Source organism: Cyprinodon tularosa, unplaced genomic scaffold (assembly GCF_016077235.1).
Source record: "Cyprinodon tularosa strain WSP-4 unplaced genomic scaffold, ASM1607723v1 ctg1729, whole genome shotgun sequence".
Taxonomy (NCBI): domain Eukaryota; kingdom Metazoa; phylum Chordata; class Actinopteri; order Cyprinodontiformes; family Cyprinodontidae; genus Cyprinodon; species Cyprinodon tularosa.
In genome coordinates, this window is record NW_024038558.1 from 1 (window position 1) to 58,354 (window position 58,354).

Sequence of the window (58,354 nt, forward strand, 5' to 3'; positions counted from 1 at the left end):
GAATATATTTTATTTATACATTATTTTGCAATATTAAAAATAGACTATTATTCTAATTTAAAACCCAATAAAGCACAGGAACCAAGGACAATACTAGAATCAATCTGAGAGCTAACCAAAAACAACTGCAAACCAAATTAGTAGAAACATAATGACAAAATAATGTTGGACAACTAAAACAAATCCCACATTGCATCAACCCAGTCCTGTAAGGCTTTGCCCAATCAGCTAGTTCATAAGATAAAAAAAAGAATTATGAAATGTTCTGTAGTGCTTGTGCTACAACTCCATCTCTAGAAGACAACCTTTTAGCCAATTAATGGAGAGCATCTAAACTACTAAACAAATGTCCTTTGGTGAGAGAATATTAAAACAACAGCAGCAATATGAAGGTAAATATGTGCCAAAATGAACGAACTTGTGAATTTAATGTGAAAACTTGAGAATGCAAATCTGAGAATTTGTACCACAAAAATCTGAACTTGTATGCCAAAATGTTCTGCTGTAAATAAAAACCGCACACACACAAACTGAATTTGAAGTCAAGACCATGTAGAAAAAAATTACACTTGTCAGTCCAATCTTCACCTGAAGAGGATTTTCACTCAAATCTGATTTAAATGTGAATGCACAAAAAAAATATTTACTGGTGTGTTCATATAGTTTTACACAAATAAAATTACAGCTGACAAATGATTATTGATAGTTTATTTGTAATTTATTTGTGTTGCTGTTATTAAATTAAATTATTAAATTGTTTATAAAAGTTATTGTTGTCGGTGTGTTCTTAAAGTCTTTTATCTGTTTCATCACTTCTTTATAATTTAAGTAAACTTAGAACAACTTTTCAGTGACAACATCAGTTTATTTTTAGAGAAGCAAGTATTTACAATAAACTATTAAAAACATTTTTAACTATTGACATTAGATTTTAAAATTAACTACTACAACTATTTACAGAAGATATACAGTAAATATTACTAGAGAACATATATATATATATATATATATATATATATATATATAAAATTGTGCTCCAAAGGCGTCCTCCCAAGTACGCAGCCTGCGAATTTAGACGCAGCCTGTGATTGGTTGGCCTATAGAACACCCCCCTCCCCCCCTCCATTTCCTCTCACATCTTCAAACACAAGTTCGTTTTGGCACAAATATCTCACAAGGAATGTGACAAAACTCAGAGCGCGGTGTCAACGTGCTGTGTCTCGCGAGAGCGCGTTTGTGTTCTTGAAGCAGCAGATTCAAGAAGCTGTAATGGCTAAATTGAGGTTGTAATGCAAGATTAACATATGCAAAAAAATTATAATTACAAATAAACTATCAATAATCATTTGTCAGCTGTAATTTTATTTGTGTAAAACTATATGAACACACCAGTAAATATTTTTTTGTGCATTCACATTTAAATCAGATTTGAGTGAAAATCCTCTTCAGGTGAAGATTGGACTGACAAGTGTAATTTTTTTCTACATGGTCTTGACTTCAAATTCAGTTTGTGTGTGTGCGGTTTTTCTTTACAGCAGAACATTTTGGCATACAAGTTCAGATTTTTGTGGTACAAATTCTCAGATTTGCATTCTCAAGTTTTCACATTAAATTCACAAGTTCGTTCATTTTGGCACATATTTACCTTCATAGAGGTCATCCAGTGTTGTTTATTGATCTGATCCCAGCCTTCATATGAGACGGTTAAATATCCTTTTATCCATCTGCTTATGTAGTCTGTCACCTTGTTTGGAGGCTTAAACAACTAGAGATGGTGAAGTGATTTTATTTTAACATAAACTAACTAGTTTGAAAAACAAAGCCCTACTAATCAAGAGCTGGAATACTTTTTTTTCTTTTTAAGTTGGACTTTTTTTTTTTCTCTCATGACATATTTTCCTCTTTTATATCCAAAGTGTGTATTCAGTTTCACCATATACCAACCAGTTATTTTAGTGTTGTTTAATTTTGACATGCAGGATCTAAAATATTTAACTTTACGACTTAATATGGGATAAATCTCTTGTTTTGTCTTTTTTTCTTAGAGGTTCGAAGTGGGAGAAGCCGTACCCAAACAACAGCTGCAGATTTAACTGCACAGAAAGGTGTATTTAAAATGATTTGACTCACTTCTTAAATTTGTAGTTGTAAAAATGATTAAACACGGATGGTATTGAGAAGTGAAAGAGGAATGTTTTCTTTCTCAAACTGAGTTTTATAACGTGTGGTGCGTGTTTGTATTTCACATCAGTGTCTACGCTTTGGCAGGAAGTCTTTTGGTTTTTTTTAAGCAACTTTGCACGTCCAGACACTGAAGCTCCCCCACCCATTCTTCTTTGCAGAATAAGTTCATTTAATTAACTCTAAGACCATCCCTCTATCAAACCATCCATCTTTTTAGTCTCTGGCTGCCTCCCTGTCACTGCTTTGAAAGAACGCTACCTCCACATCATGATGCTTCCACCCCCATAGTATGGTGCGGTAATGACATTTTTGAGGTGACAGACAAAGCACTTTTTCCAACCCACAGTGGCAGTAGGCCAAAACGTTCTGACCTACAGCTAAAGGTCCCAATGTTGACAGATCCTTCCACTTAAAGCTGTGTTTAGTTCACATCCCAATGGACACTATTCACCAATGGGACATCTCCAAGGATATTTTATTACTATTAGAGGTACTAGAGTAAAGTAGAATACATACTAATGCACATCAGTTTTTATTCATTTACTTGGAAAAATAAATGTAAATCCATGCCTTATTTTCTTCCACTTTGCAATTCTAGAACAAATGTTATTGACCTTAACAAAAGCCGGCAATGTCTTTGGTTGTAAAAGGAGAAAATCTACACTGCAAAAAAGTAAATCTAAATAAGTCAATTTTTTCTTTAAATAGGTGCATTTTTTTCTTGAATTGAGGAGGTAAGTGAGATAATTTGCCAATGGAACACGACAATTTACATTTAAAATAAGAAAAAACAACTGCCTACTATCTAAATATTTTGTTATATTACTAAAAATCATTGCATTGGCAGATCATCTTATTTTGCTAAAATTGTACTTATTTCTAGACCTTTTTTGCAGTGTAGCAACCCAGTCTCATGGGAAAATGTACCCCCACTACGTTGGTCCACACTGCAAAACGTAGTGGAGGTACATTAATGGCCATTTTTTTGTGGTACTGTTACGTTTCTTCTGCCTATATGCTTTCTATTGTTTTACGTCCTAGTCACGTGACTTTCAAGATTCCAGCTGGGAGAAGAAAAAAAATATATATATATGGCCGACATTCGCTCATTTTTTTGTGGAAAGATTAATGACTTGAGCTTGTTTTGGCATTAAAATGAGTTTTGATTACATTTCTAGTGAGAAATGTATAGTTGTTGCCAGAATATTTACTCAGGGAATGTACATATTCACTTGCTTGTTTGTTTCTTGCAAAGATTTTTCAAGATAATGTGAAACTGTAACATTTTGGTATAAACATAGCTGAGATTTCTCTAACTTTTAGTGGGAAAATCAATAATTTCAATCAGTTTCTGCATTTAAATGGGTTTTGATTACATTTATAGCGAGAAGTGTAGGGTTTATTTACATAATATTTACTTAGTGAACATGCATAATCACCCGCTTGCTAGTTTTTGCTACGGGTTTTCGGATCTCGTCAGGATTATGTGAAATTGCAACGTTTTGGCTGCTACCCATCGCCTAGCATTTAGCTAGGCGATGGGTAGCTAAAAACGTCTTTAGAAATAAATATCAGAATCAATCAGCTGGTTGCACCTCAGGGCAACATGGAATGGATATCGGCCAAGAAAATGATTGATTTCATTGACTGATACCATTGACTATAAAAACCCCGACTGCTTTGCAGAAATAATTGATAGGATTTCATACATCATTGAGTATTTGACAGCAGAAATAATAATATCCTTTGATCATGACTGATCTTTCTAATCAAATATTTTTCCTCATCACAGCAGCTCAGAGTCGTGTCTGCAGGGCAGATGAGACTGACATTAAACCCACCTTTAGTGTGCAACAGAATTCTCTGAATCAGTACAGGGTACTTTGTAATCCTCTGGGTCACCAGCAGGATGCAATCTGGGATATCAAGCCTCCGCACAGTGCTGCTACTTCTCGTTGTGACGGCTGCAGAATTTCCCATAAACTTTTTTCATACAGTCCCCATTGGATTCCGAGAACTGAGGGTCAAATACAACAAAAATAAATACGCAAAACATATACTGACAGCATAGATACCGTATTTTCACGACCATAAGGCTCACCGGACTAAAAGGCGCACTCTCAGTTATGTGTCCCATTTCTGTATTTAACACACACATAAGGCGCACCGGACTATAGGGCGCGTTTTTTATATAGGTACAAGTCCTCTACTACCTTTAAATACCTCTACTGCGTATTTAAAAATACAGCGGGGGCAAAACTGAGTATGACTGTGCTTTATTCATGTATTTATTACAAAGTATTAATCAAACCTGGCAGCTGGCCGTGAGACAGACCAACATCGCAGATGACACAGAGCTGTGATCACTCCTAAATTAACTTAAAATCCTGAAACCTGCTGACGGAATATGTTCGCTTTTATTGCCGGTATCCTGGTGCCTGCAGCTAAAATTATTTAGATGAAAAACACCTGCCAGCAGCCGCGGTGAACCCCAGGCTGCCCAGCCTAGAGGCTGCTGATGAAAGGATTTCTACTGTCGGTGCACCGCTGGTATGTGGGGGTCTGAGCGCCTCCGACAGAAATAGATAATCTGGATGAACTGACTGCAATTATGAAGTTTTCAGGTGGACTTTCTCACTTAAAACATATTAAAACTACTTTATTCCCACTGATCACAGCAAATATAGCTGCAAGATTTAGATTATTTAGATGAAAAAACACCTGCCAGCCGCCGCGATGAAGAGGAGGAGACGCGCCGGGGCTGCTGTTGAATTAAGTTTTCAGGGAGAAAAATACAGCGGGAGCAAAACTGAGTATGATTGTGCTTTATTCATGTATTTATTACAAAGTATTAATCAAACCCATCAAAGTCAACATCCTCTGTTTCTGAATAAAACAGCTGCGCTAAATCAGACATGCCAGTTTCCCCTTCTGCGCTGTCAGAGTCACTTTCCGTGCAGCGCGGCTCCTCAGAAATAATGCCGGCTTTTGCAAAAGCTTGAACAACAGAGCCAGCAGACACGTTAGTCCAAGCATCTACAATCCATCCGCAAACGGTGGCGTAATCTGCCCGGCGCTGCCTTCTTATCCTGAAACTGTGGTCTCCGTCGGTCATCCATCGCTCCCACGCCGCTCGCAGCCTTACTTATAACGGCCGCTTCACACCGATGTCGAGCGGTTGAAGCTCCTTTGTCAGACCCCCGGGATAACGGCGAGCACAGCGTTCATTTGATTCATCTTTTTTTCACATCGGCTGTGAGATGGGCACGCAGCGATGGTGATGCGTGGAAAAAACCACCTAGTCTTCTCACATACACCTGCCTCAGCCACGCATCCATCCAGCCTTTTTCATCTAATATCATATGTCATCAGAGCGCTGTCTGTCTCGCTGTCAGCTCCCAGATCAGCTTCTCTGATTGGTTGATGCGGCGCGTCCAGCAGCAAAACTTCAAATTTTCCATCTGAGCAGCAGCAGCGCGTTGGCGGTGCTTCAGATGCTTAAACGCTCCCGACGTGCTGCACCAAAATGCGCTGCGGGACCTTTTGCTGCACCTATACGCGCGTCAACCATTGACTTTGCATGTAAACTCGCTGCTTCTGCTGCACCTGCTGGGTCCGGTTCACACCGATGTCGAGCAGCGTTAATTTGTTTTTCACATCAGCTGTGAGATGGGCACGCATGGAGTTACATATTAACAGCGATGGTGAGGGGTGGAAAAAAAACACCTGGTCTCCTTACATTCAGCCACTCTTTCATCATCTCCTCAATGAGGTGGTCTCAAAAGTCGCAGTTACAACACACATAAGGCGCACCGCACCATAGGGCGCACCGCACATTTTGAGGGAAAAAAAAGACGTTTAAGTGCGCCTTATAGTCGTGAAAATACGGTAATTTAAAAAGGGAGTCCCTGCCTGAAACCTTTAATTCTATTCAGTGGACCATCAGGTCTTCCACATGACTGAAATGTTTAGCTAACTCAAACACGCCTGACCTGGCTGACCAGAATGTCTCCTATCCTCTTGATGATGAAGTTTCCCTCCGACCCTCCCGCTTCCAGCTGGCTCTCCTTTTCTCGGGCAAAGAGTCGTTGGAGGAGCTGGTCGTGCAGGTCTAGGAGATCATCCAATACTGGAAAAATCCTTTCCACTGTGTGCTGATCCAGAGGAACCTCCTTCTGCAGGCCTTTGCTGTATATTTCAGACATGATGCACAACGTTTGCATGTAATGCAACTCAGTCTGCATCAGCTCTGCAAAAAGTAAAACAAACTCTTCTTATTCAAAGACACAAAAAGGCAGTTTCCATGTGGATCCAAAGATGCATGTCTTCTGATCCAGAGCTCTGCAAACAGCTTCCCTCAGTGTTCATCGTAATATAATACTTAATGATCAGGGAGGAATTTCCTAGATTTGGTTAACCACTGCTAGATTGAGATAAAGATAAAAAGCTAAAGCATCAGGCAATGTTAATAGTTCAGAAATCTTTAACATTTAGTCAACAAACAGTCATTACACTGCAAAAACATTCTGCAAATCAGTACACATGTCTTAAAATAAGTGTATTCACCCTTAATTTAAGTAGGAAAATAAGTTGATCTGCCAATGGAATGAGCATTTTTCCCTTAAAATAAGATAATTAGATATTATTCCCTTTAAATAAGAGACTGTAATTGTTTTTTCTTATTTAAAATGTAAATGGTCCTATTCCACACTGTAAACCCGAATAAGTTGAAAATACTCAAAATCTTTGTCGTAACCGATTACGTGAATGTTTTTAAGTAGAGGAAATAAATATTATGAGTTTGACTGAACTTAAAAAATATAACTTCAGTTTACTCAAAAGCTTTCTTTACATTACTTTAGTTTTTGTGTAATAGAAATAACTTTTATGAGTTTGACTAAACTTAAAAAATATACCTTCACTTTACTCAAATATATATAGATATATAAAATATTAAAGTACTTTTGCTCACAATATACGTTTAATTTTATTTCCTAATGTCTGAAAACAGAAACAGACATCAAATCTCTTTTTTAGTTCACGTTTTTTTATTTAAGTTTTAAAAAAAACTTTAATAAAACATTGGGAATAGTTTCGATAAACCAGTTTAGCCAGAAAAAAAAGGCTTAACAGTGATGCAGGTCACTGAAACGTTATTTAACAGAAAGACCATGGTAATTTTAAAAGAAAGCTCATCCGTCTTGTTACTAAAAAAATAAAAAAAGAAACATAAATTAAACAACAAATTATAAAAGCTTTGAATAAAAAGACATTGCGACAGAATCAAAGCTAACACAACCAATTATTCAACTAAAATTAGTCACAAACAGTGCATCAATGGTGATGTTTTTGAAAGGGCATATAACCATCTCGTGATTTCTTAAATTACATCTCAAGTGTCCAAATAATCTTGACTTAGAAAAAGGCTTCTTAAAGTCACACAAGGGACAGGTGAAACATAAATGTGATCCTTGTGCTCCATCAGTTGCATCAAGTCTGCCTGTGCCAGTATGACAATGTGAAAGATGGGTTTTAACTGTATTAAATGACTGAAAAATGCAATTGCTGTAGAGGCACGGCAGTGGGCTGACTCTTGAATACTGACTGTGTTGCAGACGATAACGTGTAAATAACTTTGCCCAGGTATCCAGGGACGTAGAACATAGTTTGCATCTCCAGTCCATGTTCGGCCTGCAATTAAATAAAATATTTCTTTAATGAGTAAGTGTTTAGGTAAGCATAATAAAGTAGGTGCTGATCTAGAGGTTACAAATGAAATAAAAGTAATAACTATTATAACTCAAATCCAAGCAAATCCTCTGTAATAGTTTGGAGAATCCCCACTATTAATATTACCTTTTTACAACCCATTTAAAGTTTACAGCTGGACTCATTATTTCACATCTATTAAATATCAACTTCAGTAAAAATAGTAGAGAATGAAAGACCTGTTTTACAAAAGGAACAGTTAATTAAATACTGACTAATGATGTAAAATACTCAATATGTTAATAAGGCCAAACATGTTAATTCTGTTCAGTATAAATAGACTTACATTTGCTATTTTTAACGTAATTAATAATGCAGCTTAAAGAAATACATAAATATATAAGGATACCTTAGATATTGGGGGTGTTGCTCAATAATTTGTTTCCACTCTGGATGAAATGAGCTGATAAGAGAAATAGAAAATTTATTTAATTATTTCAATTTGTTAAACATTGTGATCCATGTTTACTTTTTAAGTAAAAAAACAAAAGTAAGAAAAATTGACTTACCAGATGAAATGCTTTCATCACGTCTGTGGGAATGAGGATATGGCCTACAGCAGCTCTCTGTGAAAAAGTTTCATGTTTAATTTACACATAATAACCTCTTATAAACTAAATTCAATGTACATATTTATATTTTTTGGCCATCATTCAAACTGGTTTATCTCCATTTTATTTGGTTAGATATTTAAATATTCAACAAAGTTTAAGTGAGTTTTTGTTTAATTCATAAAGCTTAGTTTTTATTTAGTTTCAGTTAACTGAAATGATTTCTTAATTTTAGTTAAAAGGATTTAAATTGAGTTCAAATTATTTTTATTTTGTGAACTATAAAAATATACATATATGGGCAGACCTCCGTACGTGACAAGTTAACTTGTACAATAATATTCTTTCTCTTAATAACATAGCTGAATCTTTCAACAGACAATCAACAATTAAGAAACATTTACAGTATACTCACCACAGAAGATCTCCGAGCATTAGGAGAAGCCCCAGACTCAGAACGATGCAGCTGACGAGTGGATGCTAGTGGTCTGTAGCAGGTGTACAGTAACACAGAGCTAAGGTTGCTAGCTTGCGAAGGCGCTGAGTGCCCCAAACTCACTTTAACCGCTGTGGTCAAAAAACAAAATATAAACTATTCTTTTCTGTGCAATGGTTATACGTAAAACTGACGCACAGTTTTAATACTGTTTGTCACCTTTACTCGTCTGTCTCTGCCAAGTCCAGCCTCGAGAAGGCACCCGTTTTTTTTTTTTTTTTTTTTTTAAGAACGTGCCCAACATGACGTAAGCATGCAGCGTTCCGCATTTACTTAAAATATTTCATTGAATGACAGCCATCGACTCAAAAGTATTAATCTAATTCAAATTAAAAGAACATTATTCAGTCAGAAAACTTATTAATTAATAGTTATTTTTACGGAAAACTTGATTTGAGTTATCTACCATTTATAACTTTCAGTTAGTAGTACTGTTTGGGTTTACAGTGTATAAAAAAAAAAAGTAAAAAAAAAAAACAACAAAATTTTGTCGACCCCCATGCAGTACCTCTGTGGACCCCCTAGGGGTCGTGGACCCCCTGTTGAAGACCTTTGATTTAGAGTCTAACGTCCAAATAAAATTACACTGAGATACAAGTTTTCACATTTACAGGGGATCTTAAATTTTTAAAAAATTAAATTTTTTTTTAAAAAAATTTTCCCAATTTTTTTTTTAAAAAATTTTAAAAAAATTTTTTTTTTAAAAATTTAAAAAATTTCAATTTTTAAAAAAAAAAAACCCAAAAAAGGCCCCCCCAAAATTTGGGGGAAAAAAAATTTTTTTTTAAAAAGGAGAAAAAAGAAAAAATTTTTAAAAAAAAATTTCCCCCCAAAAAAAAGGGGCCCAAAAAAAAAAAAAACCTTTTTAATTTTTTCTTAAAAAACCCAAAAAAATTTTTCCCTTCCCCAACCCCCAAATCCTTTTCCCCCCAAAAAAAAAATTTTTTTTTTTTTTTTTTTTTTAAAAAATTAAAAACCCCCTTTTTCCCTTTTTTTTATTTTTTTTTAAAAACCCCCTAAAAGGTTTTTTTTAAATTTTTTTAAAAAAAAAAAAAACCAAAACCCCCTTTTTTTTAAAAAATTTTTTTTTTCCCCCTTTTTTTTTTTTTTTTAAAAAAAAGGGGTTTTTTTAAAAAAAAAAAAAAAAAAAAAAAAAAAACCCTTTTTTTTAGGGGCTTTTTTTTTGAAAAAAAAAACCCCAAAAAAAAAAAATAAAAGGTTTTTTAAAAAATTTTTTTTTAAAAAATTTTTTTTTTTTTTTTTTTAATTTTTTTTTAAATTTTAAACCCCAAAAAATTTTTTAAAAAAATTTTTTTTAAAAAGGGGCCAAAAAACCCCGGAAAAAATTTTTAAAAAAAAAAAAAAAATTTTTTAAAATTTTTTTTAAAAAATTTTTTTTCACCTTTTTTTAAAAATTTTTTTTTTGGGCCAAAATTTTCCCAAAAAAATTTTTTTTTGTTTCCCCCAAAAATTTTGGGAATTTTTCCCCTTTTTTGGGGTTTCCCCCAAATTTTTCTCAAATTTTTTTTTCCCCCCCCAAAAAAAACCCCCCCCCCAAAAAAAAAAAACCCCCCGGGGGAAATTTTTTGGGGCCCCGATTCCCCTTTTTAAAATTAAAATTTTTTTTTTTTTTTGGCCCCCCCCCCCCAAAAAAAAAAAAAAAAAATTTTTTTTAAAAAAAACAATTTTTTTGAAAAAAAAATTTTTTTAAAACTTAAAAATTTTTTCCTTTTAATTTTTTTTTTTTTTTTTATTAAAAAATTTTTTTTAAAAATTTTTTTTAAAAAAAACCCCCCCTTTTTTTCCCAAAATTTTAAAATTTTTTTTTTTTTTTTTTTTCAAATTTTGGGGTTTTTTTTGGGGAAAAAAAAAAAAAAAAAGGGGGGAAAAAAAAACAAAAGGGGTTTTTTAAAAAGGGGATTTTAAAAAAAATTTTTTTTAAATTTGGGGTTTTAAAAAAAAAAAATTTTAAATGAAAAAAATTTTTTTTTAAATTTTTTAAAAAGGGGCCCTTTTTTTTAAAAAAATTTAAAAATTTTCCCAAAATTTTTTTTTTTAAAAAAAAAAAAAAATTTCCCCCCCCCCAAAAAAACCCCAAAAAAAATTTTTTAAAAAAAAAACCCCCCCCAAAAAAAATTTTTTTAAAACCCCCAAAAAAATTTTTTAAAAAAAAAAAAATTTTTTTTTTTTTCCCCCCCAAAATTTTTTGACCAAAAAAAAAAAAAAAAAACAAAAAAAAATTTTAAAAGCTAAACCCGGGGGCCCCCAAAAAAAAGGGGGGCCCCCCCCTTTTTAAAAAAAAAAAATTTAAAAATTTTTAAAAAAAGGGTTCCAAAAAATTTTTAAAAAAAAAAAAATTTTTTTAAAAAATTTTTTTTTTAAAAAATTTTTTTTTTTTTTTCCCCCTTTTAAAATTTTAAAAAAAAACCCCCCCCCAAAAAAAACCCCTTTTTAAAAAAAAAAAAAAATTTAAATTTTAAAAAAAAATTTTTTTTTTTTTAAAAAAAAAAATTTTTTTTTTTTTTTAAAGGGGTTTTAAAAGGGAAATTTTAAAAAAAGGGTTTTAATTTAAAAAAAAAAAAAAAAAAATTTTTTTTTTTTAAAAAAAACCTTTTTCCCCAAAAATTTTTTTTTTGGGTTTTTTTTTTTTTTTGGGGGAAAATTTTTAAAAAACCCTTTTTTTTTAAAAACCCGCCAAAAAAAATTTTTTTTAAAAGGGGAAAAAAAAAAAAAGTTGGGGGTTTTTTTTTTTTTCCTTTAAAAAACATTCCGCCCCAATGGGGGGGAACCCAAAACCCCTTTTTTATCTTTGGGTTTTTTGGGGGGAAAAAAAAAAAATTTTTGGGGGGTAAGGGGGGAAAAAAAAATGGTTTTTTTAAAAAAAAAAAAATTTAAAAAAAATTTTTTTTTTAAAAAAAAAAAGGGGGCCCCAAAATTAAGGGGGGGAAAAAAAAAGGGGGGCCCCCCAAAAAAAAAAAAAAAAAATTTTTTCCCCCAAATTTTTTTTAAAATTTTCCAAAAAAATTTTTTAAAAAAAAAATTTTTTTAAAAACCCCCCCCAAAAAAATTTTTTTTGGGGGAAAAACCCCAAAAATGAAATTAAAAAAAAAAACAAAAACCCCCTTTTGGGAAAAAAAAGAAAAAAAAAAAAAAAAAACCCCCCAAAAAATTTTTTTTAAAAAAATTTTTTAAAAAAAAATTTTTAAAAAAAAAAAAAATTTTTAAAAAAAAAATTTCCAATTAAAAAAAAAAAAAAAAGGGTTTAAAAAAACCTTAAAAAGGAAATTTAAATTTTGGGTTTTAAAAAAAAACCCCTTTTTTAAAAAAAAAAATTGGGAAAAATTTTTTTTTAAAAAAAAAACCTTTTTCCCCCCTTTAAAAAAAAAAAGGAAAATTTTCCCCCAAAAAAAAAAAAATTTTTTTTTTTTTGGGTTTTTTTTAAAAAAAAAAAAAAAAAATTTTTGGGGAAAAAAACCCCAAAAAGGGGTTTTTTTTTTAAAAAAAAAAATTTTTTTTTTTTTTTTTTAAAAAAAACCCAAAAAAACCCCCCCCGGGGGGAAAAAAAAAAAAAATTTAAAAATTTTTTTTTTCCGGAAAAAAAAAAAAAAAAATAAATTTTTCCCCGGGCCCCCCCAAAAAATTTTAAAAAATTTTTTTTAAAAAAACCCTTAAAAAATTTTTAAAAAAAATTTTTAAAAACCTTAAAAAAGGGGCCCCCAAAAAAAAAAATTTTTTTTTTGGAAAAAAATTTTTTAAAAAACCCCCCAAAACCTTTTAAAAGGGAAAAAAAAAAATTAAAATTTTGGGGGCCAAAAAATTTTTTTTTAATTTCCCCCCTTTTTTTCCCGGGGCCCAAATTTTTTTTTTTAAAAAATTTTTTCCCCTTTTTTTTTTTTTAAAAAAAAAAAGGAAAAAGGGGTTTAAATTTTTTTAAAAAAAGGGGGGGCCCCCTGGTTTTGGGTGAAGACCCTTTTTCCCCCCCCTTTTTTCCGTTTTTTTAAAAAAATTTTAAAAATGGGGAATTTTCCCTTTCCCCCAAAAAAAACCCCTTTTTTTGGGGGAAACCCCCGTTTTTAAAAATTTTTTTTTTTAAAATTTTTCCCTTTTTTTTTTTTTTGGGCCCCAAAAAAAATTTAAAAAAATTGGGGGGGAAATTTCCTTTTGGGGGGCCCAAAAAAAAAAAAAAATTTTAAAACCCCAAATTTTTTTTTTGGGGGGTTTTTTTTAAAAAAAAGTTTTTTCCCCCAAAAAATAATTTAAAAAAGGTTTAAAAAAAAAAATTTTTTTCCCCAAAAAATTTTTTTTTTTTTTTAAAATTTAATTAATTTTAATTAAAAAAAAAAAATTTAAAAAACCCCTTTTTTAAAATTTTTAAAATTTAAAAATTTTTTAAAAAAATTTTTTTTTTTTTTTTTTTTTTTAAAAAGGGGGGGGGGGGGGGGGGGGGGGGGGGGGGGGGGGGGGGGGGTTTGGGGGGGGGAAAAAAAAGGGGGGGGGGGGGGGGGGGGGGGGGGGGGAAAGGGAAAATTTTTAAAAAAAAGGGTTTTTAAAAAAAAGGCCTTTTAAAATTTTTCCCCAAAAAGGGGGGTTTTTTTTCCCCCAAAATTTTTATTTTTTTTTTTTTAAAAATTTTTTTTTTTAAAAAAAATTTTTTTTTTCCCTTTTAAAAAAAAATTTTTAAAAAATGTTTAAACCCCAAAAAAAACTTTCCCCCCTTTTTTTTAAAAATTTAAAAAAAAATTTTTCCCGGGGGAAAAAAAAAGGTTCCCTCCTTTTTTTTGGAAATTTTAAAAAAACCCCCCCCAAAAAAAAATTTTTCCCCGGGAAAAATTTTTTTTTTTCCAAAATTCCCCCGGGAAAAACCCCTTTTTGGAAAAAAAAAAAAAAATTTTTTTGGGGCCCAAAAAAACCCCAAAAGGGTTTTTTAAAAAAAAATTTTTGGTTTTTAAAAATTTTATTCCCCGTCTCCAGAATATAAATCTTGCGTTCAATTTTGAACTCATTCACTGCAGGTATTTCAGGTTTTAACCATTTTTGGGTGGTTTTTTTTTTGCTTTGCTTCCTACAAGAAGCATTAACAACAGTTTTTTTTTATCATTTAGAGCAGGTGTCTTCAACGTTTTCCAGGCTAAGGACCCCCAAACTGATGGTGAGATGAAGCAAGGACCCCCTAATTATATATTTTGTTTGAAATTGTGTTCTATCAAACTGGTCCTATAGTCACTATTACAGATGGAGTAATGTAACCAAAGTAATTTCGCCCTGGATAATTAAAGTATTTCTGATTCGTATTCCTCGTTGATGGGACAGGTGTGAATGAAATGATGATGAATTCATGTTGAATTCATGTTCATGTGTATTTAAAGACATTTTAATTAGTGGAAAAATTGCATGGGGGAATATATATCTATATAAAAAAAAAGTAAAAAAAAAAAAAAAAAACAACAAAATTTTGTCGACCCCCATGCAGTACCTCCGTGGACCCCCTAGGGGTCGTGGACCCCCTGTTGAAGACCTTTGATTCAGAGTCCAACGTCCAAATAAAATAACACTGAGATACAAGTTTTCACATTTACAGGGGATCTTTTTCATGAATTTGTTATTTAAATGATAAATTATTTGCTCTCAGAATAGTTTAAAGTCGTAGGGAAGCGGCTCTTCAGATGACCGTTGATGTATGATTGGCCGAATTTAGTAGTTCAGGCTGACGTATAACTAACTGACCTGCATAAGATAGTGAAAAAAAAAACAGATTTTAAGACAGGATTTATTTTAAATAGAAATTTTCTAAACTTTGGGACACTATGGTCTGATAAAGAGTACATTTATATACATGTTTAAGCCAGAATGATTTGACATCTAAATATGACTTCCCCACGACTTTAAGCACTGGACAGCTCCAGAAAATATGGTGAGGATTTGCCTCATTTGTTCCACAGAGCATAACAGCTGACTTTGTTGCTCAGATACTTTTTCTGAGCTGGATTCTCAAAGTACCTAAAAGTATCTTCCAGCTAAACTCCCTCCACATGGTGGAGCTTGAGGTCATCCAGTGTTGTTTATTGATCTGATCCCAGCCTTCATATGAGACGGTTAAATATCCTTTTATCCATCTGCTTATGTAGTCTGTCACCTTGTTTGGAGGCTTAAACAACTAGAGATGGTGAAGTGATTTTATTTTAACATAAACTAACTAGTTTGAAAAACAAAGCCCTACTAATCAAGAGCTGGAAAATTAGAAATCTCCTGTCCAGGGGTGATGCTGAGAAACTAGTCCATGCATTTGTTACTTCAAGGCTGGACTATTGTAATTCTTTACTATCAGGAAGTCCACAAACTGTAGTTAAAAGTCTTCAGCTGATCCAAAATGCTGCAGCCAGAGTTCTGATGAAAATTAAAAAGAGAGATCACATCTCTCATATCCTGGCTTCTCTTCATTGGCTTCCTGTTAAATCAAGAATAGAATTTAAAATCCTCCTTCTCACATATAAAGCCTTAAATGGCCAAGCTCCATCTTATATCAGAGATCTGATTGTTCCTTATGTTCCTAACAGAGCACTTCGCTCTCAATCTGCAGGTTTACTAGTGGTTCCTAGAATTTCTAAAAGTAGAATGGGAGGCAGATCTTTTAGTTATCAGGCTCCTCTCCTGTGGAACCAACTACCAGTTTTAGTCCGTGAGGCAGACACCCTGTCTACTTTTAAGGCTAGGCTTAAAACTTTCCTTTTTGATAAAGCTTATAGTTAGAGTGGCTCAGGTTATCCTGAGCTATCTCTATAGTTATGCTGCTATAGGCTTAGACTGCTGGAGGACATAGGGACCCCCATTTCATCATCTGCTTCATTCTCTCTCTGTTCTCCTATTCTGCAGAATCTGTTAGTTCAATCTCTAACCTTCTGCTCTATCTGCTTTTCCTCAGAGTAGCTTTGCCTCGTCTGTTCCTGTTTGGCTGTGACGTCATCCTGGAAAGAAACATCAGCTGTGCTGTGACTGGGTGGATGTGCTCTCTTCGTCCTCTGGCATGGGAGCTGGCTCGGAGCTCGTCTGCCTGGCTGTGTGTTTCCTGGACGGGGCTGCCTTTTACAGCTGCTTTTGTGTCTCTGCTTCCGTCTCCTTGAACCCAGTCGGCCTCGGCAGATGGCCGCTCACACTGAGCCTGGTTCTGCTGGAGGTTTCTTCCTGTTAAAAGGGAGTTTTTCCTCTCCACTGTCGCTACAAGCATGCTTAGTGTGAGGGATTGTATTTGAGTCAATGAGTCGATGCAATCAACTGGTTTTCCTTAGATAGAAAACTTTGTATCAATTTGACTGTATGATCTGGTTGAACTGTGAAGTGCCTTGAGATGACATGTGTTGTGAATTTGGCGCTATATAAATAAACTGAATTGAATTGAATTGGAATACTTTTTTTTCTTTTTAAGTTGGACTTTTTTTTTTTCTCTCATGACATATTTTCCTCTTTTATATCCAAAGTGTGTATTCAGTTTCACCATATACCAACCGGTTATTTTAGTGTTGTTTAATTTTGATATGCAGGATCTAAAATATTTAACTTTACGACTTAATATGTGATAAATCTCTTGTTTTGCCTTTTTTTCTTAGAGGTTCGAAGTGGGAGAAGCCGTACCCAAACAACAGCTGCAGATTTAACTGCACAGAAAGGTGTATTTAAAATGATTTGACTCACTTCTTAAATTTGTAGTTGTAAAAATGATTAAACATGGATGGTATTGAGAAGTGAAAGAGGAATGTTTTCTTTCTCAAACTGAGTTTTATAACGTGTGGTGCGTGTTTGTATTTCACATCAGTGTCTACGCTTTGGCAGGAAGTCTTTTGGTTTTTTTTAAGCAACTTTGCACGTCCAGACACTGAAGCTCCCCCACCCATTCTTCTTTGCAGAATAAGTTCATTTAATTAACTCTAAGACCATCCCTCTATCAAACCATCCATCTTTTTAGTCTCTGGCTGCCTCCCTGTCACTGCTTTGAAAGAACGCTACCTCCACATCATGATGCTTCCACCCCCATAGTATGGTGCGGTAATGACATTTTTGAGGTGACAGACAAAGCACTTTTTCCAACCCACAGTGGCAGTAGGCCAAAACGTTCTGACCTACAGCTAAAGGTCCCAATGTTGACAGATCCTTCCACTTAAAGCTGTGTTTAGTTCACATCCCAATGGACACTATTCACCAATGGGACATCTCCAAGGATATTTTATTACTATTAGAGGTACTAGAGTAAAGTAGACTACATACTAATGCACATCAGTTTTTATTCATTTACTTGGAAAAATAAATGTAAATCCATGCCTTATTTTCTTCCACTTTGCAATTTTAGAACAAATCTTATTGACCTTAACAAAAGCCGGCAATGTCTTTGGTTGTAAAAGGAGAAAATCTACACTGCAAAAAAGTAAATCTAAATAAGTCAATTTTTTCTTTAAATAGGTGCATTTTTTTCTTGAATTGAGGAGGTAAGTGAGATAATTTGCCAATGGAACACGACAATTTACATTTAAAATAAGAAAAACAACTGCCTACTATCTAAATATTTTGTTATATTAATAAAAATCATTGCATTGGCAGATCATCTTATTTTGCTAAAATTGTACTTATTTCTAGACCTTTTTTGCAGTGTAGCAACCCAGTCTCATGGGAAAATGTACCCCCACTACGTTGGTCCACACTGCAAAACGTAGTGGAGGTACATTAATGGCCATTTTTTTGTGGTACTGTTACGTTTCTTCTGCCTATATGCTTTCTATTGTTTTACGTCCTAGTCACGTGACTTTCAAGATTCCAGCTGGGAGAAGAAAAAAAATATATATATATGGCCGACATTCGCTCATTTTTTTGTGGAAAGATTAATGACTTGAGCTTGTTTTTGCATTAAAATGAGTTTTGATTACATTTCTAGTGAGAAATGTATAGTTTGTTGCCAGAATATTTACTCAGGGAATGTACATATTCACTTGCTTGTTTGTTTCTTGCAAAGATTTTTCAAGATAATGTGAAACTGAAACGTTTTGGTATAAACATGGCTGAGATTTCTCTAACTTTTAGTGGGAAAATCAATAATTTCAATCAGTTTCTACATTTAAATGGGTTTTGATTACATTTATAGCGAGAAGTGTAGAGTTAATTTACATAATATTTACTTAGTGAACATGCATAATCACCCGCTTGCTAGTTTTTGCTACGGGTTTTCGGATCTCGTCAGGATTATGTGAAATTGCAACGTTTTGGCTGCTACCCATCGCCTAGCTAAAACGTCTTTAGAAATAAATATCAGAATCAATCAGCTGGTTGCACCTCAGGGCAACATGGAATGGATATCGGCCAAGAAAATGATTGATTTCATTGACTGATACCATTGACTATAAAAACCCCGATTGCTTTGCAGAAATAATTGATAGGATTTCATACATCATTGAGTATTTGACAGCAGAAATAATAATATCCTTTGATCATGACTGATCTTTCTAATCAAATATTTTTCCTCATCACAGCAGCTCAGAGTCGTGTCTGCAGGGCAGATGAGACTGACATTAAACCCACCTTTAGTGTGCAACAGAATTCTCTGAATCAGTACAGGGTACTTTGTAATCCTCTGGGTCACCAGCAGGATGCAATCTGGGATATCAAGCCTCCGCACAGTGCTGCTACTTCTCATTTTCTGGGAGAAAACAAAGAACGAGAAGCACCTTTAAAGGAGAATGCCCACATAACAAATGGCAAAGCTCACAGAGGAAGGCTTTAAGTTGTCAGACAAACTCGAATTAAACACATCATCAGCCTAAAGATGTGATAAGACACCAATCAGGAAAAGGAACATGTGTTACATAACAGATACGTGCTAACAGTGAGGCAGAAGGCTGATCCTTACCTTGATAAAGTTTTTAAAGTTTTTGTTTTTGTTCATGAGGTCCTTGTAGACGTTGATGGCTTCGTTGTGACGGCTGCAGAATTTCCCATAAACTTTTTTCATACAGTCCCCATTGGATTCCGAGAACTGAGGGTCAAATACAACAAAAATAAATACGCAAAACATATACTGACAGCATAGATAATTTAAAAAGGGAGTCCCTGCCTGAAACCTTTAATTCTATTCAGTGGACCATCAGGTCTTCCACATGACTGAAATGTTTAGCTACACTGTAAACCCAAACAGTACTACTAACTTAAAGTTATAAAGGGTAGATAACTCAAAATCAAGTTTTCCGTAAAAATAACTATTAATTAATGAGTTTTCTGACTGAATAATGTTCTTTTAATTTGAGTTAGATTAATACTTTTGAGTTGATGGCTGTCATTAAATGAAATATTTTAAGTAAATGCAGAATGCTGCGTGCTTACGTCATGTTGGGCACGTTTTTAAAAAAAAACAAAAAAAAAACGGGTGCCTTCTCGAGGCTGGACTTGGCAGAGACAGACGAGTAAAGGTGACAAACAGTATTAAAACTGTGCGTCAGTTTTACGTATAACCATTGCACAGAAAAGAATAGTTTATATTTTGTTTTTTGACCACAGCGGTTAAAGTGAGTTTGGGGCACTCGGCGCCTTCGCAAGCTAGCAACGTTAGCTCTGTGTTACTGTACACCTGCTACAGACCACTAGCATCCACTCGTCAGCTGCATCGTTCTGAGTCTGGGGCTTCTCCTAATGCTCGGAGATCTTCTGTGGTGAGTAGACTGTAAATGTTTCTTAATTGTTGATTGTCTGTTGAAAGATTCAGCTATGTTATTAAGAGAAAGAATATTATTGTACAAGTTAACTTGTCACGTACGGAGGTCTGCCCATATATGTATATTTTTATAGTTCACAAAATAAAAATAATTTGAACTCAATTTAAATCCTTTTAACTAAAATTAAGAAATCATTTCAGTCAACTGAAACTAAATAAAAACTAAGCTTTATGAATTAAACAAAAACTCACTTAAACTTTGTTGAATATTTAAAAATCTAACCAAATAAAATGGAGATAAACCAGTTTGAATGATGGCCAAAAAATATAAATATGTACATTGAATTTAGTTTATAAGAGGTTATTATGTGTAAATTAAACATGAAACTTTTTCACAGAGAGCTGCTGTAGGCCATATCCTCATTCCCACAGACGTGATGAAAGCATTTCATCTGGTAAGTCAATTTTTCTTACTTTTGTTTTTTTACTTAAAAAGTAAACATGGATCACAATGTTTAACAAATTGAAATAATTAAATAAATTTTCTATTTCTCTTATCAGCTCATTTCATCCAGGGTGGAAACCAATTATTGAGCAACACCCCCAATATCTAAGGTATCTTTATATATTTATGTATTTCTTAAAGCTGCATTATTAATTACGTTAAAAATAGCAAATGTAAGTCTATTTATACTGAACAGAATTAACATGTTTGGCCTTATTAACGTCTTGAGTATTTTACATCATTAGTCAGTATTTAATTAACTGTTCCTTTTGTAAAACAGGTCTTTCATTCTCTACTATTTTTACTGAAGTTGATATTTAATAGATGTGAAATAATTGAGTCCAGCTGTAAACTTTAAATGGGTTGTAAAAAGGTAATATTAATAGTGGGGATTCTCCAAACTATTACAGAGGATTTGCTTGGGTTTGAGTTATAATAGTTATTACTTTTATTTCATTTGTAACCTCTAGATCAGCACCTACTTTATTATGCTTACCTAAACACTTACTCATTAAAGAAATATTTTATTTAATTGCAGGCCGAACATGGACTGGAGATGCAAACTATGTTCTACGTCCCTGGATACCTCGGCAAAGTTATTTACACGTTATCGTTTGCAACACAGTCAGTATTCAAGAGTCAGCCCACTGCCGTGCCTCTACAGCAATTGCATTTTTCAGTCATTTAATACAGTTAAAACCCATCTTTCACATTGTCATACTGGCACAGGCAGACTTGATGCAACTGATGGAGCACAAGGACCACATTTATGTTTCACCTGTCCCTTGTGTGACTTTAAGAAGCCTTTTTCTAAGTCAAGATTATTTGGACACTTGAGATGTCATTTAAGAAATCACGAGATGGTTATATGCCCTTTCAAAAACCTCACCATTGATGCACTGTTTGTGACTAATTTTAGTTGAATTATTGGTTGTGTTAGCTTTGATTCTGTCGCAATGTCTTTTTATTCAAAGCTTTTATAATTTGTTGTTTAATTTGTGTGTTTCTTTTTTTTTTAGTAACAAGACGGATAAGCTTTCTTTGAAAATTACCATGGTCTTTCTGTTAAATAACGTTTCAGTGACCTGCATCACTGTTAAGCCTTTTTTTTCTGGCTAAACTGGTTTATCGAAACTATTCCCAATGTTTTATTAAAGGTTTTTTTAAAACTTAAATAAAAAAATGTGAACTAAAAAAGAGATTTGATGTCTGTTTCTGTTTTTAGACATTAGGAAATAAAATTAAACGTATATTGTGAGCAAAAGTACTATAATATTTTATATATATATATATTTGAGTAAAGTGAAGGTATATTTTTTAAGTTTAGTCAAACTCATAAAAGTTATTTCTATTACACAAAAACTAAAGTAATGTAAAGAAAGCTTTTGAGTAAACTGACGTTATATTTTTTAAGTTCAGTCAAACTCATAATATTTATTTCCTCTACTTAAAAACATTCACGTAATCGGTTACGACAAAGATTTTGAGTATTTTCAACTTATTCGGGTTTACAGTGTAACTCAAACACGCCTGACCTGGCTGACCAGAATGTCTCCTATCCTGTTGATGATGAAGTTTCCCTCCGACCCTCCCGCTTCCAGCTGGCTCTCCTTTTCTCGGGCAAAGAGTCGTTGGAGGAGCTGGTCGTGCAGGTCTAGGAGATCATCCAATACTGGAAAAATCCTTTCCACTGTGTGCTGATCCAGAGGAACCTCCTTCTGCAGGCCTTTGCTGTATATTTCAGACATGATGCACAACGTTTGCATGTAATGCAACTCAGTCTGCATCTCAAGGCCTCTGCAAAAAGTAAAACAACTGTTCTTATTCGAACTAGATACACAAAAGGCAGTTTATCCCATGTGAGATGTTCCAAAATGCATGACTCTGATCCAAGCTCTGCGATAACAGCTTCCCCTCGCGTGGACATCGTAATAAGATAACTTAATGATCAGAGGAATTTCCTAGATTTGGTTAATTAACCACTGCTAGATGAGATAAAGATAAAAAGCTACTAGCATAGGCAAAGATTTTAATAGTTCAGAATCTTTAACATTAAGTCAACAGACACAGTCATTACACTGCAAAAACATTGCTGGAGCGAGTTCACCCCCTTTAGTTAAGCCCCGACCACACGAAGTGCAAAACGAACACGAAACCTGATATTTTTCAAAAACTTTTGCGGAAAGACGGAGACGTAAAATAAATGTGAGCGCCCACAGACTAATGCATGAAAACGCCTGACTGGCAAAAATTTATGGCGCAGGCCTGTAAGGTGGCGCTGTGTTGCCAAAGCAAAAATAAGGCGACGAAATGTTGGTCATGCGCACTAATATTTATACATGTTTGCGCCTGCGGAGGTCCATTTTTCGTGTTCATATGACAAAATCAGGTGCTCGACGCGCGATGTCGAGCGACGTGATTGCATGTCTTAGCTTCCTGAGATATTTCCAGAAGAAGAAGATTCTGTTGTAAGCCCGAAAGCAGGATGAAGTAGCATTAAGCCTCAACGGGCCCTGCGTGCATTGTTTTGGGATACTGGTACTGCGCTTGCGTGTTTAGAAGCGACCTATGCAACGCATGCGTGTAAAAAAAAATATGTCGGTTAGAGCGTGTCTAAGGAATGGAAACGCGAAAACGGCGTCTTCGAAATCTTCCCACTCTGAAGGCTGAATAAAAAAAGATCGTGTTACAGACCCGCGGCAACTGCGCGGCTTTCGCGAGTGTGATGAGTAATGCTCGTTTCGTACGACAATTGGTGCGTTAGTGGGCACGGTCGCTTCGTACTAGAGGAAGGGGACTTGTAGGAAAATAGTTGCGTCGTTGCCTAATGTCGTAGGATGACAGCATTGTATTTCCTAGAATAAGATAATTAGTAGTATTATCTCTCGTTTATTAGGGTGCCTATTAAATAGAGACTGTCTACTATCGAGTCTGTTTTTCTTATTTAAATGTAAAGTGGTCATTATTCCACTGGTAAAGTGTCTCCACTTACTTGCGTCAATTGTAAAGAACAACATACTCCACTATATTTCGCAGATAACTAGATTAGACATTTTTCAGAGTGAGCGTACGTAAAATTTATTCAGGAATTTAGACATGATAGAAAGTATACTCAGTTGACCGAACAATAAGATTCATAGATTTGTTCTGGATGTTATATTCAGGTCAGCTTCACATTCTACTACACTTTCAAAGTAACAATCACTTGTTGGCTGTTGATGAGTGACGTTAAGTGACTAAGCGAAACTGCTGTGAGGGACTTTATTCTCTTATAAACAAAACATTTCATATTAATCGATTGTGAGGTGGTGGTCTAATGCGTAGCAATGTTAAAGGTCTGACTGCGTGCTCCGATGTGTCCAGGAGAGGTTGGTAGCTAATGTAGCCGTTGATGACATCCGTTGTCTCTGACAGCTCGCTTGTTTCGCTGCTTGGCAGGTACTACATGCAGCTCCACACACAGACCCAAGAGATCTGCTCAAACTCTTTGGCATTCCTCTGCGAACTCCCCCAGCAGCTGCTGCGGCGTCCATCATCTCTGTTCGAAACTAGGAGAACAGCTTACAGTGCGACAAGCATTTTCTCGCTACATACTACTGACTGAAACACAGCATGACAGAATGCCTGGGTGAACGTATATCAGCCCAGAGTGAGCAAGTTAGTAATGAGAAGAAAAACGAACAAATTTTTTCACATTGTACTATGACAGAGATAATTTCAGCGTTGTTTGATTTCTTGTCGCCAGCCTTTCTAACCTCTTTGCCTGCTTTTCTATATTATTTGGGCGACGAAAAGCTATTTGCACCGCTATGCTTGCTATGGGAAGACCGCGTTATTACATATCAGTCATAACATTTTGGCACTTGCTTTAGTGTAACCTTTGCAATCTGGTACCCTTAGCATCTCCCTTATCTTTACACATCTGGGACTGTGATTGGGTATAATGGGTCTTCACTGTCCTCTTACTCTTTCTTTCCTTTCCATCCGCCCCAGCAATGAGATGTCGAACGGGACATCTCCTCCTTAGCACACGCGTCACACCAAACGCGCAGAGGGCACACAAAAAGCAGCGTCTGCCTCGCTTCGATTTTCTGATAGCTTGTACAAGCCCAAATTGAGAAGCATCTTATATTGCTGCTCTGGCTAGCAATACTGATGAAACACTCGGCTCTGACGTGAGTGAGCAGCAGTGAGCCGAGCTGAATCTATCCATTTCTTGCCCTGCAAGCAGTATGTTGCTGTCGATCAGCTGAGGGGAATACATCGTAGTTTAGATGATCAGGAATAGTACACCCAAACATGATTAGCGAACTTGCAATTTTCTAGACTCACTCCCCTGCTGAAACAACCAATGCTCTGGAGTACCTTTTTAGATATCTCGCGCGATTGCATCCTGAGATGCATCGGAGCTCCTTGCGTCCCTGCGACGATTTCAATAATTAGGTCCATACGCCCGAGGCTAGCAAAACAGGGTCTAGAAAAGTCTCACAAAAACGAGGTATTACAATAACGTTCCGACCATACTGCTACGACCAATGTATTCACAAGTGTCCCTAGTGGTAAGGCGTCCATAATTTACGCTGAAAACGAAGTCATTTAGTATGCTTCTTTTAGAGCATATAACCAGAGTGTATAGGAATATCCTAAACAAGCGCGTTATCGACGAGTCTACGAAACCGTGCGCAGAGAGCGAACGACCAAACAGATGAAAGTGCCCTATCTACAGCACGTCTAAGAACACATTTGAGCTCTTCCTCATCACATGAAGTCCTCTTCGTGTGTTTCTTTCTTTGCACAGGTAACACAGACACATTTCTCTTCTAAGCGCTTGCATTAGTGCAGCGCAGAGGATAAGGGACGCTCGAATGCGCACTTTTCTGACTCTTCGTTATGGACCTTTCTGCCTCGGTGCGCCATAGAGCTCTTTTTGAATGTCAGTCAATAGACGAAAGAACAGCCTCCCAGATCTCAGAACTGCATTTAGCATATATCAAAAAAGGTTAAAAAAGGTACATCCAGATTGTGTTCAGTAATACATGCGTGTGGGTGAGAGAAAATGTAAGGCATAACTCATCGTTTTGGTTGTAGCTAATCCATTTAATATGTTTTTTAAGTGCGAAAATCCGAACTGAAAACTATAATCATTGGTGCTCAGTTTCATCCCAGATCATCCTATCCTCCTTCCAATATTAATTCTGTCGGTAGCCGCTAAGTAGCACCCACGATAATCCAAACTGCAGCACCACGATATAATATAACCTAACATGTTTGTGCGCGACACAGTAGTTCAGCATTTTTCGAGTTGATTATTTAAAGCGATAACATGAAACTTATCCGAGGGAGCGACTGTCATGAGCGGCTCCCTTTAACGATCAGCGATGGTCCTGTCTCCCTGCAGCTCCCAGATCAGGGAGAAGACTTCCTGAAGACAGTCAAACGTAAAGATATGCCTACAACGTGTCATCACTCCCACTTCAGAGGACAGACACAGAACAGGCTCTAGACCAAGTGAAAAAGAAGATCGGAGGCCGCGAAGTGGCGAGCGCGACTGAGCGATGAACATAAGTACATTAAGTCTTCTGAGTTGAGAAACAGACTCCTCACAGGTCCCCAACTGGCATCTTCATTAAATAGTACCCGCAGTAGCTTGTTTGTGCTGTCCTCTGAAGGGAGTAGTACACACCATTGTAGGAAATCTTCAATTTCTTAGCAATTTCTCACATGGAATAGCCTTCATTTCTAAGAACAAGAATAGACTGTCGAGTTTCAGATGAACATTCTCTTTTTCTGGCCATTTTGAGCATTTAATTGACCTCACAAATGTGATGCTCTAGAAACTCAATCTGCTCAAAGGAAGGTCAGTTTTGTAGCTTCTGTTACGAGCTAAACTGTTTTCAGATGTGTGAACATGATTGCACAAGGGTTTTCTAATCATCAATTAGTCTTCTAAGCTAATGAGCAAACACATTGTACCATTAGAACACTGTATAGCTACTGCTATACTTTCCAGCCATCGTCTGGAAAGTATAGCAGTTAAAGTTGCTACTTGAGAAAATAATTAACCATAGAGATAAAAATAGCCCTGTGAATCAAATTATAAATTGTATTTGGAATAAAAATGAGAGAACTAGGGGTGCTAAAAAACACATCCTTCAAAGACAGATATTTACATGGGAATGTGGCATATCATTAATTGACATATTACTGATCTTGCTGGTTTTTATTCTACTTTACTTCTATAAATTGCAGGATCTTCTTTACTTTATCTTTGCCAGAATATTTAAACTTTAAAAGCCTTGCCCTCATAATTTGCAAGTTAATTTATTTATAAAGAAAATATAAATGCTGCTTAAGCTAATTCAAATGAAATTAAAAGTAAAATAAGTAGCCAACCTTATCACTGTCTGTAACCTACTAACACGGTAAGGAAAGCATCAGACGAGCTACCAGAGAAACTAACGTTACGTTTCCCCATTTTAAAATTTAACAAACATGGTTACTCATCCTACTGATCAGCTCTCTTCACTGTTTCCTTTTCAGGTGCTGCATCATAACAGTGGTGCTTCCGTGCCATTTCAATTTGTTTTTACAAAAGTTGCATGTTACGACTTGTCTCGCTTTACAAAGCGCAGGCTGTCTGCGAATTGAGACCCAGCTTGCGTTTGCGGTATCGGTCATTAGAACAGTTGACGTTATTGCCTTTTGAAAACAGTCTTTGCTCACCTGCGGCGCTGGCTCGCTCTGCCGATTTTTTTTTTTTCTTCCCCTGTTTCAATCAAGTGGCAGTGATGACGACGGCGGCGGATGACACATTAATCGCGCGACACAACTAATCCATGATGAAATTCGTTGCCAACGCTTTTAAAAGTCGATTTTTATCGATTCGTTGTTGCAGCCCTAGTGGAGATACATCAGCAAGAACTGCAAAAGTAGGCTGATAAGCTTACAAGTGTGAAAAGTTACTCTGACAGCGAAGAAGGGGAAATTGGCATGTCTGATTTAGCGTAGCTGTTTAATTCAGAAACAGAGGATGATGACTTTGATGGGTTTGATTAATACTTTGTAATAAATACTTGAATAAAGCACAATCATACTCAGTTTTGCTCCTGCTCTATTTTTCTACCTGAAAACTTAATTCAACAGCAGCCTCTGGGCCGGGTCGCCTCCTTGCGGTTCACCGCAGCGGCTGGTAGGTGTTTTTCATCTAAATAATCTAAACTGCAGGCACCAGGATAATAAAAGCGAACATATTCTGTCGGCAGGTTTCAGGATTTTAAGTTAATTTATGCGTCAATAAACTGTTTCAGTGGAGTGATCACAGCGCTGTCATCAGTGATGTGTCTGTCTCACGGCCAGCTCCCAGGTTTGATTAATACTTTGTAATAAATACACCTTGCAGCTATATTTGCTGTGATCAGTGGGAATAAAGTAGTTTTAATATGTTTTTAAGTGAGAAAATCCACCTGAAAATGTAATCATTGCAATCAGTTCATCCAGATTATCATCCTGCCCTCTAATATTAGTTCTGTCGGAGCCGCTCAGACCCCCACATACAGTAGGAATCCCATTCAGCAGCAGCCTCTGGGCCGGGTCGCCTCCATGTTCACCGTGGCGGCTGGCAGGTGTTTTTCATCTAAATAATCTAAACTGCAGGCACCAGGATAATAAAAGCGAACATATTCTGACGGCAGGAGTGATCACAGCGCTCTGTGTCATCAGCGATGTGTCTGTCTCACGGCCAGCTCCCAGGTTTGATTAATACTTTGTAATAAATACATGAATAAAGCACAATCATACTCAGTTTAGCTCCCGCTCTATTTTTAAATACGCATTTAAGTTTAGTAGAGGACATGTACCGGTATATAAAAAACGCTCCTATAATCCGGTGCGCCTTATGTGTGTGTTAACTACAGAAATGGCACACATAACTGAGACTGCGCCTTTTAGTACGGTGCGCCTTATGGTCGTGAACATACGGTAGCAAGATGCTAAGCATTAGCTATGATTAGCTAACTTTTCTGATGTCATAAAATACATGTTATGGGGCAATTTCCTCATGATGACAATGATTTCTCTTCCTGAAATCCTTTGAAATTACTTCTCACAGATTAGATGGCCAGTATTTTATTTTTAAAGTTGGAATAACAACAACCAAAAATTAGGGAAGACAGTGGGCTCTAACATGGCATCAACAAAAAATTGTTTATTTTTCATGTACCCTCCCTGTTTCAACCAAGAACCTCTAAATTTTGAAGAAAAAAAGGCTTCTTTATTTGCAGTAGATAGAGTCTAAAAATAGGTTAAATATGGGGATTTTAACATGGCACTGTTTGCCCAACAATGGGCTTTATAGATTTATTTCCACCTGCTAATCCTCCTCTTTACTGTGAGCTGCATAAAAATGAGCATCTGTACCTTTCTGACAAATGAATTTATATTTATTTTAAAAGGAACTGATGGGTAACAATTTTTCTTCTTTTTTAAGTTTAATAAATGTGTTCTAATTGAAAAATTGTGCGAGATTATGTTACTTTAATTCAAGAATTACTTCAGCAACTTTACAGGAGTGAAAGCAAATATGTCTATATCTATAAATCTTTACAGTAGTAAGCATATTATTTCCACAACTACAGGGTGATTTTTAAAGCACTTCATTTCCATGAGGATTATTCAGCTTCTCACAAAATAATCACTTCTCAATACTGAGAGGCACAGTGTGCAAAGTGCTGCTCGCCAGTCAAAGAGGATAATGAAAGAAAAATGAGATGGAAGACAGTAATGGGAATGTCTCAGGGAATAGAAGAGGGAGAGGAAGGTTCACTGTCTTTGAACGAAGATGACAAACCCGTATTTATCTTCAGATTACCTGCAGCTGCTCTGATGGTGCCTTCTTTTTAAAAAGCCTTAAAAAAGGTTCAGTTTATGCAAAGCTCATCCCTGCACTGCATGGGACGGTACTAAGCAGGGTCCAATTCAGCACGGCAAACACAATCAATCGGCATAATGAATTTAGCACAAAGTTTACAAAGGGAGCAGTTTTGTTTCCTATCACCTTTTTTAAAATCAGTGATCAAACTGTCAGTGAATTCATGTTTGCAGTAATCGGTCTCCGCCAGTTACGTGACATTTGTTGCTAAGACGCCATTTTAGGTGGAAAAGGCATAGTGTAAACAACTGCAGCATAGCTAAACGAAGGACTAAAGGCCCGTTTACATAGCAGCCTGTCCAAGATAAGTCATTACAGTTAACATAAGCCTGAAAACATGGGCGGATTTAGGAAAATCGGTCTCCGCCAGTTACGTGACATTTGTTGCTAAGACGCCATTTTAGGTGGAAAAAGGCGTAGTGTACCGCACCCGAGGTAAACAATTGACGTCACTTGCCGGAGACCGATTAGTATTCTCCTTTTGATTGATGCTTAGTGCTGTAAATCAATCAGCCTCCATTTTGCCTCCAGCACTTAAAACTGAGCCAATCCTACACTGGACAGGAAAATGAAACTCAGCTGGTCGAAACAGAATTATTTAAAAAACAGATTTTTCTTTACCTCACTGCAGTCGATCCTGTTTGATACTAAGGAGTTTTAGGACTCCCCAGGAGAGGAGAAGCATTCCCAAACCTTCCCCTCCAGAGGTGGGAACCACAGATTTAAAGGGGTCTTAGAATGCAAAACTGAGTTTACATCATCATAGTAACAATATTTCAGTTGGTGAAATGGACATACAGAGAAGTTCAAACCCCATCAACACCTCCTTTCTCTTCAAATCTCACAATTCTAAACTTCCACCATAAAACTGGAGAATCCAGGACCGAATTGATGTAAACTCGGGTATGTTGCCTTATTTGGTTCTGGCCAGTACTTTTGACATAGAGACCAGCCCACTGGTTCATGACCCAAGAACATGAGTAGAGGTAGATGGAAGATACCAGTTTAGCTGTTTAGCCTACAGTTGGGTTTACTTCTACAAGAATTACAAAGCAGGCAGTGTTTCTATTGATAATGAGCCAAAGTCATGGGTGTAAATGCAGTGTTCCAGGCTGCACAGAGGAAGGGGAAATGTTTCAGTCTTCCCAAGGATCCAAAGACTCCACAGGCATGAATTATTTTTGTCTGTCAGAAGATCCCTGCAAAGTTTAAAGCTCAGCTGTTCATTTGTGCATTTTACCGAAGACAGCTTTCTAAATCTTGGATGATTCAAAGCAGGATTTGCTAAACCTCTTTTACTGAAACAAGGGGCTTTTCTGACCGTAAGGCCATCAGAACTGCAAGCTGGAAGTATGATTCTGTCACTAAGCTGTTAATAGCAATGCTAGCATATCTATGAGGACCAGATCAGGGTTTCTGAAAAGAAGGACTGCTGGGCCGCTGACTGGACCAGACCTCAGCAAAGAGCCAAGAGCAGCCCGTCCTCAGCCGGAGGAGGGGGGCTGGGGTGGCGGGAAGCACGGGGCCGAGTACCCAGTGTGTCTCAACTACGTGCTGCACTGTAGTCGACCAAAATCCCGGACGATTTTGAAACGTCTGGTCACCCTACCATATCAACAATTTTAAGTTTCAGTGAGTGAGTGCTTGTTGCTATGATGAGTCTTTGCTCAGCAGCTTTGCTCGTTGTAAACCAACCAATCAGCGCGCAGCTCATCTAAATATTCATGAGCATACCATAAAAGGAAGAAAACCTGTCGTTTCATTCTAGGGCTTTTAACCAGGCTTGCATTAGGGCTCATAGAACAGCAAATATGCCATTTTCAGCCCAACCAATGTTACACACCCTATTCAGAGACCTTAAGGACCAAATACCCTATAGAATCATTCTATGGTCTCTCTAACAACAGTTCATTCTACTGGAGTGTAGCTATCTCAGTAGAAGGGTGAGTGGGAGGGCTCTGAGGGTTCTACAGGAAACCACAACTACAGCAGCTTATGATCTACTTTCTACTGCAGCCCCATTTGGTACTCACTCGACTCATCGTCATTATCATCACTTGAGGAAAAGTCTTCATAACGAACTAAGTCTTAGATTTGGTGATGACGGGGGAAAGGTTGAAAGAGAAGGAAATGCGCCTCTTTCTTCTCAGGCGTCCCACCGCTGGGGGTGTGGAAGAGAACCACAACAGGCTTTGGTTAAGTCAAGCTGCTATGATCATACGTAGATTTGTCCCAGAACTATTGGCTTTTTCACCTTATCTTACCTCTTTTAGGTATCAAATTCTTCATAAATTTAAAACAAACACATATTCAACAGATTTCTGTCATTCTCTAAATGTGGGCTTTAAATCCCATCCATCCATCCATCCATCCATCCATCCATCCATCCATCCATCCATCCATCCATCCATCCATCCATCCATGGATACAAACCAGTGATGTTAATCTAAACAAAATGTGGTTAATTTCTGGGGGGCGGTTCCATTTATGTATTTGTTAAATTTATTTTGGTCACTTTTCTGGTCACTTTAGTTTATTCTTTGTCAGTATTTAATAACATAACTCAGGTCTCTTAAGTTATTTTTCTTTAAAACAATTCTGTTATGGTTAAAAAAGTTGGTTAAATAAAGATTTAATTAGAAGTCTGTGTTTGTGTTCTTTATTATAATTAAATCATTTAGCAATATCATAAAATGTCCAGGCAGAGCTGCACATAAAATATGGTTTTAAATTTTTTCAATATTTATCGATATCGATCAATATGCATTTTTTTTTATCGATAAGCTTTTTTTCTATATCGCCCAGCCCTATGTAGAAAGGGGTGATTCAATGCGGTATTCGGCAACCTTTACTTCAAAACTCTAAAAAAAAGTTAAATAGATAAAAATCAAAAAAGTGTGCCGTACCCTCAATTTAGCACATCATGTGTGGCGGAAACCGGACAGCAAATAACCCCCATCACCACAATGACTGCTATGAAACAAGGTGACAGCAGCATCCTATGCCAAAAGACTCAAAGCTGTAGCTGGAGGGAAGAGCAGCAGCTTTGCAAATTGTCTAATCTGGGACGCTAAGCAAAAAACATCATGAACTGCATAATGTATCCTACCAACTTAGTTCTGTTCTGCTTTGTGTCGCTCTATGATCTAAGTTTGTGGTTTTAAAACGGCAAAATATGGGAAAGTTTTAGCTGTATGATGGAGGTTTCTAAACCAAAGCACTATATGATTTAAAGATATTTTAAATGATGAGTAAAAGACATTAAATCAGCTTTGAGATCTGAAACAACATCAGATCTAAACCAGATGATAGGACAAACACTCGCCATCGCTGTCTTTCTGGCTGATGGTTACCATGGACACGGACTTTGTGAGGGGAAGGGTCATCGACGGACAGCTGCTTCTTAGCGGCCAATACCGCCTTAATTTCTGAGCCATGAAACACAAAGTTTACAACAGATCAGCTGCACGGCAGAGTTAAAGAGCAGACAAACAGGTACAAAGGTAGGCGGTGATGATGAAGCTGGAAACAGGAACGATAATCAAAAAAGGGAAACTGCATGTTTGATTTGTGACAGACAATAAAGATTAATAATTCTCACTAAAGGTTCTCCACCTTGTTTAGAAAATCTACTTCTGTTTAGATTAATTCCTCTACATTGCAAAAATTATCTATAAATAAATAAAAAATTCATGTCTAAAGTGTATTTCCCCCTCATTTTAGTAGATAAAAAAGATGATTTGCCAATGGAATGAGTATTTTAACTCTTAAAATAGGATAATTACATAATATGCACTTGCAATAAGACAATACATTTGTTTTTTTTTTATATTAAGTGTAAATTGTCTACTTCCATTGGCAAAGTGGCTCAATTACCTCCTCAGTTCAAGAAAAAAAGCACTTATTTTGAGAAAAAAAAATTTGATTTCAATGTTTCAATCTGAGTTGTTGGGTGTTGCGTCCGTCTGTTTTTCTGCGGACCTGTACATGAAGTCTGTCGTCGTCCTCCCGCTCCTCTTGCTCCTCCGTCAGAGACACCAGGGAACCTCTATCATCACTGTTCTGTCGGGGCATCCTCGAATGCTCCAGGATGCAGGGCTCTTGGATGGTGGAGCCTCTCAGCTCTTCCTGGATCCCACTGAGCCCTTCCAAGCTGTAGCTGCAGACAAACAGTAAAGCATAAAACTGTGCTGCAGACATCCTCCCATAGCTCCATCTGAACTATTTGTCACATTTTTCTGGACTAGTACAATTGTTTGCTGCAACGAGATACACCATAATGCATGCACACACCTGTTGGCAGACACACACGCTCACACTCACAAAGCTAGCTCTGCACAGTGTTTAGTCAGCTGAGTTATCGCTGGCCCCTGGAGCAGATTTACAACTGAAGCAGCAGCAAATAACTTCCAACATCAGCATCAGCACAGAGAGCCCCGCCATCTGTGATTTACAACCCCAATTACACCGATCTATGACTGGGAATAAGAGGCCCTGAAAAATCCAAAGCAATGATTATGGCGAGGAAAACTACAGCTACATTTCAGAATGAGCTATGCTAGCAAGCTGCAGCTCAGTCTGCTCCAGGACGGGCTCCCCGACGCTTGGAGGCTCCCGCAGTAAATCTCTCCTTTCTTTCTCCGGCCTCTGGGGTAGTTTAGCTCCAAAGTTATCCAGCAAATCATCAGTCCAACACTTTCAAGCATCACTAACTGAGGCCGAGCTAAAAGAATCATCATCAGTGACCAGCCTGCCGCGGCACTCAGCAATCCTTAAGGCAGGCGGCTGTATGTGCCATATTAAAACCTCCTCTTGGCGCTACGCACTCACCCTGCAGGGCCACCGTATGAATGCTATAATATTGCTGTGAATTTATTTCCGTCTAGTCTTATTTAGCTTAATTAGCCACAGACCAACATAGATAAGGATATTTCTAACTTTTAACCCGTTCAAACTCTATTATAAAGTATTGTTGAAGCTCCTATTTATTCAGATCTGATCATATTTTTTTCAGTTTCACTGTTAAATCATCCAGAATAAATGTTAGGGAGCAGTAATAACCATCAAGCTAATTACAGATGTATCCAACTAGATTCAAATATAACTCAGCAACTTCCCTAAATCAGCACTACTGAGATTTTATTGCTTTAGAGATTTTCTGTCTCTTGTTCTGACTGAGGCATCTAATAATTCAAACAATAATAGCAGGATTGAGGTAACATGTGTGAAATAGATGTAAAGAGGTGGTTCTAATGTTCTGTTTACATCAGTATCACTGACATTAAGGCAGATTAGTTTAACTGTGTGATTTCCACTTTCCTGTAGGAGATCTTGGTCTCTATGAAACAATCAGAGGGTCTGGAAATGGTTCAGTATAAATGTTAATAATCAAATAGCTGCTGGAAGCATGGAATTATACAGTAACTGTGATCAACAATGAACTCAATGACAAAATTATAATTTCAGGTCAAGAACAACAGGATGGTACTAATGTGACTGCAGGGTCAGACTAACCTGGAACATTTTTTCTAGAGGGGTGAGTTCACTAAATCTGGAAGTAATCAGGATCAATAGTTTGTAGAAGAGATGATTTTGCTGTTTGACACTGATAAAGCCTTAAATGGCCAAGCTCCATCTTATATCAGAGATCTGATTGTTCCTTATGTTCCTAACAGAGCACTTCGCTCTCAATCTGCAGGTTTACTAGTGGTTCCTAGAATTTCTAAAAGTAGAATGGGAGGCAGATCTTTTAGTTATCAGGCTCCTCTCCTGTGGAACCAACTACCAGTTTTAGTCCGTGAGGCAGACACCCTGTCTACTTTTAAGGCTAGACTTAAAACTTTCCTTTTTGATAAAGCTTATAGTTAGAGTGGCTCAGGTTATCCTGAGCTATCTCTATAGTTATGCTGCTATAGGCTTAGACTGCTGGAGGACATAGGGACCCCCATTTCATCATTCTGCTTCATTCTATCTCTATTCTCCCACTCTGCAGAATCTGTTAGTTCAATCTCTAACCTTCTGCTCTCTCTGCTTTTCCTCAGAGTAGCTTTGCCTCGTCTGTTCCTGTTTGGCTGTGATGTCATCCTGGAAAGAAACATCAGTTTTGCTGCTTCTATCAACACCCTTGTTTATAGATGTTGGAGATCGGCCTGTTTTCCAGTGTGGTCCTGTTTCTCTGACCGTGACTGAGTGGATGTGCTCTCTTCGTCCTCTGGCATGGGAGCTGGCTCGGAGCTCGTCTGCCTGGCTGTGTGTTTCCTGGACGGGGCCGCCTTTTACAGCTGCTTTTTGTATCTCTGCTTCTGTCTCCTTGAACCCCAGTCGGCCTCAGCAGATGGCCGCTCACACTGAGCCTGGTTCTGCTGGAGGTTTCTTCCTGTTAAAAGGGAGTTTTTCCTCTCCACTGTCGCTACAAGCATGCTTAGTGTGGGGGATTGTATTTGAGTCAATGAGTCAATGCAATTAACTGGTTTTCCTTAGATAGAAAACTTTGTATCAATTTGACTGTATGATCTGGTTGAACTGTAAAGTGCCTTGAGATGACATGTGTTGTGAATTTGGCGCTATATAAATAAACTGAATTGAATTGAATTGAATTCAGGAAAGGTTTCTACATTTTTCCTTTAAAAACCTTTGTTTGGTTCTGTTGTTCAATCAGGTCCTGTCTAGACCTAAACATCTTTGATCTGGGTTCAAATCCTTTGGCTCCTCAGAACCTACCATGACAGTAGTATCAGCGGCACCAGGATGAAGTCCAGTCATCTGAGAGTTTTCCTTCTATCCAGCAGCTTTTGCCATTAAGCATCAAAGACTTTATTTCACTGTTTTCAGTTGTTGATTCAGATTTAGTTTCACATTCAAAAACAAACATCCATCATGAATAAATTTAGGAGGAAATGGAAAAAAAACATGTTGGTAGTTGTAGAAAGTTAGTTTCTATTCTTAAGAAATGTATTTCCCCATGCTTAGCTTTCATGTTTACATGAAACTTAAACATTGTGTGTCTAATGTTGTTTCTTAGGGGTTATCAAATCGGTTTACCCCCACCTTTCTTTGGGACTGTGTCCAGAGCCTGAACAGGGAAAATATCTGAACAACTGTTGTTTTAACCAAGAAATCTGACTGGAGTTTTACTGATTGATTCTGCCACAAAACAAGAAAGCCTGGTTGCATTGAACTTGCATTCCTAAAAATAAATAAAATAGGAAATTTAGGGTTATTTCTTTTGTAAATACTGAAATGCTTCAACATTATTGCAGCTACAAAATTTATATTGCAAGCACGAAGTTTAGCTATTTTTTCATACAGGTTAACATTTTGTCATTTTAAAGTGAGCAAAAGATTTTGTTCAATGGATTTATGTGTTTTAATAATTTCTTACTTTTTTTAAAGCTTGCTTTGACAACGTGTGAGATGTTTCATTGTAAAATTCTTTTCTTTCTTGTATTATCGTCAGTAATTGAGTTATCTTATTCTTATATATATAGCTGGCTAAAGCAGTACATAAGGAGAAAGAAAAATCATGTAATGTAATAATATCAAATTTTGGCTAATTCATAATCTGTTATGTATTTTAGATTTTCAACTTTGATAAAGACATAAGTGTGTTCATGTGGCTTTAAAGACCTATTTAGTTTTTCTTTGCTTTTCTTTAAATAAATTTGGTTTATTTTATAAAACAAAAGTTTTCATCAGTTTTAAAGGATTCTGCTGTAATTTTTGTTAGAATGTGATTTAAATTGCTGTAAGAAATAAGGAGCTTAGTTATGATTTAAAAAAATAAGTAAAATAAGTTCCCCTTGATGTTGCCACTCCTTCAACAAAACATCTGTACATATTTATGCCAATGTCTCTGTTTGAACCATAAGATCTGCCTTTGTAAGTATTTAGCCTCAATTTCTTTTTGTATTTTCTATGTTTCATATTTTTTGTTATAATTGTTGTTGGCATTATACACCTTGCCCAGGGACAGCAGTTGAAAACTAGCTTCATAGCTAATACTGACACATTTTTGGAAATGTTCATTAATGTGTACTGTACCTGACAAATAAACGCATAAATAAAATAAGTCCACTGCATAAATCATTACAGATGCCACCACAGTGTGGTTCAAAGTTTTTACAGTTTCCTGAAATCTTTGAAAGACCACACTCTCCTCATTTGATGGCAGTGACGTCCTGTGAAGTTTATGACTGGTGAGGCTCTGAATCCTGTAGTGCCAGAAGCACAATTATATAAAAATAAAAAAAGAGAGTATATTTTACCTTTGCCTTGTGGTTGGAAAAAAAATGTATCTCCTATTAATTCCCTTTTACATATATTCATGTAGGTATATGTATACAGATTTATGAGTGCTGAGTTTTATTCATTCGGCCTCAGAGCTCCAAGGCCACAACAAGTCTAAGAGAGAGGGGCTTTTTATCCTATTTTGAGTTTTGGCCATAATATTAGAAAGTTCTCAAAACATTTAGAGTCTTTCTTCTTCTATTTGTTTTTTGTAGAGATGTGTTTTGACACAGACACAACCTTCAGCATTTCCATCATTGTAAGTAAGGAAGATAAACTCTAGCTAGATCAGAACAGGGCTGATTACCGTGCAATAAGGGCTGTATGATGTCTTGTTCTCTATTTGCAAAGATGTAATAAAATGCAGACTGAGTGAAATCCATAAACCTCTGTATACTCCTCCACCCCACCCCAACAGCCCTAGTTTGCAGAATTTAACATAGTTAAAATGATTCGGGTTAAATCCTGCTAATTTGCACCATCTGCTGCTCAAAATTATACTGCATTAAATGCATTGAGAGCAAGGGATTGTGGGACATTCTAAAAACTGTCATGATCGGTTTAGAAATAAACCCACATGCAGAACACCACTGAGACTTGGTAAAAGGTTTAACAGAGTTTATTAAAGTTTCACACAAACAAGACAAGATTCAGGTTTTGGTCCGGGCAGGATTCTCTGGCGTCTGCAGAGACGGATAGTTGGTTAGCTGGGCTCGAGGGCTTCTCTCGAGAGACTGGTTTCCTAGGAGCGAGAAGACAGAGGCAATTAGAATAAGGTTTCTCTAGGAAGATAACTATTATTAAATTCAGAGGCTCAGGTTCGCTAACCAAACTTGGCTAACACTGCGGCGTCGAAGCAAGGTCTGGCAGCTGCTTATAAAGGCCGGTCTCCTGATGAGCTGATGAGCGTCAGCTGTGCTGGAGGGCTCCAGCCCAGGAGGATCCACAGCGCACTCTGCTGGAGAAGGTGGAGAATCTCCAGATCCCAACAGTACCCCTCTCTCAACGACCGCCTCTTGGCGGTCCCGAGGAAGTGGACGGGAGGGAACTCTCATACTCCTCGATCAATGACGGATCGAGGATGTATGAGCCAGGAAGCCAGGAACCCAGGAACGGTCCTCCGGACCATAGCCCTCCCAGTCGACGAGGTACTGCCATCCGCGACCTCGCCGACGGGAGTCCACGATCCGGCGAACTGTGTATGCCGGATGACCGTCGATGTCCAGGGCGGGAGGAGGGGAGTCGGATAGTGGGCACAAAGGACTGGAAATGACAGGTTTCAACTGGGAGACATGGAATGTGGGGTGGATGCGAAGGGAAGGAGGCAGATGTAGGCGGACAGCAGAGGGATTGAGGATTCGATCCACCTTGTAAGGACCAATGAACCTCGGGGAAAGCTTTCTGGACATACCTTTCAGAGGTATGTCCCGGGTCGACAGCCAAACCTCTTGGCCAGGGGTGAAGTTGGGAGCCAGACGTCTTCTAGAGTCCGCAAACCTCTTGGTTGAGACAGAGGAACGGGTGAGGGTGGTGATGGTCTCCTTCCAAATACGTTGGGAACGACGGATGTGATGATGGACAGATCTTACAGATATCTCTCTCTCGTCTGCAGGAAAGAGTGGAGGCTGATAACCTAGAGACACTTGGAAGGGAGACAAACCAGTGGAGGCAGCTCTGAGAGAGTTGTGTGCATACTCAATCCAGGTTAAAAATTGACTCCAGTCGGAAGGATTATTTGAGGTCAGGCAGCGGAGAGCGGACTCGAGTTGCTGGTTCATCCTCTCCATCTGCCCGTTAGATTGAGGATGGTAACCTGAAGTTAAGGAGGATTTGCAGTTTAGAGCCGAACAGAAAGCTCTCCAGACCTGAGAGATGAACTGGGGACCACAATCTGAGAGGATTTCCTGAGGGATACCATGGAGGCGAAAAACATGCTTTACCAGAAGCTGAGCCGTCTGGAATGCAGTAGGGAGCTTTCTGAGGGGAATCAGATGACAAGCCTTGGAGAATCGATCAACTATGGTTAGAATTGTAGTCATACCTCGAGAAATCGGAAGACCAGTGACAAAATCAACGGCGATATGCGACCAGGGACGGGTTGGAACCGGTAGAGGATGTAACAGGCCAGAAGGTGGTTGGTGAGAGGTCTTATTTCGAGCGCAGATGGGACAAGCCAGCACGTACTCCTTAACGTCCTTATGTAAGGACGGCCACCAAAATCGCCTGCTTATGAGGGCGATGGTTCTGCTTACTCCAGGATGGGCCGAAAATTTTGCTGCGTGCATCCACTGGATGAGGCGGGATCTGATGGAAGAAGGAACATACATTTTATTTGGAGGACCATTACCAGGGCAGAGTTGATCAAATCAGTGATCTCCCAGGAAACGGCTCCTACAGTGCATGAGGCGGGAAGAACAGGTTCTGGTGCCTCAGGTTGATCGGACGAATACAGACGAGAGAGAGAGTCGGGCTTGACGTTTTTGGAACCAGGTCTGTATGAAATGATGAGATTAAACAGAGAGAAGGATAAAGACCACCTTGAATGCCGTGAATTGAACCTTTTGGCTGACTGAATATAGGCGAGGTTCTTGTGGTCTGTCCAAACCAGTACTGGATGCTCAGCCCCCTCGAGCCAGTGTCTCCATTCCTCCAGGGCGAGCTTAATGGCCAGAAGTTCTCGATCTCCAATGTCATAATTTTGCTCGGCTGGAGAGAGTCTGCGTGAATAGAAAGCACAAGGATGAGTTTTATGATCAGAATCAGACTTCTGAGACAACACAGCTCCAACACCGGAATCAGATGCATCAACCTCGAGGATGAACTGCTTCGTTGGATCTGGCTGAACCAAAAAGGGAGCGCTGGAAAAGAGTTTCTTTAATTTATTAAAGGCCTCTTCAGCTTCAGGAGTCCATTGAAAAGTTCTCTTAACAGAAGTAAGAGCTGTGAGAGGTAGGGCTGTCTGGCTATAATTTTTGATGAATCTCCTGTAGAAGTTTGCAAAACCGAGGAATCTCTGAAGTTGCTTGCGGTTTTCAGGTGTAGGCCATTCCAGAACTGCCTTTATCTTGTCCTCTGATGGCCTCACCTGCCCACCCTCGAGCACAAACTCTAGGAAAGTGACAGATTTTTGATGAAATTCACATTTTTCGGCTTTCACAAAAAGCTTATTCTCCACCAGTCTCTGAAGGACTAAACAAACATGTTTTTTGTGATCAGAGAGGTTCTTGGAGTAAATCAAAATGTCATCGATGTAAACAAAAACAAAAATGTTCAAAAAGTCTCTGAGGACGTCATTAACCAGAGCTTGGAAACAGGCAGGAGCATTAGTGAGACCAAAAGGCATGACCAGATACTCGAATTGCCCTAAGGGGGTCTTAAAGGCTGTTTTCCACTCATCCCCTTCCCTTATTCTGAGGAGGTGGTAGGCGTTTCTCAGATCGAGTTTGGTAAACACTGTAGCACCTTGTACAGGTTCAAAAGCAGAGGCCAGTAATGGTAAAGGATACTTATTTTTCATAGTGATCTGATTTAAACCTCTGTAATCTATACAGGGGCGCAGGGAACCATCCTTTTTTCCCACAAAGAAAAAACCAGAACCGAGAGGGGATGAAGATGGACGAATTATTCCAGCAGTCAGGGATTCGTTAATGTATTTTTCCATAGTCTCTCGTTCAGGTTTGGAAATGTTATACAGCCTGCTGCTGGGAAGAGGGGCTCAAGGTAATAGATCATTGGCGCAGTCATATGGTCTGTGATGTGGAAGAGACGTAGCACTGACCTTACTGAAAACTGGAGCCAGATCATGATACTCAGGGGGAACAGAAGTAGGGTCAGGAGAGTCCATCTCCCCCCTACCTGTAGGGGACTGAATAGTAGGAGCCGCAGAACGAAGACAGGATTCGTGACAGGAAGTTGACCAGGATTCAATGTGGCATTCAGCCCAGTTGATGTGGGGGTTATGACGTTCCAGCTATTCGAATCCTAACACCAGGGGGGAACAAGCTGAAGGAAAAACAAAAAAAGTTAGCATTTCCCGATGGTTTCCAGAGATCAACAGTTCCAAAGGTTGTGTCTGATGAGTAACTTGATGTAATTTCTTTCCATCGATGGCAGAGACTCGGAGGGGTTTGATTAAAGGAACAGTCTCAATCTTTAGCTGCTGGACCAGTTCAGAATCAATTAGGTTTCTTTCACACCCTGAATCGATGAATGCTGACAGGGTGAGATTGTGGTTATCAAAAAACAGAGTAGCTGGTAACAACAAATGAGGAGTTTTTTCAGATCTTAGGTGGCCCGTCAGACTCCTCACATCCTCTGACGGGCCCAGGCTTTTGATTTAGTCGGGCAAGAAGCAATAAAGTGTCCAGTCTCACCACAGTACAGGCACAGTTTAGCTCTGAATCTTCGTTGCCTTTCTTCAGGAGATAGCCTGGTGTGTCCGATTTGCATGGGTTCACCTTCCGCTCCTTCAGAAGGAGAGAAATAAGATACCTTGACGGGAGCTGGGCGAGACAGATCCCTTGACCTCGGCTTGGAAACGGATTCTGGGGAGCCAGAAAAAACAGAAACATTATCAGATGCAGGGGTTGAAACAAAAAAATTTCGGTCTTTCTGTCTTGAGAGATTTCTAGTCCGAAGCCTGTTATCCAACCTGATAGTCAGACGGATTAAATCCTCCAAACTAGCTGGTTCGTCTAATGTGGCGAGTTCATCTTTAATGTTGTCATTCAGGGCCTTAAAGTAAGCACTCTTAAGTGCGCACTCGTTCCAACCTGAGGCTGCAGCCTTAACCCGGAAGTCAATGGAAAATTCAGCTACTGTTGATTTTCCCTGTTTCAAATTTAGCAGGGCTCGGGAATCAATGGTTTTATCAGAGTCATTGTTGAAAACCTGAGAAAACTCAGAGATGAATTCAGAAAAAGTACATGAAAAACTGGATTCAGAAGAGAACCTTGCCTCCGCCCATTCTAGGGCTCGTCCAGTAAGCTGAGAGAGAATGAAAGAAATCTTTTTTCTGTCATTGGGAAAACTGCCAGGTGAGTGTTCAAAAAGTAAACGGCATTGAAACAAAAATCCTCTACAATCCTTTTGATTACCTGAGAATCTTTCAGGAGGACTCGGACGGAACTCAGGAAATTACGTCACAGACGGTGACCTGAGTGGCGGAAGTGGTTCCGGAACTGGACGGGCTGCAGGCGTAGCGTTAGCATTTGCCATGTAGCTAGCATAATTCTGTAAAACTTGGTTCTGATATTCTAGCTGGCGGTTTAACTCACGGAGGGTGTGCGCTTGTCCATGGATTTGGGTTTCCTGCTCCTCAAGCCTCCTCCGGAGGTGATCTGCTGGGCTTTGTGTTTGGCCGCAGTGTTCTGTCATGATCGGTTTAGAGATAAACCCACATGCAGAACACCACTGAGACTTGGTAAAAGGTTTAACAGAGTTTATTAAAGTTTCACACAAACAAGACAAGATTCAGGTTCTGGTCCGGGCAGGATTCTCTGGCGTCTGCAGAGACGGATAGTTGGTTAGCTGGGTATGCAGATAAGTTAAATGGGTCTTCAGATATTTCAGTGGATACCTTGAAGAGGTCCAGGTTTGTACTGAGAGGGAACCGGTTGGGTCCAGAGACTGTTGGTTCAGCAGAGTGCTTAGGCAGCAGCAGTGTCTTACTTCTGACTTCCAGTGAACAGACCTTGGTTGAAGTGATTAGCTCTTTCCCAAGAGCAGCAGGTGGATTCCTGAAAGTAGTCTTTAGGTTTGGCTCTCTAGGGCAGGCAGGCAGATTCAGGTTAAGCTCATCCAGAGCTTCTCTCGAGAGACTGGTTTCCTAGGAGCGAGAAGACAGAGGCAATTAGAATAAGGTTTCTCTAGGAAGATAACTATTAGTAAATTCAGAGGCTCAGGTTCGCTAACCAAACTTGGCTAACACTGCGGCGTCGAAGCAAGGTCTGGCAGCTGCTTATAAAGGCCGGTCTCCTGATGAGCTGATGAGCGTCAGCTGTGCTGGAGGGCTCCAGCCCAGGAGGATCCACAGCGCACTCTGCTGGAGAAGGTGGAGAATCTCCAGATCCCAACAAAAACAATGAGGATCTCTGATAAGGTGACACGTTTCTGCTATGGCCGAAAGAAACAGTTATTATTTTGCCTATGAAGTATGTTTAGGGTTCTCATTTTTGTAATATCGAAGTAGTCTGTTTAAATAATAATAGTTATGCTGTTCTGTTATTAGTGTCGAGTTTTAGAGGTGTTTGGCTTGTGTGAAAGCAAAGTGGGAAATTCTGTTACACAAGTGCCATGCAGCGGTCCACATTCTGCATAACCACTGATGACCTTCTTTAAATTCTACCATAAGTAATGAAGATTGTTTGATGTTGCAATTCATAAAACAGTTAACCTTTACAACTTTAAAGAACAACCAGATTCTTTACCAGACTGACAGCTCTCTCCTAGATGCTACAATTACTGGGTATACAATCACAGGTGTCAAGTAACAAAGTACAAATACTTCGTTACTGTACTTAAGTACACTTTTTAGGTATCTATACTTTACTCCATTACTTATTTTTCAAAGATTTTGTCCAAAGTAAAGCTGATTTATTTGTTGTAGTCTCTTGTTATTCACACACAACAATAAACAGCGATTAGCCGACGTGGGTTAACTAACCAGTGTGATGCATTCGCGAGCGTCAGACAGCTATGGTGCATTCAGGAGCATGGGACATTTCATACTTACAAGGAAAGAGACAAAAACGGAACGTAACTCATACAATAATGTATTTATTCAGAAACAGTGTGGGCTTTCTTACAATACTGAATGCTCTATAATTGTATTTCTGTTATTTTTTGATTATTCACATCTGCTAGCTTTTTATTCTAAAAAATCTATAAAATTACAGCAGCAAATTATCAAAGTTTGTCTGGTTCACCCAATAAGTCGTCCAGGTTTGGGACCAAAGGCTCAATTTTCAGTTTTTTTTTTTTCTGTCATTGCTCTCAAGGTTTCTTGTTGAAAAAGGAAGAGACAAATTATGCAGAGATATGATCACTGTCAGATGTTGGAATCAATTGCAATGTGGACAAAAAATTTACAAAATGTACTGCTAGCATCATTTCTATGATCCTCTATTAGCTCAATAAAATATTTGAGGAGAGGACAGCTGACATCTCTCTGAGTGAATTACGAAATCATTGAAATTGTGCTTGAAAGTATGCCTACCTTTAACCATAGTTTCCTAAAAACAAAACAGGTGTAGTCAGTGCTGTGTTGTTGCAGGAGCAACATAGAAAACTGCATAGCATTGCAGCCACAGCAGGGCAATGGAAGAAACAGTCTGTTTTTCTTAAAGCTACAGTGTGAGATTTTCAGCAACATCTAAAATTCAGACTGCAGCAACATGAACCGCTCTCCCCATGCTTCTCTCCCTCCAACATGGAGGCTGCAATGTCTGCTCTACCTGTCTTGTCAAGTGATGAGGAGGTTTGTTTACATTAGATCACAGCAGCAAATCCATAAATCCTAAAACACTGTTGTCTCATGTAAATTGACATTGTATTATCAAGTATAAAAATTATGAGATGATAATGTTTTGTGGATTGACAACTGTTTCAGTGAAGGGTACCAGCCTCTTTCCAGACATTCCTCTGCTCTGTGATTAACACTGATTTAATTTTCTCATGCTTTTCTTTCTATGTCCAATAGGTGGAATGCAACAGCAAACTGGAACCGACATCCAATTCCTTCCTGAAGGTGAAACATAATTTTGTGTCTCTGTTCAGCTTCTCTTATTAAGTTTTTTTCCTTTAACTCTTAATATCTTTCCCTTCCACAGATGGTCGATGCAGGCGGCCTACCTCAGGTAACTCAGGTAACAGAAACACCTGAAAGCTTTAGCAATATCCAGAAAAAAAGAGAGTTAGAAACAATCAACTGGACAATTACCCCGTTTACACTACCCTTAAAAAACTGAGCCAAGACCGGTCCGAGCTCAGTAACTGAGATAACTTGTCGTGTGTGAACGGAAACAACCTGAACTGAACCGAGATAAACATAACCGGACCGCGCTAACTGCAGACCAGTTCCCGAGGTGGGTTCGGCTCGGTTTTTTCCTGGCTCGGTTCTCTGATAACAAGAGCGCATGAGCAGAACGCGTCATCGCCGACTGGCTGAACATGCTTCCCAAAAGCCGACTTTCTCAAGTACATCCGCGCAAGGTTGCCGTCTTCGCCTGACCCACCGCAAACACGGAAGTACAGCAATAATAATCAAGCATAACTTTCTGAATGTGACGGGCGCCGCCATTTTGATTTGCTTGATTCCCTCCTCCTTCGTCTTCTTCTTCTTGGGTTTTACGGCGGTTGACAAACAGCGTTTGGTGCATTACCGCCACCAGCTGCTTGAGTCCCTCCTTCAATCCTAGCAGTAATACCGCACATCGTCACTAGGAGGCGAGGAGTCGAGGCGTCGAGATAACCGAGATAAGTGTGACGTGTGAACGGTCGTCAAAACTGAGCTTGGCCTGGTTACCGATCCAAGCTCGGACCGGTCTCGGCCTGGATCGGTTTTTCAAGGGTAGTGTAAATGGGGCTTTTGTTTTCAAGTTTGAAGACATTTTGTTTCCCATCCGGGAAGTTTTTTTCAATTCAAAATGTCAGAAATGGCATTTAGTTCGAGGTTTAAAAATATCAGTATTCAGCAGGGCTACAGAACATTGATGTGCACAGATATTTTGAAAGGCAGGTGTGGAATTAAGGGAACAGTGTGTCCTCAACACTGAGGGCACTTTAGCATGTGTTTGACACCCAAGGGGGGCCATCAGTATGCATTTTGGATCCTATGGGCACTTTACAACACATTTTGGGTGCAAAAGGAGCACCTTAACAGGCATTTGGCTCCTGATGGTGGCATCTTAGCACACTGTTGGCTCTTGAGCAGGGGCGGATCTAGACCAAATGTACCAGGGGCAAGGAGGGGGCCAGTGGGTTTTCATGGGGGCACAGAAAAGCATGAAATAAAAAAAACAGGGCAAGGGATTCAAATATATTAATAGAGCTGCATGAAGTAAAATTTCTTTTCAGTAAGGTTCAATAAAAATTCTATTTCTTATGAGGTCGATATAAATTTATACCGTAAATTCTCTAATATAGGCCCGGGCCTTTATTTCACTCAAGTGCATCGCGGTCCAGGCCTTTATTGGATAGAGGCCAGTATTAGAGACAGGCCTCTATTGCTATTTGAGCAAAACAGACTACCAGTGGAATGAATAAAAATGAGATTTTGTGTCTATTTGAACCTATAAAACACTAGGTTCATTTATTGAAAAAGTACAGTTACCATGTCTCGCTTGGTTTGAAGTAAAAAAAAAATATATAAAAATCCTCCAATTCTGTTTAATTCTCCTCCTCAGTTTCCTCCTCCTCCTCTTCATCTCTCCCTTTAATCTCCTCATCACTCGCGCTCCTCCTGTTCTGCTGCGTGTCTGTTCTCTTCCTCGCGCAGACGGGCAGCAGCAGGGCTTGTCGTTCAGCTGCGCAGGGCTGTGGTACTTGTATGTTACTACCACAAGTATAATGTTGAGGTATGCCCAGAAAAAACGTTTATAGCCCCGGCCTGTATTAGAGACCGGCCATTATTTACCTCCTCTGACAGCGAGACCGGCCATTATTAGAGACCCGGCCGCTATTGGAATACAGGCCAATATTAGAGAATTTACGGTAATTTAGGAATTTTACATGTTTTTGATTTATTTTAAGTTAAAACTACCGTTTTCTATAAAATATGAATTAGAACTCAAGAAAAACTGTTAAATTCATCAAATTTGAGCATTTTTTATTTGTTGTGTGAAAAAAAAAACATTTAGCAGATGAAAACTGGGATCAATACCACTGAAGCTCTCACTTTATTGTTTTTGAATAATTAGTTAAACAGAATTTTTTAAGAAAAATAAGGAAATAGATCCATATTTCAGTAACCATGTCTGTTCCAGCGCATATCATCATTAGAATAATTTTCAGTATTATGTCTTCAGTACAGGGGCCAGGACATGATCTACAGGGGCACTGGCCCCCATTGGCCCCTGTCTAGAACCGCCCATGCTCTTGAGGGGGCACTTTAACATGCATTCATGTGTATTGGTTCCCATGGGGGGCAACTTAGCACACACTCTGGCCTCTGAGAAAGCACTTTAGTCAGTAGTTGTTTTGTAAAAAAATAAAAAAGAAGGGGGATGGTGGAATTTTCTTTTTTGGAAGCACACATAGCCTAATTAATATATTCTATTAACCTAAATATGCCTGCGTTAGTTGCTCCATGTCAGCTAAGCCGGTCATTGACCTTGACCATGGCACCTTACAGTAGAACTGCAGTCAGTCCCTGGACTGGCATGGCTATCACTGCCCCTACATAGTTAGGGACTCATTTCCCACTGAGATCAGCTTCATAGTCATAGTAGGACACTTCTTTGAGTTTACTTTGGAAAATGTTTTGCCAATGAATCTATTAAGATTTGGAACAAAACCTCAAAAAACATTGCAAATATCTGAATCCTTTCAAGTCAAGTATTTTTTATTCAAATCCAATTAATTAAATTAAAAAAGTTGAAAAAATTGTAAAAATCTGAAAAGAGAAAAATTGCTTAAAATTTCAAATATATTCAAATTAGCCTGAAAATGAAATAAGCCTATATAAAATCATATGATTCATTCATTTATGTCATGATGGGTTCTGGGAGTAAAGCCCAAAAATGCAGAACACACACGGGGAAACTGGGTAAAAGTCCAAAAGCGTTTATTTAAACATAAACATGGATATGACACGGGAACTGGTTCAGACTGGGGAGCAGGTTCACTGGAGATTGTACTGGGACTGGAGACTGTTGGTTAGCAGAGTTCATGAAAGGCTAAGCTTCTAGCTTCAGGCTTAGCGTGGCAGTCCTAGATTTGAGCTTCCAGCTCACTGCAGAGAACAGGGGAAAACACAAAGGACTCTAGAAACTGATTCCACGTAGGAACCTCCAGGGAAACTCCACACAGAAGTCTTCAGGTTTCAACCACGTAGGAATCTTGGGGTTAGGGAACAACAGGGGAAAATCCACATGGGAACCTCTAGGGAAACTCCACACAGAAGTCTACAGGTTTCAACCACGTAGGAATCTTGGGTTGGCTCACCAGGGCAGATTAGCAGGTTAGGTCTCCAAGAGCTTCAGGCTTGAAACTGGTTTCCTGTGATGCAACTCTCCCAGAGCTGCAGGCCAGAGACAGGTTGCCAGAGAGACAGCTCTTCCAGAGCTTCACGAAGAGACAGGAGGTTAAGCTCATCCAGAGCTTCACGGGGAGACAGGAGGTTAAGCTCATCCAGAGCTTCACGGGGAGACAGGAGGTTAAGCTCATCCAGAGCTTCACGGGGAGACAGGAGGTTAAGCTCATCCAGGGCTTTCACGAAGAGACAGGATTCCTGTGAGGCAGAGACAAGGAAGAGTTAGAATCTGATCTCACACTAGAGATAACAAAGATTCTTCTGTAACAGAGGCTCAGGAAGCTAACCAACTAAGATCAACACTGCGGCGTGGAATCTTCTTCTTCTTCTTCTTATGAGATTTTATGGCGGTTGGCAGACTTGTGAATTGTGCATTACCGCCACCAACTGATATGGAGTAAAGCAAGAAAACAGGAAACGATTCACCCCCAAAAAAAAAAAAAAAAAAAAAAAAAAAAAAAAAAAAAACCTGTGTAACTTAAACCAACATAATACTAAATCACATTTGCCCATATAATTTTAATTTACTCTAGGTCATCGTAACTCTGCCAGTTTCTGATGGTCCCATCGGTCCTCCCATCATGCTTCCAACCATCTCCCACTTCAAATCTTTTACGTCCAGATATTTTTCTGCAGCCTTCACTATTATTTTGATTTTTTCTGTTTTTTTTTTTGTTGTCTGTACAGTACAATTAATCACTTCCACCATGAAAAGAACAAAATTTGTCTTTTTAACAATTAGTGAGTCTTCATCAATTTTTGGAGATTTCTGTAGAGGTCTGAAATTTTCCGTGTGTTGAACTGTAGGTTTGGGTTTTTCTGACTGAAATGGGATCCTTTTTGCAGCTTCAGCATAGGTTATTCCGAGCTCAAATTTCATTTTTTTTATTTCCTCAGACCTTTTGCTTGCTTCACAGCCGCGATAAGCAGCAGTATGTTCTCCACCACAATTACAGCATTTTATTCTAGCTTCTTTTCCACATTTACCATATTCGTGTTCTCCTGCACACCTTCCACACCTCTGTTTCCCTTTACAAACTGCTGCAATGTGACCGAATTTTTGGCATTTGAAACATCTCAGTGGTGGAGGATTGTAGATTTTGACATTATAGCTGATGTAACCGATGAATACTTTGCTTGGTAATTGCTCTTCTTCGAATTTAATTAACACCGATAAACTGTCAGATCTTTCGCCGTTTCTTGTTGTTTTTAACCGTTTTACTTCTTTTACTTTTGCACCGCTTATGTTTTCCAGAATCTCTTTTTCAGAAATTTTTAGAGGAACTCCTCCAATGACTCCCCTGCTGATCTTTTTGTTCTCCATTAGGCTGCACTGAACTCTTATTCCGTCAATTTTGTTGATTCGTATTGCTTTGCCTTGCTGGGCGCTGTCTCTGCAGTTAATTAGCAGGTCTCCACTGTACAGAATTCTGGCACCTCTGACTTCTCCGACAAGTTTATTGATGGTTTTTGTTAAGTGAACCGGATTCCAATTTGTAAAAGAGTCTGCCTGATTAACGACTTTGAATATGACTTTGAATTCATTTTGTTGTGCTGTGGAATGTATGGATTGCTCATCACTGGATTGTTCTGAACTAGATTCCCCTTTAACTGATCTCTGTTTTTTCCGCTTTTTCTCATTTTTTGATGTTGCTATCTTCCAACCTTCATTGTCACTATTTCCCTCTTCCATCCCACAAGAATCGCTTCCTGTTTCCTCACTACTCACGGCCCAGGACATTTCTCCACAAGCAGCTTCAAAACACACGCCATGCACCAAACGACCATCCACCTTTCCCTGACCGAGCGAGACCCCTCGTTTAATGTTAGTTGTTCAGTTGTCTGAAGGCGTGGAATCAAGGTCAGGCAGGAGCTTATAAAGGAGATGTCTTCTGATGAGAGGATTAGCAACAGGTGTGCAGGGGGCAAGCCTGAGGATCCCAACAATTTAGAGTATTTATTTTATAAAACAGACTGTTTATCGGAAAATCAGTATTGCCTCTATTGGCTAATTTAAAGTAAGCTAGTCTCCATGCTGCTAATGAATGAGTTCAAACTATTTAACAGGTCTGTCAAACCGAAGCTATTTACCATTGATCGGACAGCAGGCATTCTGCAAGTCACATGAGGGACTTTGCAGTCAGATATCAACATTCAATTCATTTATGACCATTGGCCAGACATTTACATCACATTTGGCCATTCTTTCAAGATAATAATCTTAACACGTTTCTTAAATTGCTTAATTGAAATGCATTTTTCAAACCTTTGATTCTCTCCTCCAGGTTTCCTCCACTGCTCTCAGCCACTGCTCCACTTGACTCACCAACATCTTCTAAATACTGGCTGTCACCTAACAAAACAGCAGCGGTCTACAGACTTAATTTATGTTCAACTTCAACCTAAATGTAGATTTAGAATGTTCAGCTATGCCTGTGCTCTCTAGAATAATAAGACAGAAAACTGTTTGCGCTTCAAACTAGTTTATCTAGGTTTGCATGCTATCACTATGTCCAGACATTAGGACTTCTAAATATTTGGTGACACAATGGTAAGCTTAGAAAAGATAATGTCTTCTGACTCTTGACTTACCTGAAGCGTTAGTTTTTACCTTCTTTAAAACAAAGTCCCTTAAATCGCGTTGTCTTTGCCGCTTGGCCGTGATGCTGTTTAGAACACCATCACCTGCTCCGCTGTTTGCGCCAATGATGTCAAAAATAACTTCTTGTGTGACCTCTGGGCCACCGTAATTTGGTCAGACTACTCGTAAACGCACAGCCTGCCAAATGTTGAAAGGGCAATATTATTACCACTACTGTCAATATATAATAGAAATTTAAACATTCAGTAATAAAATGTCACAGAGGATGGTTTGGGGGGATGGTCATTTAAAAAAGGGGATGATTTTAAAGATTTTTTTAAGAAGGGGGGATGCCACCCCCCCTAATCCCCCCTCAACTCGAGTAGTATGTGATTTTTTTTAATCATCTGGGCCACCCCATTTATACCACTGCTAAAGCAGCATGTTTGTCCAAAAAAAAAAATAAATAAAAATTATAAAGCTCCATAGCTACCAGAAGAGATATAGGAAAAAGAAGAACATCAAAACACATCATGGATGAACTTTTTTAGATTACCATCTAGAATTGCCTGCCTGTCATTGTAACAGTTCAGAAAAAAAACATCCCTGATTTTTGTGCTAAGGAATCCCCCCCTCCTCTAACCATTTCATTTTATCCTTTTTAGTAAAAATATTTATACCACAAGAAAAGGTAAAAAAAAAAACTTTTAGCAGCTCTGCCATAATTTAATGACCTTATATCAGTTACATACACCTGAATAACTGGGATTTTGTAGCATTTACTGTTAAGTTATAAAAAATATTTTATCATATTTACCAGAAAAATATGGGTTTAATGTGATTATTTTACCCTTTAGATTTAGAACCTGGAATTAATTTAGTTTGTGACCATCTATGATTTAACATAACAATATATTGGTATTTTTCCTACCTTTTCTATCAAATTATTCTAAAATCAACCAATAATATGGATTGAGCACAGATGTCAGACTGCAGTGCATTCTGGGATGGTTGTTTTATTCCCTGTCATCTAGGCTAAATGTATTCTATAGACAGCAGCTAGAGAGACAGAAAGAGTTAAAAGGTTTTTTTTTCCATCTCTGGTTCTCATGTGCCTTACCATGTGGATCACATGTTTAGGTACATGAGAACCAGAACCAAAATCTAACAAATGTTCACTTCCATCTTGAAAATCACAGAAAAATCACAACAAAAAAATGAATAAGTTAAATAGGTAAACAAGAAACAACTCATTTAAATTGACAAAGTTTGGGTTAATACTGGGAGCTCAGCCAAAGCACGCTGAAATACGATGCTTCATCTGCAGTAGATCTACACAGTAGTAGAACCTCCATAAATAGATGTCCTGCTGTGTTTTATAATTCCTAGGATCTTTTCACTTCTATTACACTCAGGTTTAAAAGCTTGATCTGATCTCTCCCTGCTCTACTTTAAATCCAGCTGAGACATAAACAATCCAGCTGAGACCAAAACATTTACAGGATTTGCCCCTTATTTCTGGTTTTATCCTTTTATCTGATTTCTGCAGCAGAAGTGAATTTATTTATTTTATTTTTTAGTGAAATAGCTGATTTTACTTTGTTAATAAATCTCCTCTGAATAACTTTATTTTTTAACATAACTGTTGTTTTTATATTTTACAGTTTTTCTGATGTTTTTTTTTCATCTCTGCAGCCCGCTAAACTCACTAAGGCTTTCAAATATTTCATCCAAGGCATGGGCTACAGTAAGTTCACTTTACTGATCAATCGTTTCAGAGTGAAACATCCTAGTCCTTGATCATACCTCCCATGTTTTGTTTCATGTTGTATAAAGTGACACTGATCTGTATTTGATAAACAACATTTATATAGTAAAAAGTAACCAGACCAATCACATCATGCAGGAGTTAGCTTCATTATAAGCACTATTCCATTATCACCCATAATGCAACAGTGCTTTCCTGTAGCCTTAACAGCCCATTGCAGCAGATATTTTTTTTTAATCATGCATTTTATTATATCCTGAATGAGAGAATATCTTTCAAACAGGCTTCTGAGAGAGCTTTACTTTAAAAAAAAAAAAAAAAAAAAAAAAAAAAAAAAAAAAAAAAACTTGCGTCACAGCTGTAGGTGACTGATTGGTTCTGACTGGAGATGAAGCTTCAGAAAGCACTGAAGCCTTCTATCCATTTGCTTTGTTCATGTTTCAAAGCCTCAAGAAGCTTAATTTGCTCTATTGTGCCATCAAGTGGACAATAAATGTAAAACGTGCAGTTTGATTATGACACTATGGCTTTGGTGTCTGGAGCACTGAATGAATTCATCAATGATGTTTGTGATGCTTATGCATAAAGTATAAACTTTTATATGGTGTCTGTCTTTATGATACAATGACACAGTCAGCCATTCATTTTTATTTTGACCGTTAACCCCACACTGCTCCCCGGGTGCCACACGACGGCAGCCCACTGCTCCCCAAGGGGATGAGTTGAATGCAGAGGTAAATTCCCCCAATGTGAGATCAATACAGTTCAAATATTTATTTAATATTAGATTGGTTATTTTTCTAATCAATCTATAAAAATATTTCCAAACTCTGTCCAACTGACTGTAACTCTCCTACTAACTCCCACATCTTCTTTAAATACTGAGGCTGTTGAAATGTCTATCAAAGTCCGTGGGCAAGCGTAAAAGGCGGCCCCATCTAGGAAACACACAGCCAGGCAGAGTCCGGGCCAACTCCCTTGTCAGAGGAGGAAGAGAGCACATCCAGCCAGTCAAAGTCAGAAAAACAGGACTACACTGGAAAACAGGCGGATCTCCAACATCAATAAACAAGGGTGTTGATGGCAGCAGCACAGCTGATATTTCTCTCCAGAATGGTGTCACAGCCAAACAGGAACAGATTTATATATACAGATATATTGCGTCAAGCAACACATCATCTCAAGGCAGTTTCCAGAGACGATGCAGGTTAAAAGTTTACGTCATGGAAAACCAGTCGATTGCATCAAGTCATTAACTTTCAAGACATGCTCCTGCTGGATGAGCTTGCGGCGACTTGCATTTAGACCTTGACTCTGTGCCAATCCCTCACAAATACCAATATAACAATATTTCATTTGACTATATTGGTACTGGTTTAAAATACAGCTGAATTAATCTGAGACAAGAAAAATATTTATAAGTAAACATCCATTGCTTTTAGATAACTATTAAACCTCTGGCCACTAGGTGGCAGCACACCACCACACAAGCCCATTGTTTTGCTGCTCTGCACCAGCTCCAACAGAGCAGCATAATCCTGTGAGGTTTTCTAGAGCCCTATTAATATAAATTCCCAATATATAATCTGTGTTAGCAGTAAATATTGTAATAAATCTTATCTTGACACATGTAGTGTGATAATTATCGTTATTTATCACTATTAACACCACTAATAATTACCAAAGTGAACATAAAGAAACATCTGAAATGTACGCCTCTGTAATGAATCTCTACAATAGATTAGGTTTACGTTTTGAATAGATTTACTGAAATACATTTTTAGCAGTTTTCCAGTTTTATTGAGATGAATGTGTATTTCCTTCTTCGTGTTGCCGGGTTTTCTTTGTCTTCCATTTCCATCGTTCCCATCCCCACTCTTTCACTCTTTGCTTTGTATGCCAATATTTTCTTTTTAACTTATTCTCCTAAATCTGCATGCCTGGTATCAGCCTAGGTGAATACTGACTGGATGTGTTTCCTTCTATTTCTGCTAATAACGTGTCTGTTTGTATGTGTGATGTTTTGACTTTAGAAGGAGAGTCTGAAAGATGTTTCTGGCATTACTGAGGGTGTTGGTTTGCCTCAGCTGAGCTTTGGCGCTGTTGCCAACTTCCAGTTGCATATTATAAGTAGTGCTTCCAACTTTTCCTGCATCCATGTTGTCCAGAAGGAATCGTTGTCTTCACCGTCTGGTTTGCTGTTCTCGTTTTTGCTTTAATTAGCCCCGCCTGTCGTAGATTCTTATGGTGGGGAATAACACACACTCCTCAATAAAGAAGAAACTTTATTTAAAGTGGACAGCTGCGCCTGTGTTTGCTTGTTGTGTGGAAGTGAATGAGAAGGAAGTCTTTGTGTCAAGGTAGCAGACTTTACTCAGAGAAAAGGAGAACAGGAGGGTGTAGTCATCTTTTTTCTGACTTCTGGAAAAAAAAAATCTGTGAAACAGCCCCCCACTGCCTAAATAAGCCAAAAACAAAAAACAAAACAAAAATTCACCTGAACCTTGAGCCATCCTATTACAGCTACAGTTGCATTATACTGCCAAATTTAGGACCTCAACATAAAAGGAGGCCAGATTATCAAAAGACATGCTTGCATTTGCGGCTTTTTCATCTGGTTTCAGTGAAATCTCCCCCTTAATGTTTATATTTTAACACCAAGCTTTCCACTGCCCTGTAACAGGTTGCCAATAGCCTGACTGGATTTTTAAAAGAACCTATATATGGATGCATTAGGCAGTTTTTTTCTATATAAAACATGAATTGAATGAGTCAGGTGGAGGCACCCTGTTCGTTGTGTGATCCGGTTCTGTTTGCCAAAAAGCTATCCAGAGAGACTGAGCTGCGATCAGTGGGAATGACAGAGAAGTCTATAAAGAGCTTTAAGGTGGAGGTTATAACAGTAGGAATAGGTTCATTTGATCCAGAAACAGTGGATCCCTCTCAGTGGATGGTAGTGACAAGAGAAAATGATGGAACATTGATTCAGGCTGTTGTTGGTAGTAGGTAGGTTCAGATTTCAGTCTTCAAGTCCACCAGGAGGAATCATGCATGTAAAAGGTCTGTAGGAGGCATCAGACGCCACTTCCTTTGAGAGTTAAGGAGGGATGTGTGATTGTAAATGTTTTCTTCTGTTTGTCTCCATTTTTATGTCCGTCTGTTTTACTTTTCCTCTTTTGCATCTTTTTTTAATCTGTGTGAAGTGTTAGTTTAACGTCCTGATGTGCTCACAAGTTAGTTAAACGTGCTAGTTCTTGTGTAACTTTTCTAGCATTAGTACTTATAAGGGAGAGTAATGTAATTAACGATTAAAAGTCAAACAAAAAATGAATGAATTTACTTGTGTGGCTAACTTCCCTGTGTGATACAATGAACATCCTTAAAACGCAAACTGAAATATCAATAAAAGCTTAAGAGGAAGAGCTTGTATTCTGTCTTTCTTTTAAAATGTCCAATATGCAACAATATTGTTTCTAATCATTGATTTATTTTTTATATATATTGAAGAAGAATATAAAATGCTACAATTCTTTATGCACTTAAAAAAGAAACAAGGTTTTAGAAATCCCATTCACCTAATTGTGATCCCTAAAGCTATTTTCTCCTCCACCTTCTCTGTGTGCTATAGTATTTTTGGTTTCCTCACAAAGTAAAAAAGCAAAAAAAAAAAAAAAGGTCCTTACTGTCTTTTTAACTGTAAAAGGATTTTTCCATGAGGATAAAAATATTTTTTTGGAACAAAGCTGCAACTTAAACCATAATTCCTTCATTTTTAAGATTTCCTTATATTCTGCTACAATCAGACAAACAAATATGGTTAAAGGTATAAAAGGCATGAAATAGAGCATTAAAGGAGAAGTTCGGTTTTTTACACTTTAAGCCCATTTTCTGTAGTGTCCAGGATGAAATCGAATGATCGACACCAAAAGTTTGACAATTGCTCCTGTCTCTGCTTTTTGGCTCATTTAGAATCAACCCCTGGCTGCTTTAGAATGTCTAGCATAGAGCATGTCCGATAATGTCCTTAAAACAACCTTAAACGTTCTTTTTTTTAAATATGCTACTCACCGGGTCGTCAGCGCTGTTCAATGACGTTCCAAAAAAAGTTTCGTGAAGAAAAAAACGTTCCTGTAGTGCTTTATTTAGCATTTTGTAAATCCCATTGAGTTCTGTTGGAATAGTCAATATTCCCCTGCCACCGGAAACGGAAATGGAGCCTGTTTACACAGTTGTAGTCTTTTCGCTTCACTCTGTGTACTCCGACGTCGAGAATCAAGAATCCACCTTTCGTATTCCATTTTCAGAGTTTTTTAAAGTGTTTAACAGAGACGTTAGCACCTCGACGTCGGAGTACACAGAGTGGAGCAGAAACACTTGGGTCTTGCGAAAAGACTACAACTGTGTAAACAGGCCCCATTTCCGTTTCCGGTGGCAGCGGAATATTGACTATTCCAACAGAACTCAATGGGATTTACAAAATGCTAAATAAAACACTACAGGAACGTTTTTTCTTTACGAAACTTTTTTTGGAACGTCATTGAACAGCGCTGACGACACGGTGAGTAGCATATTTTAAAAAAAGAACGTTTAAGGTTGTTTTAAGGACATTATCGGACATGCTCTATGCTAGCCATTCTAAAGCAGCCAGAGGTTGATTCTAAATGAGCCAAAAAGCAGAGACAGGAGCAATTGTCAAACTTTTGGTGTCGATCATTCGATTTCATCCTGGACACTACAGAAAATGGGCTTAAAGTGTAAAAAAACCGAACTTCTCCTTTAACTTAGTCATTACGCAGATGATGTATTACTTTATCTCCAGCACTCAAACACTTGCCTCTCTCAAGTGATTAGTTTACTAGAATCTTTCTCAAAAGTCTCAGAATACTCTATAAATTGGTCTAAATCTATAATACTACCAATTAATTGCTCTCTACAGAATCCCTCAGGTCTACAATTACAATCAGGAAATATCAAATATTTGTGATTTACTTTGTCATCTAAACTAGCTGAGTTACCACTTCAATCTGAAAAACTCACACAAAGAGAAAAGATAATTAGAAGAATTTTATTGATATGAAAGTACTGTATAGTCTTTGGCGCTCAGACCTCGGCAGGAACATTCATGCTGAATTATGCTTTGAAGGTACGGAGTTTATCATATTTGCTAGATTAAATTTGCAATATGGCATTAACAAAAATAAATTCTTAGAGTATGAGCAAATTAAAGCTATAATCAGAAATAAATTTAAGCATATTGATAGAGGTTTAAAAATTCCAACTAATATATCAGAGTTTCTAGAGTTAAACCCCCCTAAACTACTGTCTAAATTATACAGGACACTGACTAAACTGG

General features: G+C 37.9%; 1 protein-coding gene and 2 long non-coding RNA genes across 4 annotated transcripts; 2 read left to right on the top strand and 1 right to left on the bottom strand.

Moving 5' to 3' along the window:
- Positions 1–4,129: 4,129 nt before the first annotated feature.
- LOC119781226 (rho guanine nucleotide exchange factor 28-like) lies at positions 4,130–21,971 on the bottom strand. Its single transcript, XM_038281620.1, has 5 exons — positions 21,725–21,971; positions 18,887–19,012; positions 18,559–18,676; positions 6,177–6,433; positions 4,130–4,201 (listed from the first exon to the last, which is right to left on the bottom strand). Exons 1-5 carry the CDS (start codon positions 21,953–21,955, stop codon positions 4,130–4,132), a joined length of 804 nt encoding a protein of 267 aa, XP_038137548.1. The 5' UTR covers positions 21,956–21,971.
- On the top strand, positions 19,359–21,340 carry LOC119781225. 2 transcript variants are annotated; one of them, XR_005280509.1, is made up of 5 exons: positions 19,381–19,442; positions 19,531–19,682; positions 20,083–20,139; positions 20,246–20,299; positions 20,728–21,340. It is a non-coding gene; the product is annotated as an uncharacterized LOC119781225 (long non-coding RNA). The 2 variants fall into 2 exon arrangements; XR_005280508.1 differs by having other exon boundaries at positions 19,359–19,682.
- Positions 21,972–34,542: 12,571 nt separating the features above from the next.
- LOC119781227 lies at positions 34,543–36,023 on the top strand. Its single transcript, XR_005280510.1, has 2 exons — positions 34,543–34,651; positions 35,774–36,023. It is a non-coding gene; the product is annotated as an uncharacterized LOC119781227 (long non-coding RNA).
- Positions 36,024–58,354: the final 22,331 nt, after the last annotated feature.

Coding starts and splice junctions, on each gene's coding strand:
- LOC119781226 (XM_038281620.1), bottom strand. CDS start 21,955: ATGCAAACGTTGTGCATCATGTCTGAAATATACAGCAAAGGCCTGCAG. Junction 18,677..18,886: donor ACTTTAAAAACTTTATCAAG/GTAAGGATCAGC, acceptor GTTTTCTCCCAG/AAAATGAGAAGTAGCAGCAC. Junction 4,202..6,176: donor GAGACATTCTGGTCAGCCAG/GTCAGGCGTGTT, acceptor TTTGACCCTCAG/TTCTCGGAATCCAATGGGGA.